General features: G+C 38.6%; 1 protein-coding gene and 1 pseudogene across 2 annotated transcripts; one reads left to right on the plus strand and one right to left on the minus strand.

Annotated features, from left to right (window-relative positions):
* Positions 1–8,712: 8,712 nt before the first annotated feature.
* On the plus strand, positions 8,713–47,212 carry LOC139730784 (transcription factor CP2-like). Of its 2 annotated transcripts, XM_071641648.1 has the most exons (16): positions 8,713–8,902; positions 19,818–19,862; positions 20,382–20,477; positions 23,084–23,176; positions 26,688–26,829; positions 27,376–27,588; positions 30,177–30,326; positions 30,897–31,001; positions 31,778–31,974; positions 32,700–32,763; positions 33,777–33,870; positions 35,656–35,746; positions 39,597–39,646; positions 43,454–43,596; positions 44,565–44,616; positions 45,937–47,212. In XM_071641648.1, exons 1-16 carry the CDS (start codon positions 8,781–8,783, stop codon positions 45,972–45,974), a joined length of 1,695 nt encoding a protein of 564 aa, XP_071497749.1. In that variant the 5' UTR covers positions 8,713–8,780; the 3' UTR covers positions 45,975–47,212. The 2 variants fall into 2 exon arrangements, with proteins under 2 accessions (XP_071497749.1, XP_071497750.1); XM_071641649.1 differs by lacking the exon at positions 23,084–23,176.
* Positions 40,465–41,212, minus strand: LOC139730785 (uncharacterized; annotated as a pseudogene).
* Positions 47,213–57,881: the final 10,669 nt, after the last annotated feature.

Consider the following 57,881-nt stretch of genomic DNA (forward strand, 5'->3'; position numbering starts at 1 on the left):
ACCATGGAAGGGCTAAAAAAATTAAAGTGGTACACATATCAGTGAAAGAAAAGATTTTCAATGCTGTTGCCTATGCTGGGTATAAACCTTGCGGGGAAAAAAAAAGAAAATCTTGGTTTTCAGTATGTCTTTGGCAAATATTTAAAAGATTGTTATCAATCAAAACAAAGCTTAAGATGCGCTCTGTACAGACTGTAGCTTGAATCATCTGTTTGATAGTCCATTGGTAGGATCAGCTGACAGGTCGTGGAACCTGTGTACATAGTATTATTTTGCTGAATAAAAGGTTTTTTTGGCATAGTGCTCTGAAACAGATTTACGGCTATGCTGCAGATGCTCCAGTTTGAATTCATACTCATTATAGATAATGAATCTTCATTTCTTTCACATTTGTTTTAGAGCATAGCTCCAGTCATTGGCTTTATTTAAGGTTGTTATGGACATTTTGTTCATACTATCCACTTCAAATATGAGAAATGACAAACTGCAATGGAATGGGAATAAGAAGACAGCAACAACAAGGAGAGTTGCGTTCTCATAAACTATGAAAAAAGCGTGTAATGATATCGTCAAAAAATGCAATCTAGTGCTCACATCATGTACAAGTTTGAGTCATAAATTGATATAATTGATGTGTTCAGATCAGCATTCTACTAATTTTTGTCACATTGTGTTTGTATGTACCCACCATGACCACAGTTATTGTGTATGCATATTCTGCCTTCAAGATTTAAGTATGCACCATTTTGCACTCTTTTTCTATAAATCATTTTTTGAATGCTTTTAGGGGGAAAATCATCCTGTCTTGGATCTCATTTTGATGTTGATCGTAATTTCTGTTATATCAGTGTGTGCCTTTGGTCTGTGCAGTTCAAAACATACGTGTGCTAATTCGTGTCCACGTTTGGTCTGTCGCAAGACTTGGTGCATACGCAATATTTCCTCCCAATTTTCTTTCCTGAGCTGTGGTGCCCAACTTCTGGTGGCCTAATGGGGGATTCACCTCCTTGAGTTACTCTGTCTGCGTGTGCTAATGCTATTTTGGGATGACGCAACATCCGATGGCTGCCATGCGTGGCTGTAGTGGCATTCCCATGCGGGTCAAGAGACTCCCAATTTGACCGCGAGGGAGCTAAGTATGGTTGACCGCTGGAAAGAGGAGCATGATGCATGCTGGTCTATCAAGTCACCCTCTGTACTACGCTGTCACCCACACTCTTGGGTTAGTTTGATTGTGCTCTGTAGGTATGGTGTAGATATCATACTGCTATATCGGTGTTAGAAGAGGTTGGATTGCCGTCAAAGATGGCTTCCAGCCAACCACGCCCCTCCAGGATTTGCATCACCTGTAGGTCACAGGGATCATCTTGAGTTCAAATTGTTAAGGCACAGAGTTACCCGAGTGAATATGCAGAGGAGAAGAATTGTACACTGCGATCGGATGTAATTGGTTTGATTTGCTGTTTTTCCCAAAGTACCATCAGTACAGGGGTCTACAGTGTTGAAGTTCAAGGAGGTTGGTTTGCTTGCCTTTTTTTTTTCATAAAATGTTGGAGAGCAAAGAAATAGATCAGTTCAAATTTGAATGTTTTACATGTAATTTTGAAAGTTATGATGGTTTGAAAGTCAGCTTTTCCAGCGACCATATGATTTTGCTCAAATTTTTTACTGACCTGAAGTTATGTGAAGATCGAATTCGGAGTAAGATTTCATATTAAAGGTAACTTTCCTTGCATACTTCTTGACTACCTGAAAGTACAATGACTGCAGGAGGCAATGTTTCATTCTGTTTAGATTGTTTGTCATACCAACCACAAAATGCCATTGCATACCTGCCTCATTTTCCCCTTCAAAACAGTGAAACAATAAATTCCATCAGACTTAAGTAAAGCAAGAAAAATGAGTTCCTTGATATTCTGGTCACATTTCTCCCAGAAAACAACACTGGTACCTGGAGTCTATACAATCAGGCCAAAGTGTCCTCTTTGACTAACTTTGGTAATCAGGAGAGATGGGATAGTTGGCCATGACTAGCCTCTTGTGTTGATGACTCCCCCTATACTGGGCTTGTTCCAGTTCCTCTACTGACTTGCCACCCTTTTAACTTCAACCCAATATGAATGTTGTAGTCTTGTATGACTGTCTGTTCCTTCTTGTCTTCATTGTAATTTGATTTCACAGTATCTGATCTGTGCTTTTCATCTTGTCCTGTTGAAGATTCTTCCATTCGAGAATGGCACCAATGGCACCACATTGTCTGATTATGTATCTGGATATCTCTCCATGGGTGTGTTTTGTACTTGTTTTTGTTTGTTTGTTTTTTGCTTGGTAAACTGATAAGATGAGGAGTGTACAAGGTAGCCAAATGAAATTCAATCTCCCTGTGTATGGCTAAAGAAAGAAAAGTGAATACTGGTTGGTAGCTGTCAAGAAGTGAGTCATATCTGCATGTACTCTGTTCTTGCATTAAAATGAGCAGATCAAAAGTGCAAAAGCACACTGTTCGATTTTGGGAGTTGTTTTCAAAAGGTCAACGGTCAGAGGTCACAATGTAATATCTTGCAGAACCTGATCACAGGTCAAAGTAAGTTGGAAGCAGAAACGGGAGGAGGAATATCTGTCAACATCTCGATGTAAAATTGCTTAGTGTTAGATGCCCATTTATACCCAAGCCTTTCATTCAATAGCAGGTTTTTGCAGTCAAAATGATACGCTCTGACAGCCTGCATTTGCAGACAGAAGCCTCTGGTATTTAGACTTTATAATGAAGTGATCACTGACGAAGCACATGGCAGCGTTCATTTATTTGACGTAATTGAGATCATCGATTACAAGTCCAAGGGCAAGACTGTGGTCTTCATGAGTCTTTGAGTGTTGAAGGATGGTACCTGTGTTGCATTTTATCAGCTAAAAAAATTCCAAACCTTGAATCAGAACTACACATAAGTAAAAACAATTGTACTGGTTGTGCTTATCTTATTATTGTTTTTGTAGCAAAATGCAAATGATCTGCAAATGATTTTCCACGTGTGGAATCAAACCATGTGCTGTAATGTTTGAGCAATTTTGCCTGCAAATATCTGCTAGAAATCTTGGGGCTTTGTGTGTAATCAAATGTAAATATGGTGCACTTAAAGAAGGTGAAATATGTCCAAGACTAATTCTTGTGCCATATGTATGTTGATTCTATTTGTAAATGTTTTGTATAAAAAAACAGATTATTTCATTATCGTAGTTAGCTTGCTCTAGAGGTAATTGTATATGTTTGCTTTGCATGGTGGAAGTTTTGCCTGTAGTTTGCCAGATATATGTTTCAAACTTTGCTTTAATATGCCAGCTAGACAAATTTCTAGTGAGCATTGCCTCGTATGTATTTCATGTACTGCCTACTTTTCTCTGGAGTGATTTTCTTTCATTCGCTGATTTACTGGTAGCTGTAATTCTCGTAGTAAGATCAGTACTATATTTTGGACATTCAGGTGTAAAATGTGGTACAGTATGATTTACACTTGCATGAAGGTGCAATTAACCCTGAAGTTTTCCCCTGCCGTATATTAGACACTCCCATATTGATATCATATACCGGATATACCCCAACATTACAGACCTACCAATGGTAGTAAGAATATCAGTTACCAACCCAGGGGTTCTTGCCATTGGAAGGAAGAGATAAAACACTATTTAAGAAGGAACAGCCATTACATACGTGTCCTTTAATTAAAGGGTTCTTGTATAAAGAGGTGTATGCATGCCTGTGTAGTAATATGGGAACTCTGTAAGGAAAATGTAGTGTGCATGTTGGTGTCAGTGTGTGTAAATGCTACCCTAGATGAATGTTATTGAATGAAATATGGGAGGGGGTGTTAATGGCTCCCAGTTGAGATTACTGTAACACCAGGTGTTCACAGGGAAAGTAGCCTCCCTGTCCACTTTCATGCATTTGTTTAACTATAAAAGACACCAGAGTGTAAATGAGGGATCTCATTGTGAAGTTACTACTCTATTAGTATCTTATAGATGCATACACATTCTGTGTAGACTTTTTCAATACCTCTACCTTGTATGGTCGTGTAGGCTATACATGATTTAAAATTTTTTTTATCTTGCTTTCATCTACTCATATGCTATCAGTGCATAGTAGTTAGAAACATAGGTAGAGGAAAACTGTAAGCAATCTACAGTTGTATATTCACTGTTTAATACACAACATTTATACATGTTATTTAAAAGCTACAATTGGGAGCAAGGACTGCTGCACAAAAGTCATATAGATGTTCATTCTGTGTATATTTGTGGGGACCTTTCACATGTACCGAATCCACTTCAATTGGTTCTGAGCCTGTTATTTGAAACCTACAAGTTTGAGCAAGGACAGCTCCAACAGTTATATAGATGTTAATTCAGTATAATATGTTCTTGGGGACTTTTCACATGTACTGAACCCACTGGAATTGGTTATGAACGTAACTCCTAATGTTTCAAGGCCATGTAGAAGAAGGTTCTTTGTCAAATACATAATTGGAGGAAGTGCTTGATAAAATTGCAACAAGGAAACAGGATAAGGCATTTTCATTTTTGATTTGTAGTACAGCTTTGAGCATTACAAGATTGTTGGGAACAGAAAATGTGTGAGGCCTGTGTGAATAATGAAATATCAAAAGTTTTGCAGCATTTTGCTGCATTGTTTGGGATCATGGTGGTGGTGGAATGTTGACATTTGCACATTACTTTCTGAGTGTTGTGTTTATTTTTACTTTAATACCACCAGTTCCTGTACATATGTAAACATTCTTCTTTAAACCATGTGACAAGTTCACTTAGTTTGATATTTTTTTTTCTTTTTTTCCCACCTTGTCATATTTCTACACGGCCAAAAGGAGGTAATTTGTCCACAATTTTTGAGTGCTGCCAGGATGCCATTAACAAAAAAGAAAGAAAAAATGCTTAAACTGATACAATTCTCCTGTCTGTATTTAACAAAGGCCCTTACCAAAGACAGTGTGAGTTGCAGTGGTATTGCTAAGGTGCACAAACAAAAACGAGAGTTGAGTATCTGGTTTAATTGGTGACAAGGGTTGATGGAATACTATGTCTTCATAAAAGATGAGTTTTGACTCCCGAATTCTGCGTGGTCTTACTTCCATTATGATGTCTTGAATGGTAATCTGATTTATTCATGTCATGAAAAAAGAATTGAATTATGTAATGAAATTTGATTTTGAATTACTGTAATAAAAATAGGATAGAACCATTTAAACCTTGTGCTGACACATGTCTCTGTCTGTTTGTTTGTAATGCAGTATTACCCCATTATGCCAACTTGATAGAAAGTTAAAGGGATGGTACACTTTTGGTTTAGAATGGGCAGCAGTTTCCAACTTTTGTGTGTGTGTGTGTGTGTGTGTGTCTGTGTGTGTGTGTGTATGTGTGTGTGTGTGTGTGTGTGTGTGTTTGAGAGATAATGAGAAACCTCTTATGAAATATGAAAGAACATGCAATTCTTAGAGGAATTCACAGTTTATTGAGATGGTTGAGATATCCCCCCCAAAAAGCGATCCTAATCAAATGCAACAGGCCACAACTTAAATTAGGATTTCCTTGTTTTACCTTTTTTTTTTGATATCTCAGTCATTATAAAACTGATTTTAATCAAATGAATATTCAATTTCCCTTTATTAGAATTGTATGCTCTTTAACATATCATAGAGTGGTTTCTAAATATCTAGCAAAATCCTCACCTCAACCAATAATATACCATCCCTTTAATTCTGTTACAGTATAAATAGGTGTAATTCAAATATAAAGTCTTTAATAAACTTATGTGTATTAGGTATCTGCAATATGGGAACTGCACATGTCATGTATGATATTTGTCCATGTGTGTGTGTGTGTGTGTGTGTGTGTGTGTGTGTGTGTGTGTGTGTGTGTGTGTGTGTGTGTGTGTGCATGTATGTTGTTTGTATGCACTCAATTCTTTTGTCACACCAGAAAATAGGTCAAATTCAAAGTTATATGTGTGAAATCAGACCTACCAGGCATCTAATTGCTAACTCTCTTGCAGGAGTCTGCGCCTTTGAATGTTTCTACAACAGATATATGGCGCTTGACAAATACTGTGGATCATCATCATTATCATATATTGAATGGGTTAGTCAAATACCGGTTAGTGATTGGCTAAACACAGTCACGTGATGGAGGCACAATGGTTATGTTCGCCCATGGGCAGAACATTTTTGTAACGTTCTCCCATGGTAAAACATTTTCACGTAACAAATGACAAACGATACCAAATGATTGAACGATCATATTTTTCACGCAATCGATAGGATAAATTTGCCTATTCCATACAATGTGAAAAAGCAGATGACCGATTGTTGTAATGCATACGAAAGTGTGATTTGAAGGACCCGCGCACAGTGAATTTGGCTCTGCGCGATCGAACGATAGAGTGCGTTGTGCTGGTGGTTGACGTTGACGTATTTGACGTATTTGACTAACCCATATTATAACAGATGATGACTTTTGTTGTCGCCGAACATGTACCGAACGTTCCACCCTCAGGGTTTGAAATGCTATTTCGGGAGGCTATAAGTCCCTCAATAGCATTTCAAACCCTTTGGGTGGAACATTCGGTGTGTTCCCTCCCCCGCCAGTCATCATCTATATTATAATATGACTATTTGAAAGCTGATGTGCTAAAATGATGGAGTGTACATTTGTAGATACATTACTACAATGCCCTATGTGTAGCATTTTTTTCACTTTGTATTTGTACAAAAAGCCAAACATAGTGTGACCACCTTTAAATTTGCATTTAGAAATTCACTTATTTTTTTCTGTACTAGTCAGCTATACATGTAAATATATAAATATGTAAATATAAAAATATATGAATATACAAATATATAAATATATAAATATATGAATATATAAATATTCAAATATATAAACACATAAATATTTAAATATATAAACACATAAATATATAAATATATAAATGATTATATGTTTCTATATGTTGATGTCAAACCCATCCGTAATTTCCACACACTTTAATTGTATTGAATGGGAAGTTTCTTCATTTACACATGTGGATCGCATCAGTAAAGTTTGAGGAAAATCAGACAATCCATTCAAAAGTTATGAATCTTTAATGCTTTGGTACCACCATCACTGGATAAGAAGACTGCAACAATTTGTGATGTCACAGCAGAACAACATTATAAAGAAAATGTTAAAAGAGCATTCTGCAAAATGTCATTTTTCTAGCAAATTGAAAGAGCAATTGACTTATCTCTCTCAGAATGTGGGGGGAAGGGATATAATATCATCCTTATCATATGTCACTAACAAGTCATAGGAATATGTACTTTTCATGAAGAATACAATTTTTAAACTAGTAGATCTTTCAAATCAAAATTTTTAACAAACATGTCAGGTAAAAAAAAAAGGAGCTGGCAGGAATCAAACCTGTCATCTACTGCTTTCTAGGCAGTGGCACTACCACCAGGCTATCCCTGGTTGCCGGCATTGACACAATGAACTAGGAACAAATGCCCAAGCTCTGATATTCTGACATTGTTATGTTAAATAATTCAAGACAGACAAGGTATATTTAATGAAAGCAAGAGATTATTCAGCAGAGGGGGGAAGATATATAAGGTGTGAGTTTTCTTCAATTTGTCTGTCCTCTGTACAAATGAAATTTGTCAGATCCCAACTGCTGATTTACATTTTTAACATTACCTGTCAGCAGCAGTTGTGATCTAACAAATGTCATTTATACAGATGGCAGCCAACAACTTGAAGAAAACACATACCGTAACAATTTTCAACATATTTTCACTTTTCTATACATATTGTGAAAGGAGCATTAAACTTCCCTCTTTTAGATCAAGCAGGGGGAATAATATTACCTTTGACATATGTCAGTATAAACTAGGCCAGGGAATGAAGACTATTCATATGAACTTATATCTTGTGGAATTTTCTATCTTTTGATTCTTTATCGTAGTGCACATGTCATAGCATGATAATTATGTAGTAGTCTTCTGATCCTGTGGTCTCATCACCAACATTTCAAAATTCATACATTTTGAATTGATTATCAGATCTCACTCAGACTTTCACTATTGTGCTCTACTGATATTGCTGCATTCACTCGATCCATATGTATGTTTGTGTTTCATTTCTCTTTAATTTTTAAGAAAAGAAATTGAGGGACAGGAAATAAAAAAGGGGATAGAGAGATTACAAAAATAAAGATACTATCATGTAGCTGTATTTGTGGATATGGGGATGGATAATACACAGATGAGAAGATGATGATTACATGGTGGGGGGAGGGGGGAGATGGAGAGGGAGAGAGTATTTCGATCCCAACCTTCACAGATCTCCATCTAAACCTATTATTTTCCCACCCCCTGTTAAACATATCTGCTAATGCATTCCGAGGTTAAATGGTGATAATATTTGCTGCACAAGTAATATGAGTAAAGATTATATAACTAAACGTCTCAGATGCAATGGTATGTATCTAACTACACTGTAATATCTCGCCGCTCAAAATCTTATTATTCAGTGAGTGCGATGCGCGGCCAGCCAGGCATAGTGTAGATTTACCTTTGTCATGTGGTATTTGACGCCACCATACAAATTCGTTCGGATTGGAGGTCGATTGTTGTTGTTGATATTTTAACGATCGGAGTCTTGCGAAGGTGGAGGTGGAAAGGTGTTCAGATTTTATGGTTACATTTCGTCGCTAGAAAAAGAAAACCTTCATGAGCAGAGGAAATATGGCGTGGAGTAATACTCTTCATGTTGATGATGCCCTTGCGGAGGATTTCGCATCAAATTTGTCCGGTTTGGGCACCGAACTTGGTACTGGAGCATACAACATGAGGTGAGACAGGTTATGTTCGTTTCGGTTCACCGTCATGACTGCGCTCGCAATCGCAGTCTAGTCGCAGCATAAACTCGCGCTAGCGGGGGTCATAAATCGGAAGCCAGCAACGTTCTCGGACTCCGTGGCAAAATGATTTAAAACGGGAAAAAATGAAATGGAGAAATGCCCTTATGTGGCCAACCTGTGTAACAATAAGTACTAACGTTACTGTTCCTAGTACAGTACTATCATACGCAACGGTGCCTGACGCTAGAAAGTCGCAAGGTTACGTGTGTGTAAACACTAATTTAACAAATAACAATGTCGATAATATGACAATAGTGAGATCACGAGATTGATTCTGTGACTGTAAAACGACCTTTAATCTATTCACAATATTATGACTTATGTTTTGTTTTGGACGCTTACTTTATGTAACATCAGAACATCAGCCTTTAAAGTACCTAACTAAATAAGTACCGGTTGTATAGTGAGGTGCCCGCACCTCGTCAGGGGCCCGAATACCGTCACCCCGCTTAAAATCGTTTTAAGCTCACTAAGCCAAAATTTATGCCCGGGACTGTGTTCAGTACGCTTGAAACTTGGCAGGGCTACCACAACCAAGCAAATTTTGGTGAAAACTGAACAGATTTTCGCGAAAATTTGAAATTTTAATCAGAATAGGACCCTACGTGTTATAAGTATCACCACTGTCCCCGCACGCATCTTTTACGTGTATGTCTATGGGAGCATCACGGTCACCCGCACACGTCTTTTACGTGCTTTGTCTATGGGAGCGCGGGTGATGAGTTGCGGGCCCCTTCCTTAGCGCGCAACTTTTTCGCATCGGTCGCGTTTGACGACGATAGCTGCAAATTTTCGATATCGATCAGTGAGCTTGTGATTCCATTGGAATTTTCAGCATTTTTTCTTGTATGTGAGTTGGATTTCAAAGAATTTCAGTGGCGAAATGTGATTCAAATATGCGCAAACATTAACTATGACGAGGTGCGGGTCACCCAAGTATACTTGTTGTAGTTTAACTCATAACCAGTGATAACACAACAGTGACCTTCGGCCTCCAGCAGGACAAAAAAACAGGCAAAGTTAAAAAAAAGAAGAAACACACACACACACACACACATAAAAAAAAAGAAAGAACACATGTTTATTGTTAAGTGTCCTACTTTTTTTGGTAAAAAGGAAGGAGGAGGTCCCCCCCCCCTTTTTTTTTTCTCAGTATCGCCAATAATGCAATGCGCAAAAAAACTTCTGCGCACACTGCAGAGCCCTGTCACGACGTCACAGCTGCACTGTGTGATTCTTCGGGAGCGTTGTCGCTTCCGGTTGGTTTGCACGTGTCTTTACTCTCAGTTCCCATTTGATTCAATGCAATTTTTGTCTGCTTTTCTGTGTGGTTGCTGCTTTTCCCTTTGGTTAAATAATATAGAATCAAGTTAAAGAAGAAGAGTCTTCTGTTTTTTACTGATTTGTGGTCACTAGAGTCATGCATGGTTCACTACTGCATACTGTGAGGCTTTGATTTGCTGATCACATGATGGAAGTCGAAGAAATCTTCAGCAAAAAATACCCCTGGGGCCTGCCTTATAAAGACTTGTGATAGAAATCAATCACAAGTTGCTTGTGAGTTGCAATGCAAGTTGCGATTGATTTGGGGACTTGTGATTGATTTGAAGGCTTATTAAGACGGGGCCCGGATTAAGACAGAATGTAACCTGAGTGCATATCCAGCCAAACTGGTTCTGTGGTGGCAAGTTTGTCCCCTCGCTGAGCAATCCCATAATGCATCCAAAGCAACGCTTGCCAAGCTGCCCGCAGGAATGGACGATACCACCAACCAAGGCTCTCCCCCATCAAATTCTCCATTTGAGAACTCGGCAAAAATATCACCGAGAGTCTTCTTCCCATCCAGTACAGTGTGTGTAAACCATGGTCATTACACAACTTTCTTTGGCATTCTCATTAACACACAAACAAACACCGTTGTGTTTTTGACAGTGACATGGAAAAAATCCCAATAATTTCAAAAAATTTGTACCTCGTTATCTCATACCAACGTACCGTAACAAAAAACTTGTATTTCAGATACAATGTACAGCAACGCAGCTCATATCAGATTGTGCAGGGAGTGCATGCAGTTGAAATATGAACATGCATGCAGAAGTTTTTTACTCAGAGCAGCTAGCTGCCACTGCAGCATTGCAAGTGCATGATATGCAGCAATCAGAGTTTAATACTGTGCATGTAACTCTATGGCAGCAATGCACTCGATCTTGGAGTGCCGTGTGCTTGCGCGAATTGTATCCAGTCATTTTATTGACATCACTTGATATGTGCATAGTTAGAAAACTGTTTATGGCCATATTTAATTTAAATGCAAGCGCGCACTAAGGTGCGTGCTCTAGTTTCTGCTAGGGCGAGGCGTGCCGTGCAGCTGAGGGTTTATGACATAACAAAGCCTTCTATATCGCGTAAAAAAAAAGACAAAAATTCATGATGTTTCTGTCATTGAAGAATGTTATTCCTGGTTGAATAACTTCAGAATAGTGATCAGTTAGATATGAAGATTTGAGCCTCAGGCATAATTGCGTTTGAATGAAAAACTGGAAATTTAAAAATTTTATGTACAAATGTACAAACTATATGGTAAGTTTTGAGGGAATGACATGCTCACTTTGCCATTTGCATATTCATATTGACCGTTCAAGAACTGTTTCCTGAAAAAATAATGAAACTTCAAAATGTCATAACTTCCTTATTTTTCATCCGATTTTGATCTAAACTATACTGTTGAACTCGTAATATTTTACTCTTTCTTATCAGACTAACTTATATTTGAACTGGATTTCCCCTTTAAGTCTTCATTTGATAATGACGTGGGGTGGTATTCTGAAAATCTTCCTAAGTTTCTTCCTAAGTTTCTTCGTAAGTCAGAAACTTAGGAAGTGCCTAGGAAAGACAGAATTGGTATTGTGAAATTTCTTCCCAGGCACTTCTTAATGCAAATTAGGTCATCCTTATTCCCGCCCTCGTCCTTTTTTAAGCCAAAACGAAATGCCGTATCATAAGGAACCAACTAATGACAATAGCATATTACTATGATGTAGGCTCAAATACACGTGTGCACGGCATGTCCCCTTTCTCACGCTCATTTCGCGCATCAAAGTACATGTGCGCGCAGTGAATGACACAGCGCGCCTATCACGATGTTTGCAGCTTGCTATTCTTAACGTACTTAGGACAGGGGTGGAGCTTTCCTAAATATCTTCCTAAATTTCTTCCTAGGAAGGATTTTAGAATACCACCCTTGTATTGTACATAGATGTCATTGAAAAGCATTGCATAAAAAAAAAATAAAAAAAAAAACACAGTCCTACATTATAGGCGATTTAGCTATCGGTGTCAGACTCTCAGCTCTATGCGCATACTAAGTTGGAGTTGGGACAAGGACTTCTTTGATAATTATTTGGCCCATTCCTTGTTTAAAGCATGACTTCACAAGTTATTAAATTGGTGATCCAAACACATTAACGGCTGTCTCAGTAAGACTTCCATTCAGCGTATATGTCCCCTCACATTAGCCCACCATTTGCCAAATGTGCAATCATGTTTGCATCAGTGTTAAGCTACATTTTGATAAGGGTAGGGTATCGTAGATGTCAATATTTTCACATGATTAATTTTTCGCACTGACCAGCTTGAAAACATATTTGCAGGTTCTTAAATTTGCTCTCTGTGCAGATTATTGCTTTATGCTTGTATGTTTCCATCTAATTCACACACAAAAAAACCCCAATATAAATCATCAGGTCATGCTGCCTGATAAATTCGAGTGCACAGACTGCACAGAAACTACTGTACTGCACACACACACACACGCACTCCTACAGCAGGGGGCATATTGGTAACTGAGAAAGACCACAATTCAAACCATTCAAAATGTGCAGAGAAAATTGTGAATATTTTTGCGGATCATAGAATTCATGCTAGCCATCAGTTCAGCAAAATACGCAAAAATTAGTGCACTGCGAAAATGTCCATGTTTACAGTACGTTAGTAAGTGCAGAGTGATACATCTAGGCAAAATTGGTGGGGGGGGGGGGGGGGCATACATGTACTACCATATGGAAATCTTTCCCCCATCTCAAATTGACCATTTTTTTTTTGTAATTCAGCCAAAGGAAATTGGAATGCATTGCATTCTTGATGGATTAGCAATTGACTGCTTAGTGGTTGCTTCTGTTTACTTTGTTTACAGTAGTTCTCTTTTCTTTTCTTTTTTGGAAGAGAAATTACATTACTTAAAGGGATGGTATACACTTTTGACTGAGATGGGAATTCAGCTCTAGTTTTAACTCTTGGCAAGATAATTACACCACTTAATATACAAAGTATTAAAGCGCATACAATCCATTCTAAGAGGAATTATAAGTTTATTTAATGAAAAATCAGTTTTGAAATGGCTGAAATATCCAAAAAACAAATGGGTCTTATAAAAGGTGGATCCCACCTTTCATGAGACCCCTTTGTTCTACTTTGTTTTTGGATATCTCAGCAATTTTAAAACCAATTTTCATCAAATAAACTTTTAATTCCTTTTAGAATTGTGTACTTTTAATATATGTCATATAAGTGGTTTCTGATATCTAGCAAAAGGGTGAATCCTGAATCCTTATCCCAACCAAAACTACAGCTGTATACCATCCCTTTAATGCTTAGAATACAGGCTTTAGTCAACTGATCTATTTCCAAGATCATCTAATTCCAATATGGCTAAAGCCATTTGGAAAATAACCTCCTCTCAATCTGGGCTAATGGCCATTTGGTCTAATCTGGTACTCACTTTGGCTGATTGTCATTTTGTCTAATGACCAAATGGTCTAGTTGCTATCTTGTCGATTGATTCCCCCCCCCCCCCCCCCCCGTTTTTTTTAATACCACTTGCTCTACCAGTTCATCTATTTCTTAGGTAGTCCATTTTCATGGACAGTAGGTCTAATTACTGTATGGTGTGCTTCCCATTTGGCCTATTATTCACTAGGATTCAGTTGGTCTATTTCCATTTCATCTAATTTCATTAGGGTCTTATTTCCACCTAGTCTACGAGCAAATGCATCTGATTGTCATTTCGTCTAAATACTGCTTTGTTTAATAACAATTTAGTCCCTTTCTCGTTTGGTTTAATCACCAATATGGCTACTCTCGTTATGTGTACAGATTACACGTAGGTAGATTAAAAATCTGAGCAAGTGTGGTTCATTGTTTTGCAACATGGGTCTTCTTCACCTGGTACGGTGCAGGTCACAGAGAGGATATCAACTTTTTAAGTTCAAGAGATGGATCGAGATCCACGTAGAGATTCAGTGGCTGACTAGCAGATACAAATCACGACAGTTACACCTCCAGTGTTGCTGACATGCTTGCACAACGTGGATGGGTATCACTTCGGACCAGAATAGAATAAAAAGGTATTACCCTCTTCTACATGTACAAGATGCACAACCAACTTGAGGATTTCAACCTGATGCTGTACATCTAGCTCTCAGTCTCAGTAGAACGACGTGAATGATGAAAGATTTCACCTTTAGAAGTTCCATTCTCCAGAACTCATCAACATATGGTACTCTTTCTTTCCATGCACTAGCTGTATTAAAAGTGGAGTACTTGTAATCTTCCATTCTCTACCATACTGGTGGCATCTGTGGAGTGCTTTTGTCACCATTTGACCAGAGGCATGAAGTAAATTATCTTGAGCTTAATACTTGCACTCTTGTCATATAAACACCAAGCACCTGTCAGCACTTGCATGACTTTTTCCTCGCTGGATGCTGGCAGCCAAGTTACATGATTTACAACAATCTTCAGGATTGAAGGAGGCAGATTACCCTGAAGAAGATGATGAAGAAGAAGCCAGCTTGGTATATGATATCGTCGGCTATTGTGATTATCATTCAAATTTCCTGCGTGTGACCTACATGTACAGCAAACCTAAAATTACAAGAAAGGTTGTACCGGGTAAACCCATCGACTGATTGTACTATCTGCATCCCGTCGGTAATGATAGGATTATGCTACATCTGTAGCATGCACACATGCTCTGCATGGGTAAGTGCCAACAGCACTGCCAGCACGCAGATGTTTGGTCTGCAGCTAGCCTGGTACATCTGTAGTGGTATACAGCTACAGGACTGCACCAATCTCGACTTTTGACTCTTGGGGAATCATAAATTTATTACCATTGCTACCTTGATTTGAGGCATTGTACAATGGAGGTGTACCTGACCTCAAAAGGGAAACCCTGTATTTCATATAGGGGTTTTTCCTACACGGAAAGGAGGCGGACAAACGGATTCATCTATTGGCGCTGTCGGAACCGGAGAACGTGCTCGGGAACCCTGGTAACCCGAGATGCGGTTGGGCCGGATGGCTACAGGCAGCCGAGCGAGAATATCCGTCATTCTCACCCGCCGCATGTGGATGCTATGGCTGTGGAGCTGACCAAATCCCATGTGAACAATATTGAAGCAGCAAATGAGTTGACACCTATACCCCAGATTTATAGGCAACACCAACTACAACTGTCTGTAGATGATGAAGCGGCTATAGCCGTACTTCCATCATTTAGGTATGAAAGGCAGATAAACTAATGTGATTTTTTTTTTTAAAGGCCTACATGATATTGATAAGCATGATATGATTATAATGTAACTTTCATATATATGTAATAAATGCAAAAAAAAGGGAACTGACCAGAAATGTATAATATATCAAGTTAGAAATGAGCAAAGAAAATGGGATTACATATCATGATGGAATCCCATCTTCTTTGCTCATTTGTCATTTAAAATGTTCAATAAAAAAAAAAACAACCACCTGCTGTGATGTTTCACCCCCTGCCAGTATGTGTCACGTGGAAAGCCTTGTAGAGAGTCTATGGGGATTCTAGAATCTTGTTTGGTATAGGTTGATCGCTTATCTGAATTCTGGCTGGAAAGTACATGATTTCAATAACATTTTCCCAAGACATAAAGAAAATCTACACAATTTTGTAGGTAATATAAATTTCAATGCAGTTAGGAATGAAGCAATATCATGAGGGATTATCAAGCAATTGTATAAGCCTTAAACTGTTACCATTTAGAAAGGAAAAGAAGAAGAAAATAAAAGAACCCCCAAAGACTTTGTAATGTTAAAGATATTAGTTTATCTTGCTTACTGGTTGTGTGAATATAGTCATTGCTAATCAATGTGTGATTATTTGACTGGGTTCTCAGAGTGAAATGAATAAAAAGTTTGACTATACTGTAAACAGAAGCCAAAGGGCAATATAATTGACTAGGAACCATATCACATATTTCGATGGTAAATTTATCAGAAATCTGCTTACAATGCAAATGTAATAATGATAACATTTATTGCCATAAGATGGTTACAGTGGGAAAATCCTGGATTTTTGGCACAAGTTACAAACTGTATATTGTGCTGTGATAATGGGGATGCATGTACATAGTTGTAAACACCAGCTGAGGATGTCCAATTACATTGTAGCCTTCTATAAAAATGATACTGGTAGTAAAACTCATCACCAATGGACTACGTATTGCAGGACAGATAATGTATTTCCCAGGGGCCTGATCAGGCATTTGAGCAACTGACTGAACACATACAGCAGAAAATTCCTCTTTGATTTTACTAGCATTTTCTTGTATTAGATTTGTGAATTTTCTCTATCTGGTGACAAGCATGCATGTTATTGTAGATTTGGTGTCTGACAATTGTTCAGATATAATGCTTGATTCCTTTTATGTTGACATAGCATTTCTTCAAAATAGCTTCGTCTGCAGTGAATATCATTCTCCAGCATTAAAGTTGAATTGATGGAGGTTACATTCCTCAAAGTTCATCGAGCTCGAGTGATTTGTGCAAATATGTGTTGGAAAGAGGCAGAAAAGCTACAAGTAAGCATCTGAATTCATAAAGAGTCAAACCTTGGATAGGGGAAGTGGCGCAATGCGTTGTATGAAAGCTTGATATTCATTTTGTATGTTCGAGGGCTACTGGTTTCAATATTGGCAAGTAATAATGTAAACAAGCTGTGATTCAAAGGGATGATTCTGCAATCTATATGCAAAATGTATGACTATGTAGGTCCATACAAATATATGAAATCGCATTACCATTTTTGAGCTGTTTCATCTAGAACTTTGGTTTTTGCTTTCAGAGGAGGAACATGTGAAAGACAGGAAGTGTATCTTACAGCAGATTTTACTCGGGTCATGAATCTGTTGTGTTAATATACAAGATTTTTGTAATGTTCATGAGTTATAATCTTCATATTTCTCAGACTGTGAGTAGAATCATTAAATTTCAGGTTTTATCTAATAGCAGCAACAGAAATACTGCAGTGTTTTAATGACGATCAAGTTCTGAATTCAATTGGAGGAAATAAACAGGAAATAAGTTTAGAAATAGATTATAATGCCATTGCAACAATGATTCATCCATGAAACTCGATGGCTGTTGCTGTGTATGTCACAGCTGTGACAAGTTTTCAATCGAGGCTTATGACACACCATTAGAATCACTACATTGTGTGTCTCTACAAGAAGACACACACACAAGTGGATACCTATGGCAGCTAAATCTTCTGGAATTGATAAGTATTCTGTAATAATGCCTGTGCACACACAAGAATGATTGACTTTTTTATTGCGATGCAAAAATCAATTTTATACGCCGCCATTCACACTATGGCTGCAAGTGAAATGCATTAGATTTCGAAACTGTGCGTATGATAGTTGTACCGGTCTGCCTAATAACTGAAGCATGACTCTGGCAGCCTCACCGTAGGCTAAGTGCTCGGGAAAGGCAAGTTTCATCATGTGCTGTTCACTCACACACTGGATTGTGAGGGATTAGTTTTCAGAAGAAAGAAAAAAAAATCAAGACACATGGACTGATATTCACAATGTGTCAGTTTGGTACAGATTTGGTTTTATGTCACACACAAGAATGATCTGTTTTGGGTTGGTTTGTTTGTTTTTTGCATCATGTTGCAAAAATCAGTTATCAAAGTTTGTCATTTTGGGGCCTTATTAACCTGTTGAGGACAAGTCCGGAGTATTCTTTGGCAAGTGTGTATGGGAAATGCGTGTTGTAGCAAAATCATTCCATCCTCAACAGGTTAATTCACCTTGAGATGACCTGCGGTAATATTATTACATACAAGTTGTAGGAAGGGCAGAAATAAATGGTTAAGAGACGAGTGACCTGGGTAAGAGGGCAGAGGTCAAGGTCAAAGGTTGCTTCATTTTAGTGACCATTTTTCTAGCCAAAATTTCTTCGAAAGGCCAATGGGAATATGATTTGGTTTAGTAAATAGGAATGATTTTAGAAACTTCATTGGAGAGCTGAGAGCTTAGGTTAATTCTCAAGGTCAGCCAGCTGTCAAGGTCAATGAACTTATCTGCATCAATGTATTATATGGACTACAATAATTTTGACAGAACATAATACATACCTAAAGTATATACTGTAAAAGTGGAAATTTTTGCAGTGTTGAAATTTTCACGCTACCTAACAAAGTAGCGCGAAAATCAAAGCATGCAAATATTTTTGCGAGCCATATGTTCCAGTACTTGATGTCTCGATTCCGAGGAATTAAAAACACGCGAAACTCTTCTTGCACAGCCAAGCATGAAAAATTAGTCGCGCCAAAATATGTACTCTTACAGTATTGTGTGAAAATGTAGAGACTTTCCACTCGATTGGTCATTTGCTGTGAAAATGCTCTTTCTTTTATGGTATGATTCCATGCATTTTCTTTTAGAGCATATACTGCAAAATGGTTGCGGCTACAACTAGAAGCTAGTAAAGTATTGTACCTACTTCTTGCAATGTGAAAATAGTCACCCACTATACCTTCAGAAGTACAACCTTGTAGCTCGGTGTTGAAGTGCAAGTTTTGTAATATTGAATTGCAAACAAATCAAACAATGCATGAAACTACTTGATCTGCACCTTGAGTTTGTTGGATAGGACCACTCAAAAACTTGTGTGGGTAGGGGGACAATTTGTGAGCATGACCCCAGACAATGCAAGCAGGAAGAACTTCATAAAGCTGGTAGACACAAAAGTCCTGAGTCACGTAGTACGTGCAGCTATGTCAGACAGACTATTAATTACACAGACTGATCATTTTAGGGGAAATAGCGACAAACTGAATAAACACAAGACCATATCATTGCTTCAACTCAGCTGCGCAGGTATATCATGTACTCTTAAAATCTTGCTTCTAAATGAGCCATTTTGCTGTTTTATCAAAAGAGAAGGTTGCGTGGTGGAATGAGGGTCACCATGCACCAGATTAATGAAAATTGCTTGAAAATGTGATGAATAATAAGTGCCGTTAGCCAGAAAAATTTTACCTTGCGAGAATGTTAAGTCATTCTGTCACGAACATCTCATCCTTGTAGCTATTCTAAGTAACGGTCATGGTCGTATGACTGTCTTGTCTTAATCTGATTGAATGTAAACTTTTTTGCTTGTGCTGGTTTCATTCAAAATAGTCTTCAGTATTGAGTGGCATCTGGAAATTGCTCACCACACTTCTGAAGAACTTTATTAGTCTTTATAGGCTGTTGATCAATGCATTGCAAAAGAAAAGTGTTTACAGCCTAGGAAGTCTAAATTTGTTGTAGAAGAAAACAATGAGTTTGCATTTCATGCATAAACCTGTTGTTAACTTTTAAGTCATGACATAGTGCATACAAGCCAGTTTGCTTTCCTGATCAGTTCATATCACTGGTATTTGATATTCTACAAATGGAGCACAATTGATCATTCATGGTATGCAAACTGAAGGGGATTATAATTTTTTTTTTCTTGATATTCATTTCTCTTTTCTCTGCAGTGAAGTCTTGGCTTTGCCCATGTTCAAACAAGAGGTCATCGAAGGGTAAGTTTGTGTGTCCACACATCATCAGCTTGTTTCTCAGAAGCTGCGTGTGATCTGATGAATGTCAATCCAGGGCTCCATTTCATAAAAGGTCCTTGTGATAGCAACTCTTGCTGGAATGGCAGTTGTCATGGTATTAAACAAGAAGAATCCAGTTCCTGATTGGCTTTTGCCACGAGAAGTTGCTATTCTAGCAAGAGTTGCTATCCTAACATCTTTGATGAAACGGGGCCCACAAGAGCCAAAGATTGATTCCAGCATTCATTTCAGATTAGCATTTTTTAATGTACCGGGAAGCATTGATGGTGTCCTGTAGTGCTTTCAAAAGGCAGAATCAGCCAAGTAGCATTTTCTTTTCTCTTATTAAGTGAATAAAACTTCTAAACTTGCTTTTATGAATCTGAGACACTGGGTAAATCTGAAAATAGATGTGGAGACTTGAAACGTGCTGTAGTTCCTTCAGAATAACGAGCATAACCCATCCTTTCACTCTCGATGTGTCTTTTGAATACTTTCCAGGAGAGGTGGTGACCCTGATCTGCCGAGCAGCATTGAGAAGGCACTGGCTGGAGCATTCTCCTCTATCCATGCAGCTGAGGAAGACCAACAATCTGGGTGAGTATTCGTGTCTTCCCAATCCTTGTGTGTCCCTTAGCGTGCATTGTGAAGATGGTGCACCGGAGACCTGCTGTCAGAGATGCCAACTTTTTTTCTTTTCTTTTTTTTTTGCAGTATTTCAAACCTTTTTTGCCAGAAATATGCAGGTTTTGTTTCCCCCAGATTGTATTACTACTCATGTCTACTGCAGGAAAGGTAAAAATACTGTTTTTCCACCCCCACCCCCCCCCCCTCCCCCACACACATATGCACACGTAATGCCTTTTCAGTCCTCATAATACTGCAATGTTGATTACAAGGTTGGCATCTGTATGCAGGGATTTGCCCACTTTGTTTTTTTGTTTTTGTTTGTTTGTTTGGTTTTTTTTTGGTATTCATCAACCTCTTTCCCTCATTTAGCATTCCTCCAAATTTTATTAGTGGTGATAATTGTATGATAGTAGAAGAATGATTCGTCATCTTTTCTGTTGGTTTTTCTTTAGTCTCAAGTTTCCTCTTGTTTTGTCAGTGAAAGCTTGTATGAGGGCACCCATTATCAAAGATTCTATGATATTGAGAGCATTATAGTGATCATCATTCTCTGTGTACAACCCCAAGAAAAAGAATTTGGGATGAAAATTTAGATTTGGGATAAATATTTCAGCACAAAATTGTCAAAGATAATAAAGTTAGCTGTGAAAAAGCAGCCCAGGGGTAAAATTGTCAGGGGGAACATGCACTCTCAACATTAGACTATTCCCTGACATTTTTGCCCCCTGATTTTTTTTTTCCTGACATTTTTACTGCCGACTTTTTTCCCTGGACATTTTACCCTGGACATTTTCAGCCTTGACATTCTTGTCTCTGACCTTTTTATCTCTGACATTTTCTCCCTTAGATTTTTACTGCTGACTCCACCCCCCTCCCCCCCCCCCAAAAAAAAAAAAAACAATAATAAAATACCCAAAGTATTTTTTTTTTTTTTTTTTGCCCAGGTGGATGTTTTTCCCCTGACATTTTTACCTGGAACCAAAATCTTCTCTTGACTTGATTTGTGTTGATATGTTCTATACAACAGTAATTGTCCTCAATTCCCTGTAAGCATTGAATATGAAAGCCATGCCAATGGGACACAGTTTTATGTTTATAATATGTGCATTTAAAACAGAAATACATATTTCTGACCATATATTGTAATGGACATTGCTTGTCATTTATAAACTTCAGGTTTCAAATGAAAAGAATTTTTATAGTTTTTGTTTTGTTTTGTTTTTTAGCCATGATTTTGTATGTAAAAAGCATAATTATGAAGGCTTCAGAGTCGAACCCTATTTTTAAAACAAAAGATTAACTTTTGATATTCTGTAAATATTTTCGAAATGTGGACTTAGCCTATAGGATAAAAAGGTTTGCAGGTGGGATGCCATCGACCACAGTGAGCATGGGCATGATTCTGTTTCTTTTTAAATACTTTTGTATGTGCCCTAGGCCCACCTGTAAACATCTGATCAGATCAGTCTGTTTTAACATGTATATTGTGCAATTATTTTGCTTCTCTTCTACCTATGCCTTGTCTTATATGTGCACGTTTGTTTTGATGATCTCTGTACATGTATGTGGTTTAAACGCTTACATCATCACATCTAGCAGTATGAGACAGATGTCTTGTAGATGCTTTATTTGTGATTCCTTAGAGGCCCAATTTGTTACCTGCATGCAACATATTTTGTGCATCACTTTGAAAGTTCCCTTTTGATTGAACATTGAGATTGTATAGTCTAACAGACAATGTGTAAAACCATTGATGGCTTATTAGGGACATACAGCTGACATTTGTATACTGAATAAACATGTATAATTGCCCCTTTTCACTGTTCATTCATCTACTGTTTTTTTTTTTCTACAAAGAATGTTGATAACACAGTCATTGCAACCCCCTTTACAATCATTGTTCATAGAATATTCCATATCAACAATTATTTGATGCGAAGGATTCAATTCTGATTTTGCTTTCATTTTGAAGAAGGAAAAAATGTGATGAGTAGGAATCTTGTGTGGCAATGACGTATTAATCTCATCTGATTTGCATGTATGTAAATTTGACTGATACTGCTGTTTTGTGAAAATATGTGAAACTTTACAAATCCCAATATTTTTCCTCATTTGATAATAGATCTGTTTTCAGTGAAATTTGTACTGTACTCTTTGCTTGGTTGTTGTTCTACAATTATAGTCAAATCTTTTGGATCGTGGAGTGACATTTCCTTTTAACACCTAACTGCATTTGGGCGGTAATCTCTCTCTCTTTCGAATGCATTAATGTTGACATTTCTACCAGATTATTACAAATATGATAAGTGGCTGGGCACATGTTTGGTTTTGACTGATCCATTATCCATTTGTTTGAAGTATAGTGCACCTGTTGCTTGAAAGGGACAGTGAAGGGCTTTTGTTTGTTTTCTCTGAATTGGAACAAAGTTTCTCCTTTTTTTTAATAAATATCTGTCTGGATAAAAACAGAAACAAAAGTGAAATGTAATTGGGCGAGGGACTGTCCCGCTAGGTGATTTGTGTGTCACTGTTCTAGTTTCTCTGCCGTTTGGTAACCCCCACTACGACTCCAGGAGTGCCAGCTCAGATCTCCCCACCAGTCTTGAGAAGGCGTTTGTGGGTGCTTTCTCGTCCATTCGCTCAGCAGAGGAGGACGAACCCTCAAGGTACCCGCCCGTTTGGTCTGTTGTGTGGAGACGTACAGGTGTACTGGTTATCCAGTCCAGTGTAGTTCTTCATTCAACTTCCTTCTGTTTTTCTATTTTTTGTTGTTGTTGTCATGATAGAAGTCCTGCTCACACATGTAGGCACGCCCAACTTTCAAACTACAATGCGCAAGTTCTTTTCAAGCAGTCCATCCTTTTTATTAAGATTTGTTGTAATTTTTCTGTACACATGTTGTGTATGCATTACGATATGAACACTGTACACTTTGATTCCATTATTTGCTTGCAGTTTCTTCGTATTAATCCACTGAAATGATGTTCATTCATTTCTAATTCTAACCCCTATCTTCCCTGTTCAATTTTGCAATTTCTTATTAAACCCATCCAGAGGTAGCTGTAGCTTAATTTAGCCTTGTGCTCATTATGCAAGTTTTTTTACTTTAATATGTACTACCATGTATCTGTGCATTCAAGCTGATTTGCAAAACTGTAGTCTTGTGCATGACATTTCAAGTTACGACAATGAAAAGAATGATGTAGAATTCTACCCACCTTGATGCAAATTTATTAATTGTTAACTAGATTTTTCCCTATAACTTGTAACGATTTTTGTATAGTCAGGAGGACTTCTGTTTGATCCATGTATTTTATGCTGTCATGGCAATATCATGAGATGACCACATTTTATGAGATAGAATGGAGAATGCATAATGCTGCGTTTTCACCATGTTCCCGGTGGCCACAGCAGTCACGTTTCAGGACACCGTGGACAAAAGGGGATTGACGTGAGACAGGATAGGCAAACGTGACTGACTGTGATTGCCGTGGATGCCGTGTCAGATTTTAAAACTTGCCACTGCAGTCCCGGTGATAATGAGGAACCTTGTATGCTGTAATAAGACAGGGTGAATGCAACAAGACACGAAGGCACGTAATAGGCCGTAACAAAACTTGGAGGCGGTCCGTAGTGGGAAAATATTGATAGATGTCTACCCTGACCAGACGCTGTGAGAACAGGGTCTGATAGCTGTACGTTCACTGGGGCGAGGACTGGACGGAACAAAACTAGAATACGAAGGAGGGAAAACAGGAGACTGTCTTATCTACCCACAGCGCATTACGTTACAGGCAAACTGGGCTGCCGTGGCTGTCGGGAACATGGTGTACTGCAAACGTCCATATTTTTGTGTGATTAATTTTTGCGCTAAGCGGCTCAAAAACACTTTCGCAGGTTTGTAATTCGCGCTGCGCAACTGTCAACCTGTTCACAATGTCCAGAGAAAATTGTGAAGATATTTTTGCGGGTTTAAGAATTCACGCTAGCCAGAAGTAGCGCGAAATACATGAAAATTAATGTACCGCGAAATTTCTGCATTTACAGTAAACGCAGCATATGGAAGGACTAGAGGGTGAGGGGAGGAATAATGCTATTAAAGGACTGTGATTCTAACAGAATGCTTGAGGCATAATGTACTTTGTGGACAGATTATAAGGGATTCTGTGGAGTGGGAGGGCTTGCCCAGTGTGGGTATATTCAAGAATCCCCATAACAAAATTGTGTACAGCTTTATCACTGATCTCTATTTGAAAGTACACAGACAGCCGAACAAACACACAAAACAGTACAGTCACAAATAGTACAGTCACATACACTTGCAAACATATTTTTTTTAAAGAGGGTGAGTAAAGGTGGGGAAATTGCCGCTGGCATGATAAACATAAATTTGTACATATAGGATAGAGGGTGATTGATTGTCCTCGTCATGCGCACTAAAATGAACTCGAGTTTGAGAATGAAGCAAAACATGTTTACCGACGTGATGCTGCTCTCTTGCACAATCTCACAGATTGTTTTCCACTGCCAGATGGCAAATGTTCATATGCACAATTGGCATTCTTCAACTTTGCTGAATTTTTATGGGGGGAAAAGGCCGCTGTAATCTTGGATTGTAAATCTCTGTTATTGCTTGTTTGGATTTAGTCACCAGTTTCTGACAATCATGGAGAACAACGAGTGATTCAGCCAAAGTTTGTCGGGATTAAACTGGGTTATAGCTAAGGATTATGTGATGACAGCAACACATAAAAGATTTGTTACTTCAAAATGTGTTCAAGATGGGTCCATTGCGATAGCTAGCTTGTGATCATCAAGTTATAGCCACACAATAAAGATTTTATGTTAAGGATGCAAACTCGTCATTTTGATTTCATGTCCAAAAAGGAAATTTAGTGTGTGGAGGTCATTTGGAGACTTGAGGCACCTTAACTTCACCACCTTGTCATATTTGAATGTATGATTGCATCCATTGTTAATGTTTCATGAAAACATTGAATGAGACACTTAAGTCTACAACTTTCTCAATCAATTTTTTGTTTGTTTTTTTTTTTGTCCAAATGTGATAAACTCAGAGATGTAATCTTTTAGTTCATGAGAATTCACCTGACTCACTGAAGTCAATTTCAGCGTGGAGTGGCAGTTCTCTTTTGCATTATAGATTGTTGAACCTTTTCCGATGGTAGTTATGAAGTTTCAGAACTTTTATTTCTAGGGTTGAAATGAATTGGTTCTACAAATATTTTTGTGTTTTATTTTTTATTCCACATAGATCTGATGCGTTATATCAGGATAAGTTGTAATCTAACTCTTTCATATGGCAGACTGTAGTTCGTGATAGAATTGTACATGCAATTGAACATTGCAGCTTAGTCATACTAACATTGTAGTTGTGTTAAAATGTAAAATGTTGAAGATCAACCCAGTACTGGGCTTCTGTAGAAGTGTAGGCTATCATGTGCTTTTGTCACTGACTAAGGACTAGCATTAATATTCATTGTTCAATCAGGCACATATACATGTATATTGAGCTCCAGAAAGTGACTAGCAATGTTATTCACTTCGAGAATCGTTGGATTCAAAGAATGTTTCCATTTCTCTGTATTGTATAGAGCTTTGTGATTGAAACCATGTAAAAATTCTATAGTAACTTCAGTTCCAAGTCATCCTCATGTTATGTGATTGTCATCACTAGACTGCACTGCACTTGTTTCAGATTTGGAGTGTGTGATAGAAATGTAAGAGCATGTTTAGTAGTTCATGTAGTGCTTAGAGATTTTATTTACTTTTTTTGTAGTGGTGCACACCATATGTAACAAGACGGAAAACACGGCACAAAGTATTTGACCATCTAGAAGTGCATGTTCCTACCAGGTGCCATTTATCTTTATATGTATCCTAGCTTTTCACATTTGCTGTGGTGAAGTTTGTTTTATAAATCACTGTGGTGGTGGCATATTGATAATGATACTACATGTACCGATTTCGTAATAATGCAGCTTCCAGATATTTCTCATCCTAGTCATGGTCATACTTTTATTAATGGAAATACACTACCCTTGTGTTTGAAATGAAAGTGAAAAGACAAGTTGACTCTGGCCGGCCCTTCGTGCTTGCATGATTCTTGTGGATCTCTTGCAACATGTTTTAACAATGGGAGTCATGGTTTCCTTGCAGTTTTCAAGTCATACTGAATGCAGCAACCTCTCCAGCCACTAAGGTTAATGAGGAGACACTGACCTACCTCAACCAGGGACAGTCCTACGAGCTGAAAATCAAAAGGCAGGGTGCTAAGGAATACGAGGGAAAGCTATTCAAGGTACCTTGGTCTCAGGAGGGAGGGAAGGGGGTGTTTCACATAGAATTTAAGTCAGTCTTAAAAGTAAGAGGGGAATGAAACCAAAACACATATTTGGATTGAATGACTGCTGCAATATTAGCAGAGCACGTCAGTGAAAGTTTGAGGAAAATCGGACAATACATTCAAAAGTTATTAATTTTTAAAATTTTGGTGCAGCCATCACTGGATGAGAAAACTACTATAGTTTGTGGCATCACATATGAAGAACAATATAAGGAAAATATGAAGAAACTTTGACATATTATCTCTTTTCCAGCATAATGATACAGGACTTGACTTCCTTCTTTCAGAAAGCGAGGGAATAATATTACCCTTGTTAAAGTTAATATAAATTTGTAAAAATGAGGGAATGTGTACTTACAAAAAATAGAATATTGTTGAATTGTCTACAAGAGCTGCAGAGTCAGAAAACAAAATCTAAATTTGTATTTTCTAAGGATTGGTATTTACTCCTTGAGTGTTGATTGGTCAGACATTCATTTTTGCCTCATTAACATCCTCCAGAGTGTCGTAAGGGTGCTTTTCCACGACAAGAGGTTACAGTACACCGAGCAGGCACAGATCCACGGCTGGAAGACCAACAGGCCCGGAGAGCGCATCCTCCGCATTGACCTACCTCTCTCATACAACATCGTCAAGTACAATACAGCTTCACAGAACATCAACGCCGTTGAGTTCTTTTGGGATCCGTCCTCCACAGTCGGCTGCTTTCTACAGGTTAGGCACTCTGAGCATATAATCTATGTTGGTCTTTGCAATTGTTTCTTATAAATCAGCGAGAGGTAGAAATGTGCACTAATGGCACCAGGCAGTAGTAAAGACTTTAAGCCAAAACATAGTTCTGGTACGCCTGCAAAAGTTGTCAAATTTCGCTCCCAAATGTGAACGTATGCCAAGGAAATGTGCGGAATAACACTGTAATAACAAGATATTCGATGGGTAACGACGAAAATGCGAAATATTAACCAAAAAAGTTCAGTCTCAGAACTTACCCGAATGGGGTCAGGCTAAACTCGGACTTGGGGATAGCTCGGCCTCGCTTTGTGATGTCCGGCTGAGTTGTATTGGTTGTCCCTCTGGATTGTACAGTGTTGTACTATGGGAGAGGCCTGTATAGACTAGCGCTTCGCATTCTGGCTACTCACAGTAATGGTCCGAGTTGTTACAACGCGCGCATCAAAAACCTCTTTGACCTCTAAAACCAATCAAAGACGCTTGATACACAACAACAAAAACTTCAAAGACAGCGTGTGTCAGCAATTGAGGTGATGTGCGTATAGGCATGAGGACCGCCCGCTGTCCATTTGTTTTGTACAGGATTAGCACGCACTTTCTTGTCTGTTCAGTTAGGCCTCGTTTGGTATTATACAGTAGAATATGACAATCATGAACTGCGTGTAAGTCTGAAATAGGGTTGAGTTTTCCCTGAGACCAAGTTAGTCTGGATCCTTCTGGAATAAAAGTCGGTTTTCTGACTTTTTCTGACTTTTATTATTTTTCTCAAAATACTCCAGAATGACTCATCATCCAAGCAAATCGCGTTAGCCTTGTAAGTTTCTTTGTAGACTCTTTCGATATATTGCAAGCAAATATGAAATGGTGCCAGAAAGGTTCTCAAGCCCTTACCAGAACTATGTTTTCACTTTAATGAGTGCATCAAGATTATTGCCTTGCAGAGCAAGAGGAAAGTAGAATGTACAAATGTACAATTTGTAGGTATGTATTTTCTGAACATAAACATCATCACTTGTTTAGGATTTATTGCCTCACCAGCTCTACCACTTGGTAAGTATACAAATACAAGAATCAAATAGGGGCAGCATAAGAACAAATTGAGGACTAGTCAACCAGATGATGTCAGTATCTCAAATACAACAAGCTCCAACCTTCATTGTTGTTTGTAAGACAAGTTGATGCAGTTAAAGGGATAGTACAGTATTGGTGGAGATGAGAATTGGGCTTGTAACTTTTTGCAAGATACCAAGAAAACACTTATTATATAGTACAGAACATATCAGTTTAAGAGGAATTCAAAGTTTATTTGATGAAAATCGGGTTTGGAATATTCACTGAAACATCCAAAAACAAAGTAAAACAAAGCGATCATAATAAAGTGTGGGTCCCACACTTTATTAGAATCGCTCTTTTTTGGATATCTCAGCCATTCCAAAACCAATTGTCATCAAATAATGTTGAATTCCTCATAGAATTACATGCTCTTTCATATTTTATAAGAGGTTTCTCATTATCTCACCAAAAAATGTTAGAAACCTGAAATCATGTCTCAACCAGAACTGTACAATCCCTTTAACATTCTGATGGGTCTTGATTTCTAGTTGATGTTTTCAACAAATAATAACTAGTGTCTTTTTAACTTGGTGTACCCCAACAGCAGTGTATGTGTGTGCTGGATTATTATTTTAGCTATTTATGTAGGCTCAAAGTGTTTTGTAAGTATAGAAAGCTCTGTGCTCACTTCAGTCAGGCATCAAAGTCATCCAATCTGCATGAATTAATTCTCCAAGTTATGTTAATACATTTTGGATCTATTACTTTATTCATACTGTGGCCAAAATTTGGATCCTCCTAGAACCGTTGCGTAAACTCTTTCGAAAAACCAATCGCTTGTCTATTCATACTGCTTGGGCCGCCTGCTCAGATTTGCCCAAAAAGGCACTGACTGTCTCCGTTCTCATAGTAACTGAGTACCCCTCCAGTAAACTGCGCACTTTTAGATACCACATTCTCACAGAAACTTGAGCTGTGTTTGCTGTAGCTCTATGGTTAGCTCATCTTCTGTCACATGTTTATGTCAAAGGGCGATGACCTGCAGTGATTACCTTCCGGGTCTGCAAAAAGCTGTTTTCTCAAAAAGTGGAGCATTCATACTCTGAAACCACCCCCTGTAGGTGGTTGTCAGAACCTGATCGGATTTGATCGCCCTTTCCATCGTCTGTTTTTATACTGAGCTAAAAGGCTGTTTGAGGCTGCTTGAGGAGGCTCCAGAAATTGACAGTTACTTGGTTTAAATGGGATACTGTATACGCCATATATTTAGCGAGTCTAAATTTTTGTGTATCGGGACTTCCCGACAATTTCGCGAGTGGTTGAATTCGCAATCGTGGAGTACAGTACTGAACGAAGAAATGTATACGTGCCTATCATATTCACGTCTGGATCAGAGACAATATTGTGGAGCATCTTTAAATTTGCAAATAGCACCTGACTCGTGAAATTCGTGAAAGTAAAAACCTATTGAAATATTTGGCATGTACAGTATATGTTTGTCCAATTATGCTGCACAGATCCACTGCATAAGTTCGGAATTCACGGCCAAGAAACATGGTGGAGAGAAGGGGGTGGTCTTCAGGATACAGGTCGACACATACTACGTGGATGATGACGGTACGGAGAAACATCTACACTCTGCCAACTGTCAGGTCAAAGTATTCAAGGTGAGGTCAGAGAATAGTTAAACGCTTCTGTGAATATTGCACATCAAATTAGTCGCATTACATGTTCCTGAGATAGTGATAGCGGTCTTAATCACTTAATATGTGAATAAGATGATTAAGATATGATTGTCTAATTTGCATATTATGCAAATTAGATGTGAGCATGTCATTGCCTCACTAATCTGCAATTGACCCACACATAAATCTTCACTGAATATTCATGCTTGAAATAAAATGCACAAGGCAAATAGAGGAGGAGGAGCTGACATGATACAACTGAGTTGCCAATTTGTGCTTGATAGATGACAACTTCAGAAAATCGTAAATTTCTTAATTTTTATCATATTTGCTCGAATTTCACTGTGCTGTTCCTCTGATTATTGTTCTTCTATTCACACAAACCAATTTTCAAGGTGGAATTCCCCTTCAAAGTTTTCAAAGTGAAGCAGCCCTCTTATAGATGACTATGGTGCCTCTCTTAAATGTTTCATAGCATGATGTATGAATGATGTAATTTGTCCCACACTGGAGAGATTCTTTGACCCTAGTGTCTTTATGTGTGTCCCACAGCCAAAGGGAGCTGACAGGAAACACAAGACAGACCGAGAAAAGATGGAGAAGAAGACGGATAGACACAAGTACCAACCTTCCTACGAGTGTACAGTTCTTACCGAGGTGCATATATCCTTTTGTATTCAATATATTGAGAGCTTGATCTAAGGGCTTATTGCAGCTTTAGCAGAAGGTAATTCTTTTTGTGTCTGCTAAATATCACCTGCTCGTAAAAGATGTTGATATAAAACATTTGTAGGAAATGTATGTACTTGAATCTATGAAGATCCGCAGAATTTATGCCTAAATGTTAGGCAAGGAAGAAGTGCTTGCCAGAAGAGTTGACAGTGAGTCAAATTTTCTCCTTACCATTATTAAACAGAAAAATCTTCAGAAATTCAGTTTTGGCTCTGATGTTGCCAATTTCTACCCATTCCACAGACAATACTGAGAGGAGGGAAATATGGAAGATTCACTCAGGTATTCTGGTGTCACTTCATGGGATGTTTAAAAACAGATTTACCAGGGGGTGTTTGTTTCTTTTCTCATCAAATCTGTGCTAACGCATAGCGCACAAATATTGCCTACTGTGACTCAAATAATGTCGTGGTCAATATTTGTTTTATATACTGAACAAGACTTAAATATTCCATTTGTACAGGCATTATACCTTTCTGATATCAAATTTCTTGCAAGCCGTCATTTGTGCATGGAGCTAGCTGGCATTGTATTTACGCTAGATGGTGGCTGCAAATGCACACAAACTGTATCAAAGGTGTCATTATACTGCGACCTCTCTCTCAAGTCCTGAGAGATTTGTTGGAGTCTGTAGAACTCCTCGTACTGTGGCATTCAACTTACAGTGAGGTATATATATGATTATCTGGTCTCTACTCCAGTGTTCTCATGATGCTGGGCAGCCGTCCTCCTTACAAATCACCAGCAGCCCCCTCCCATACCACAACGACAGCTTTTCCTCCATAGAGCAGCAGAACTACCCAAACATTGAGCAGAGTTTTTCGTCCATAGACCAGAGCTTTGGGGCCACGCCGGACAGGTCAGCGAACTTAGCCAATTGCAGCGCAGCTTTTGAAAGGTAACATTGAATCTTGGATTTATTTTAAGAGGGGGGGGGGGGATGGTTGGGGGCAGGGTGAAGGGGGAGTAATCTGAATCTTAGAATGAAGACACTTCGCAGACATTCATTTTTCTTAGAAGAAAAATGCACAAGTCGATTTACAAATGATTTGTTGGATGACTCTTACAAGCTGTTGACAAGTAATGAGTGGTTAGCATACTTTTAGGACAAAATTCTATGGTGCTTTAATATCTATCCTGATTTAAATGATAGCACAGCTTTTGAAGAGTAAAGGCATGATTGGGTACTTGCATCATTCCTATTTCCTTTGTACAGGTCATTAAATGCAGATGGCTGCATTATCTGAAAATGAAAAAGTATATTTTGTGTTAATGGTTTGTTTTTTTTTTTCAACCTTAAAATAAGGGCCATTCATGTGTGAGACTCTTGATTTGTCAGGTTCTTGAAACTGGTAACCCTTTAGCTATGCTTCAAGCAGCTTCTGTAGGCAGAAGTTTAGCACTTTGTCAGATTTGTTCTACGCTAATTGAATGATTTATCAGTGGAATGTATTCTCAATGTCAACATCGTAACAAACTTAGTGTCAAAGTTGCACTAGTAAAGTTTTATGAGTAAAAATGAACTGCTGCTGGTTGAATGTTTTAAACATGAAACTGTAGTCACATTACAAGACTGTGACATTTCTCCCCTCTGTGCATCATTGACCATTTTCTCCTCTGCAGGTCTCCCGCTTCTACTTCAAATCATGTACTCTCACCGGAAGTTCCTCAGCCCGCCACACTCATGGTAAGCTTCTCTCAGACAGATTACCCAAGTAGAGCAGTCAGATAATTTTGTGATCTAGATTTTAATTCTGCATTCCATAGTAAACATCACTTAATAGTGACTTCGTTTTCCCCTCGCTTTAGTTCGTGAATTTCACATCTTCTTCACTTCTCTCTATTATTTCCATGATTTTCAAACCTTCTCCCTCCTCCCTCCTTTCTGTTTCATCTTTCTCCTTCCACCGACTTCCAAACCCTTTACCTGATTCTTATTCTGTTCTTCATTACAATTGTCCGTGTCTCCTATTCTCTCATCTCCACTTGTGCAACTTCATCTTCCAGCTCACCACTTTTCCTCAATTGTCACCATTTGCCTTCCTTACACACTCCCTATGTCATTTCCCTCCTCCACTCTCCTCTTTGTAAGGTCCTCCTTTGCCAAACAACAGTCCCTGCAAGGACCACATGCATGTGGTGTTACTACAAGCCTCTCTTCCTCATTTATGTCACTATGCAAACTTTCAAACAAAACATTATTTTTTGTCATTTTCACAATGATATCATGCATGGTTCAACATTATTACGATGATGTATGTCTTTTGAGAGTAAGATACACCCCAAACTTATATTGTCTGCCCAGTAATAGATATGCAATTCGAAAGTTTGATACAGAATGAAGTGACGTGTGGAAAAAGTAATAGCATTGTGGATAGTGACATCAGTCTTTTTAGGTCCTAATTTGACTTGTTGGAATGCTGCTGAATTCTTCTTATGCTATATTTTCTGAATGAGGATTGATAGGCAAGAGATTTGCTAGCCCTGTCTCAACTTAGATGGTTTTGATATGATGAGATTGTATGTTCTTGTTTGATTCACTAACATTCATCTAAATCTAATACTCTGATGTTGGTTGAAGCTACAGGTTCTGCTTACCACATTCGTTTAAAGTAAATCTCACTGTGGATAAAAGTCAAAGTTTCCAACCCCATTACTGATTATTGATTGAACATCTCCCTTTTTTTCCTTTGCATGCAGCCATTACATCCCCATTTTACAGCAGCTCAGACACAAGAATGGCTGAAACAGAACCGCTTTGAAAACTACTGCAAATTATTCCAGAACTTCGCAGGTAGGAGACCTTCATCCAGCCACTGTCTTCTGTTAGTCTTGCCATATGGGTAGAGAATCTGTAATCAGTAGAAGGAAATATTTGGCATTATGATATGATAAATGGTAATTAAGTAATTCTTAAATGAAAGAAAGATATTATTCAGAGGGATGAAGGCTCAGGTTTGAGTTTCTTCAGTTTGTCTCCCTCTACAAATGAAAATTTGTTAAGATCGCAACTGCTGATCTGTAAATTAACGAACATGTCGGAAAAAAGGAACCAGTGGGACTCAAACCTGTCATCTACTGCTTTCCGGGCAGTGACACTACCACCAGGCTGTCCCTGGTTGCCGGCAGTGACACGATGAACATGGAACAAATACCCAAGCTCAGAGATTCCGACATTGTTATGTTAAGTAGTCCAAGGCGGACAAGGCATAGGATAAATGAAAGAAAGATATTATTCAGAGGGGTGAAGGCTCAGGTTTGAGTTTCTTCAGTTTGTCTCCCTCTACAAATGAAAATTTGTTAAGATCGCAACTGCTGATCTGTAAATTAACGAACATGTCGGAAAAAAGGAACCAGTGGGACTCAAACCTGTCATCTACTGCTTTCCGGGCAGTGACACTACCACCAGGCTGTCCCTGGTTGCCGGCAGTGACACGATGAACATGGAACAAATACCCAAGCTCAGAGATTCCGACATTGTTATGTTAAGTAGTCCAAGGCGGACAAGGCATAGGATAAATGAAAGAAAGATATTATTCAGAGGGGTGAAGGCTCAGGTTTGAGTTTCTTCAGTTTGTCTCCCTCTACAAATGAAAATTTGTTAAGATCGCAACTGCTGATCTGTAAATTAACGAACATGTCGGAAAAAAGGAACCAGTGGGACTCAAACCTGTCATCTACTGCTTTCCGGGCAGTGACACTACCACCAGGCTGTCCCTGGTTGCCGGCAGTGACACGATGAACATGGAACAAATACCCAAGCTCAGAGATTCCGACATTGTTATGTTAAGTAGTCCAAGGCGGACAAGGCATAGGATAAATGAAAGAAAGATATTATTCAGAGGGGTGAAGGCTCAGGTTTGAGTTTCTTCAGTTTGTCTCCCTCTACAAATGAAAATTTGTTAAGATCGCAACTGCTGATCTGTAAATTAACAAACATGTTGGAAAAAAGGAACCAGTGGGACTCGAACCTGTCATCTACTGCTTTCTGGACAGCGACACTACCACCAGGCTGTCCCTGGTTGCCGGCAGTGACACAATGAACATGGAACAAATACCCAACAGCAGGTTGTTCTGACATGTTTGTTAATTTACAGATCAGCAGTTGCGATCTTGACAAATTTTCATTTGTAGAGGGAGACAAACTGAAGAAACTCAAACCTAAGTAATTCTTGTAATACAATATAGATGATTTCTAGGGTAAGATGGGGGATGGTTTTATGGATTGTCTTGATCACTTATGATATCTTTACCTACAAATGCTATTGTTTGTGACTGAGGAAGAAGAGAGTATTTGTTTGTTTGTTTGTTGTTGTGTTGGTTTTTTGGATGATGTTTGCTGAAGTTGCCAAACTGTTACCTGCTGTTGGTATTTTGTGTCATAAGCAGTAGTGTTGGTGTACATGGATGCAGAAGCAGTTGACATGATGCAAGAAATGACCTCATTTAACCTGCAGCATATTAGCCAATCACAAAACAGGGTTTCTCAAGTGCCTTCACACAGGAAAATGTTTCGGTTTATTTGTGATCCATTGTTGTTCTGATCTGTGTTAGTCATTTTTGTCTCAATCTCATGCAGGATCTGATCTACTCAGACTAGCGAAGGAAGATCTCATTCGAATTCTAGGGCCAGCTGATGGAATTAGACTCAACAACGCCTTACAAGAAAGGTATGGAGTGAATACCATCATAGGGGCAGCAAGGTGGCTGGCCTACATGCTAGCATGTTTGCCTTGCCATCAAGAAGCGTAGATTTGAGTCCATAGTGCTCTGTCTTTCCAATAGGATGTACACAGGCAGTCCCATGTGTGACAGAGTAACTACTCTTGCCTGTTAAGGCTGCGTTCACATAGAAGTATTCGGTATTCGGTATTCGGTATTCGAGCACCGAATACACTATCACTCGCACCGTCAACTCACCATCCCAGGTAGTGAGGATTTCTTCCTCCTACATCGCAGAAAATCTTATTAACAATTTCTAAACTGCATCAGAATGTCAGTCTACATGCTTATTTTTGCTAAAGGGCAAATCCAGACCAAAATTGTCATTATTTCATAAACGAGAGACGGTATACTCTGCAAGAAAATCGAACAAGCTCGATTCCCACTTTGCTACACTTTTCGCAGCTATTCGGTACTTTCGAATAGTGCCCTCTTATGTGAACCGGTGTGTGGAAATCCTATCGTTCGATTCAAGCTATTCGCGTGCCCTCGAAAAACGAGCCCGAATACCCGAATAGTATACTTCTATGTGAACGCAGCCTAAACCCTTGTGCTTTATTCACCATTTGGCATGCAGGCGAGAATGCTTTCTTTGCCAATTTGCACAGATGTTTAGAATCTGATTGTCAGTGAATAGAGATTACCTCATCCCCTTTAATTATCCCTATTTTGTCACCATGGCCTGCGTGTTGGACTGAGGCACATTGCTACACTTGAGTGGGTTTGCTGTGCAACTAGGTCAAGTTGGAATGGATTGATGAATTCCGATGAAACAGATCGGCAAGTCCAACTAGACACCTTTGCACATAGAGGGTCAGGGAGGTTACACTTCAAATTTCCTCATAAATAGTAGGGTGCAAGACAAGGGGGCAACCCTATAAAATTGGCAGTTTACGCACACGCACACCCTCCATGAAATATTAAGTGAGTAATGGTTTCCCCTAGGTGACTTCCAGTTGTCAACAAGCAGTATCAACCCAACACCTTGTGCCATACAGATAAATGAGTGAATGCCATTATTAAAGGCTATAAGGTGTGTTCCTTATGCTTTCCAGTTTTCTGCAGCATAGCAGAAGACTTCTTACATCTGGCATTAGGAACGGACATGGCTTTTGTTTATTAGGGGTTTTGTTTTATTTTTTTAATGAAAAGTGAACGCATGCTTTTTAGTTTCCCCTTACTTGATATTTTGTTATGAGTATATGTGATGTCTTCCAGTTGGCAGATGAAAATACTACATACAATAAAGCTTTGGATTACTCTCACATGTTATTCATTTTTCTGTAGCATACTTGTTCAGTTAACCCCTACCCCTATAAATCCTGGTTATCGTGGTATATCAAATAGGAGCTTATAAAAGTATTGCACAAGACTTTTGTTATACACAAGACTTTTGTTCTATCTTCAAAGAGAAGTAGGCCAATATGTGGTCCTTCAATTGAATTAAGAGGACATTAAAGGGATAGTACAGTTTTGGTTGAGATGAGAAATAGGCTTTCAAATTTTTGCAAGATACCAAGAAGGTTGACACTTTAAATACGGAATTAAGCAACATCTCGAAGTGGTTTAAAAGTAATAAGCTTTCATTGAATATTGGTAAGACATGTTTTATACACTTTCATACGTTGCAATCCCAACCCACCCTTCCTCAAAGTATTTTTATTGATGATATAAACATTGCTGAGAAACATTCAACCAAGTTCCTAGGAGTAACCCTAGATAGCAATCTAACTTGGAATACTCATGTTCAGAATATTACAACAGCAATATCTAAAGCAACTGGTGTTTTAAGAAGAATAAAATATTTAATAAATGATCAAATTTTAATTATGTTATATAACACTTTATTTTTACCATATGTAATGTACTGTAATATTGTATGGGGCAACAGTAGCAAAACAAAATTGAACACAATTTTTCTTCTCCAGAAAAAGGCTCTTCGTATATGCACACATTCACATTTTTTGGCTCACACTGACCCCATATTTTATCACCCAAAAATTTTTGAATTCCCATGATATACATTTATACCTAACTGCCATATTTATGTATAAACACACTCGAAATGCATTACCATTTTTTCATAATACCCTAGTAACCAATGACCATATTCACTCATACCCTACCCGTCGTTCCCATGATTTTCACTTAAGTAATCCGAAGCTTTTACTTGCTCAAAAGTTGATTAGACATCAAGGTCCGGATACATGGAACACTCTTCCTGAGGAGTTGAAACAGTGTGCCTCCTTGTTTTCATTTAAAGCAAACTTAAAGAAGTACATTTTATTACAGTATATTTCAAATATGAACTAAAAACAAATAAATTATATAACTAATGTTGGTCTTCTGATAGCAACAGCGCATATTGTCCCCTCTTTCAGTAAACCAATTTCATTATTCTAAATTCCAGCCTATCTGCCATTGTGCACCCTCAAGCACCTGCACACACATTCACCACCACCACCACCATCACACACCAGAGTTTATTTTCCCCTGCTACCTTGGCAGCAGAATTTATATTGTTACGAATTTAGTACGTCCTTATCTTTTCCTCGGGCCGGCCATCTTTTCAAGCAATGCTTATAATGGCGGCCCTCTGCATAATCGTTTCTTAACTATAAATGTTATTCTTATTGAATCACTGCTGCATAGACATGCATACTGTATATTAAATTTCTTTCATATCGTTGTTTATGCAAGTCAAAAGACTGTGTTAAATTTACTTTACATATGTCCTACATGTTCATGATTATGTACTTAATATGTACAGTTGAACCTCTATTATCCGGCCTCCCTTTATCCGGATCTCTCTATTATCCGGACGCAATCTCGCCGTGATTTTTTTTTTTTTTTTTTAATAATTACGGGAAGAAAGGGGGATTCCCAACTCCTTGAGAACTCCTACCCAAACACACATGAATTATAGATTTGTACATATTACTTCCAATATGATTAACATACATTACATCAAATTTCCTTCCAAATTGCTTACCTTCAGACATTTCAACATCCCGAAACATCCCCAAATGTAACAATGAAAAGGTTGCAGTATACACATTACTATACATGTAGCACTACAATGGGCTACATCAGTACATGTGTATGTATATGTACATGTATAAAGCATTGAGTCTCCCGTATCCGGCCAAATCCCTTATCCGGATGAGCCCCGGTCCCGACTTGTCCGGATACGAGAGGTTCAACTGTATCGTGGTTTATGCAAGTCAAATGACTTTGCGTTGAATTTACATTGTATATTTCCTGCATTTTCATGATTATGTAACTTATGTATATTGATTTGCAGAAAATAAAGTATCTATCAAAAAAAAAAAACAACAACACTAATATGATATAGCACAGAGCATACCATTTTAAGAGGAATTCAGAGTTTATTTGATGAAAATCGGGTTTGGAATAACTGAAACATCCAAAAACAAAGTAAAACAAAGCAATCATTACAAAGTGTGGGTCCCACACTTTATTAGAATCATTCTTTTTTGGATATCTCAGCCATTTCAAAACCAATTTTTATCAAATAAACATTGAATTCCTTATAAAATTGCATGCTCTTTCATATTTCATATGAGATTTCTCATTATCTCACCTAAAAATGTTAGAAACCTGAAATTAGGTCTCAACCAGAACTGTACGATCCCTTTAACATAGACTGCCTCATAATTCTTGAATACTTCAGACCATGAAATCATTTGCAGACTGTTGCATATTTCGTGTATGATGTCGAGTTAAGAGGAGCAGGATGTGAGAATTAATGTGATGTGATATGATTCTTCTTTTCAGGCACATAAGACCAAGACTAACAATGTATGTTTGCCAAGAGCAAGAACAAGGTAAGCTGTCAGTTCAAAAGTGGATGTTAACAACTTATCAACACTTGTTCTTGTTCATTTGTAACTTGATACATTCCATTCAAGGTCAGTTTGGGAGGGGGGGTGCAGTAATATTTCTCAGCATAGCAACTGTCAATTATAGGAATAACGCATTCTGCAGAGTTGTTTAGCGAGTATGCAGTGCACGAGAGGTTTCTTCTGAGCATGCGCACTCCACACAAGCCAGAGGCGAGTGTGGAGTGTGCATGCGAAGAAGAAACCTCGAGTGCACTGCATATCGCTGAACAACGACGGGATAATGTGTTTATTCCTTTTATAAGATGGCTAAGTAATTTCAAACGTGAGGTTAATATACCTTGTATGAGAAAGAAATAATGAAATAAATCAAATATCAAAGATTTTGAAGTTGTACTTACGGTTGGAAAATGGTCCAGAGTAGGCTTTCTCCAAGATTATCCCAGCTTGTGCTGAATCTGTGATATATTCCAAAGTTTCAAATCCAACACATGAAATTGAAAATGTTCCAACTCTCAAGAATTCAACATATTTACCGCTATTTACAGCAGATCTGACAGCTTATACTGCCTAGATCTAGTTGTTGATAGTCACGTTACATCCGTGGAAGTGGAAAACGTTTCCACTCCCCGAACGAACGTGACCGGTGTCCCTCCTGACCGTGATCGATTATGTCGACTGTGTACTAATAGTTTGGTTTTGGGTTAGAACGATGTTATCCTGCCGGATATCGCACTCGTACTCGGAGTCGTAGTCATAGCTATTTGCTACAGTTTCTTGACTAAAGTTACTCGTTGTTGTTGCTATGGCACTGGATGTGGAGGGGCATTCCGCGATGGCCTTGCTACAAGATGTAGATTCCTGGTCGCCCAGCTCCTGGTTCTTATTGTCCTTGTTGACATCCGAGTATACAATTGTAGGCAAGTGGCCAACGATTCAGACATTTTTTTTCAGTTTCGTTTGGCTTGTTTTGGAATAGTGCTTCAGCGAATCTGCCAATTTGTGCCCGCTGACACTCTGGATATCGCGAGCCTCGTATCCACAGGCATCGAGTGTTGTGATGCTGGTTGCCCTTAGACAGTGATTGGTGTACGTTAGCTTGCATCCGGCCTTTTGTGACAGATTTTTCTGTTTGTTGCCAATCGTGTTAATGCCTAATGGGGCATTGTCGAACCATGGGGTATCTTGTGCCAGCTCCTCCTTCGAAACATCTTTTGGCCTTTGCCACATCCAAGGATTTTGGGGGTTCAACTTCGCTACATATTTCTCAAATGTGGCTACCGGACATCTTTCACCCAGTTCAGGCATTTCAAACATCAAGCCAGCATCGGCTTCTCGGATGACATTTTCGCGGTTGTTTTTTGTTAGAAAGTCTCTCATTTGTACGTATATCTGTCCACAATCATCTGCTTTGATGGTAAAGTCTTCAGCTTTCATCCCACGAATATTCTCCCATCCTCGATTACAGTAAAAGGTGAGAATGTCCAAGAAAACCTTATCCTGGAGGCCTCTGGGGGTGGAGAGGTCTAGTGAGTCTTGTATCTTGCTCATGTCGTCTGATGAAATCACAGGTTTGTGTACAACGGATCCTTTACCTTCTTTCTTTGCCTTCACTTTCATCGCTTTGAAAACGCGGTTTGCTTGAGGAAACTTGCTGCTATCACCAATATCTATTCCATAGTTCTCGACAAAGTATCTCTGAACACCGAACCTAATGTTTTGTAGCGACCTTGTTTTGTATGATTCTCCATTGTCCTTCCTTATTCCAGAGTAGAATTTGGTCAAAAACTTGTCCAAATCTTTGGTATCCTTGGCGATTTCTTCCAAATCAGTTCCAGTGAGTTTGGCAAAGTCCATGAGTTTACATTTAGCAAATTTCAATACCTTCTTTGTCCCTTTGCTGTCCATGTCGTTTACCAGTTGGTCAATCTCTTCGTCTGTCATAACTTGGAAGGAGATGGAAAAGTCCTCCTCCTTTGTTTGATTCACAGACGCCATATCTCAAGGTTTCCGAATGAGTTGTGATTTCGAAACAGATGCACAAAGGCAGGCTACAGCGACGAAACTTAAGCCAATCAGTAATCGAGATCGTAGATCGTGAGATAGACTAGATCAAAATCAGTAAAAACGAGGAGCCATAAAAACTCTTATTTCAGCAGGAGTTAATTTTTGATAGCACAAGTTTTAAATCCTATAAAATAATATGAGTGGTGGCCTTGAAACTATCTGGTTAAATGAAGAATTTTACTGCAAAAGGTTATTTTTACTGAGTTTCCACTGAAAAATCGTCGGTACGTCCCTGGCGATCAATGAATGTGTGTCATAAATTCAATTTCTTTTTCAACATGATCTGGTGGATCAGGACGGCTGGCTAGTTAAGTTATAAGGTGATTTTGTGTGTTGTGCCTGTGTTCGGCAGACTGTTGTGGACACGAGTCAATTTTCGGTTAAAGACAACATCGAGTCTCTTTTTATATTACTAGTGCATGACTGAAATCACATTTAACCATGAAATTTTAATGTAATATTTCTAAATGTAAGCAATTAGTTTATGAAAAGTTCATTGTTCATTTTACGTGACCTCATTGAGCATAAGCTGGTACAAATCGAAATCTCGACTTTTGAGACACTGCACATGCGCCAAAACTGTGCATTAGACAATTTGGGTGCGTGAAAATCCCACGGGCGTGCAGGGATAGACACTTTTCGCGAATGACCACGTGGTACGCTTTGACCAATCAGCAAGCTGGAAATTACTTAGCCATCTTATAATGTACAATGAGATAATACCTTCCAAGATGACTTTGACTGTCAGTGTGTGGTTGTAAGCACCTTTAAAAGAGGGCAGTAACAGTTTTCCCCTCAATATATTGTTATTATAGATTGACAGGGAAATGTATTTAAAGACGCTGCAGTGTGGGGATACCATGGAGTGAAAAGGCTGGCTTGGCTCAAATATATTTGAGAATTCAAGTAAAGAATTGTGAATAGCTCTCTCTCTCTCTCTGATCTCTCGGTAAGTGCACACACAGGCAAAGAAACTCAAGTGGAGCTGACTGTTACCGATGAGCATACGCTTTGATGCACATATTTGCTGACCCATGGCGGTTGGGCTCTATATTTGTGGTTTTCTAATGTACCCCGTTGGGCAGCGAATGAAGATTCAATCAGACTGTGGAAAAGAAAAAAAAAAATTCAATCAGACCACCCATGTTCCCCATGCTACTGGGCCGTGAAACTTTGTTTGATAGCATGGTTGACAAACACTATCCTTCAAAAAATGAGGCAGGGTTTTGTGTGCAAGTTCTGCATGAGCACACTATGTGTATATTTACTTGTCTTCTTGCTGAAAGTACAATAACATTTCACTGTGAGAAACATCAACAAAACAAAACAAATACCTGGTAGAACACTGTCCATCAGTGTCATTGATTCCAGGGTACTGCCATCTGTACAGTGAATGCATAGTGTAGATTATTGGTGCTGACATGTTTACAGAACATTCAGTGGAATGCAGCTCCTTATTTTGCCATGACAGATTATTCATTTGACAGCAGCGACAAATTGTAGGTTCTATAAAATTTCAATCTCAGATGTTTTCATGACTTTCAGTAGTTTTCAAGTCTCATCATTTGCCCAATTTTTGCTCAAATTCTTAGTGGCTCGCAGCTTTGGTAATTCCTGCTTAGAATGAGCCTAATTTTTTACCTATAAAAAAATTCACTTGAAATAAGAGAAGATAAAAGTTTTGAGCAATTTTCTTTTTTTCTCACCCCCCCCCCCCCAACTCAGTTTACCATGCTGTTTACCTAGAGAGACCAATGGTCACTGAACTCAAGGCCAAGCTAGCAGCACTATTTCAGGTGGACACAGAGCACATTTCCAGAGTCTTAAAGCAGGGAACAGGAGGAATCAGAGTGTTGGTCAGCGACGAGGTGAGAGATGGCCACTTTTGCATGTTTGTCTTCTCTTTATATGTTAGTCTGTGTGTTAGGCACTAACATTGTAATGTGAGATCTATGTGTCTCTCTATATCTGTGTCTGCAGGCATATCTATCATCTATCTATGTTTCTACCTGGTATCTATGCATTTATCTATTTCTTTCTTTTTCTATCTATTTATCTACCTATCTATCTATCTGTAATTTTTCTATCTCTCCCCTCCCATTCTCTCTCTCTTTATCTTTTCATCTCTATATCTGCCAGTTCTTGTCACTTCACGTTTAGTCACACATTGAGTTACAAGTACGACAAGCAGCATTACTGTGATTTCCAGCAGGTGAACAATCTATCAATAAAATATTATGGCCAGTCACATGTGAGCACTGATGTAGACATCAATGCTATGTCCAATGTTTTTGAAGATCATATTTATAACAAATTGCATAGTATGTTTTCTTCTACTGGCACTGCAGTTTTGCTTTGCAAATGCTTGTCACGACAGCCCGTGAAATTGTATCATGTGAATGCAGGCATTGAAAAACCTTTGCATGCCTTTGTCAACCGATCAAATTTCCAGGGTTGTTTGCAGCCTAAATGGCCATGATTCTGACAGTTATAGGTGTAATACAGTGTCTATAAAGCATGCCGTAACACTTGCTAAAATGACATCATCAGCATTGACAATAAACCTCTTCGTCCTTCTCTCTTCTCACAATCCTTTGACCCAAACTGCATTCAGTAGTCAGTATACTGGTAGCTACCAGCTTTTGAAGGCAGCACCTGCGTTTGTTGCCTAAATGTAGTTTGGCGGTCGTATTGGGTAACTAGGAATATGCCACCACATAGGAATGTGAGTGTGTGACGACGTTAAATGCTCTATGATCTCTCATTTGATGGTGTTATAGGTCCTGTGATGCTGTCTATCGTTTTATCTATCTCTTTTGTTCTCTTCTCCCTCCAGATGGTACAGAATATATCTGATGAGAGCATATTTTCACTGGAAGCCTTGAAAGGTACTTGTGACACAGGGAACCCGTATCCCATTCTTCCTACATTTTGTTGTCCGTGTCTATGTAGTCATTTTTTTACATATCTCAGCACCATTAGAGTAGATTTTACATAATTTAGTCAATGTTTACATTACACTCCAACAGTTTTATTGAACCATTGTTTGATTTTCCAAGGATATGAATGATATTTCTTATGAATTAACTGTAAAAAGCACTAAAAGGTTTCTCTAGAAGTTTTGCAAGAATTTTGTAGAAAGTGTATGGTCATACTGGCAAAAGTTCTGAGAACTTGAACTTTGCAAAGTTTTGCCAATGTGACCACGGTTAGCGTTTCTTTATTTTCAAGATCACTCGCGAACAGAAAGAAATGAGAAATCTGAGAAGAGAATGTACTGCATAGAAAACCATGAGGGTGGTACTTGTGTCGATCAAAATTCAGACTTCAATTTTCAGTCTTTCTGTATGAAAATGAAAATGAAATGTTTTTTGTTTTACTCAGTTTTAAGTATTTTATTGTCCCCGCCGAACGAGTTCGAGCAGGGGACTATGAAACGGGCTCCGTACGTGTGTGTGTCCATGTGTCCGTCCGTCTGTCTGTGCATCCGTGTGTGATCAAAATGTTCAATTTGCTACTTCTCTGTCATTTATGAGCCAATTTTGATTCTGTTTGCTTTATATGATAGCACTACATGGGAGCTTTGAAACTTCTACACAGAATTTCAGTTGTGACCTTTGACCTTGACCTTTGACCTATATTGTACATTTTGCTTCAAAATGCTACTCCTTTGCCATTTCTAACCCAATTTCGATTCCGTTTGCTCTATGTGATGGCACTAGGTGAGGGCTTCAAAACTTCTACACAGAATTTTGACCTTTGACTTCTTTGACCTTTGACCTTGATTTTTGACCTATATTGTACATTTTGCTACTAAATGCTACTTCCGGCGGGGACATATATTACGCACTGCGTAATTTCTACTTTTCCTTGTTTAATTGTGTGTCTGTGATTGAATCATGTTTCATTTTGCAGAATCATTTTTGTGTCTTTTAGATCTTATATTTGTTTATGAATTCTGAATGCTTGTTGAAATTCAAATTAGAATTGTAAAATCATGAAAATGACTCTTTCTGCATCACTTATGACTCATGTTATGCTCACAGGTATCATGATTAATTGTTGTTGTGCACTGAGAAAAACGAAGACATAAAATTTTTTTTTAAAAATTGGAAGTAAATGAAGTGAAACACACAATTTAGAAGAGCTAGTCTTTTCCTGCTATTTTGACTCGTAATATAAATCTTTCTTTTGCACTTTGCATGTAGATGCAGACAGCGCTACATACACGATCATCATGAAGTGAGACGAAGGAAGAATCCCGAGAGAGTGTGACGATGATTATCGAGTGTCTTTTGGTAGGCGGAAATGAACACTTGTCACGGAGTATCGACATAAGCGTAAATCAAATCAAGATCGTTTGGTATGTGTGAGGCTCGCCGACCTTCGCTCGGAGTACGAAAGGATGGCACATGTCTTGGAGGGAGAGGACAAAAGAGGACCGCCATGGCTTAAAAGACTCACCCGGAGAGTAACTTGCTCTGATAGCAGCTGTCATGGCAACAGCCAAGTAGACTATCAATCTTCTGCTGGTTGCCATGGTAACTACTAAGATTAGAGAGTAGCCTAGAAATGGCAGTGGACCTGTCAAGGCAAACGAGCCTGTATGTAAAAGGAGGAAAAAAAACCAAAAGATTCTTATTCTTATTACAACTAATTTCTGTTTTAAAGTGTGTATGGATGAAGGGTGATTCGGCAAAAGCAAACTTCTATGCGGAGAATTTGGGATTAATTGTGGTTTGGCTACTATACAACTTGTATTTCCTAGCACACATGGTTTATGTGCAAACATCCTGAATAAGGTATGTGAAGAAAGAAAACACACTAATAATTAATATTTTCAGTGAAAGTCATTCCTTGCATGTAAATGTGCATCGAGTGATGTGGACGATTCCAGAGAAGTATTACGCAGAGTGGAAGCACCGCCGGTACTGCTTAACTCAAACTGGCGTCCACCAAATATGTGGAGCAGGCTGGAGACGTGCTCTTGTGATGCGGACCATGGACTCGGTACCTCACGTACAAGTCTGGCAAGTCTGTTATGAGCAAGAACTCTTGGGTATATACTCCCTAATGAGGATGAGTGTTCCCTTTGCGAGGACAGATTCTGCCTTGTGGGGACAAATGCGTCCTGGGAGAGGAAGGACAAGTGCTCCCTTGTGACGACAGATACTACCTTGTGGGGACCCGTGCTCCTTTGTGAGGAGGCAGGTTTACCTTGTGAGGACCCATGCTCCTTCATGAGGACACGGGTTTACCTTGTGAGGACCTGTGCTCCTTCATGAGGACACAGGTTTACCTTGTGAGGACCTGTGCTCCTTTGTGAGGACACAGGTTTACCTTGTGAGGACCCATGCTCCTTCGTGAGGACATAGGTTTACCTTGTGAGGATCAGTGCTCCTTTGTGAGGAGGCAGGTTTACCTTGTGAGCTGAATGAGGTAGACGGGTGGATGTTCTGGTCTTGTACCCAAGTGTACGACTGTCTGAAGGACATGCAAAGTTTTTGTTTCAAAGCTCTACAAATTTTTCTGTCCTGGATGGTTATACCATATCGTGTAGAGGGTAGTCAAGACCAGCGCAATCAGACAAGATTATGGAGTGAAAAGGAAGAAAGACGAGAATGCTGTGGACCTTGTATTGGTGGGAATCTTGGACCCCGTTTACAGTGAGCGAAAGGGCCGGGCACGGCCGCGGCCGAGCCTGGCCTTCATTTCAGTGTAAACGAGCAAAAGGCCAAATGCGGGGCCAAAATTGGCCGCGCATTTGGCCACGCTCTGGAGGTGGTCTCGGCCGCGGCCGAGCCGCGGCTGAGCCCAGCCTTTTCTCAGTGTAAACGCAAACTGGGCCAAATGCAGTACCAAATTTAGTCTGGCTTCCAGACCCTCTGCCCGTACTATTTCGCTATTCAGGATATTAACCCCCTCAACGTCGAAAACTAGTATAGTTTAAGGTGGTTTTGTCCTGCAAAGGATTATTCCTTCGGCAAAGGCCTTTGCCGAATGTCGACTTCGTCGCCACGGAATCCAGTTGGCAAAGGGTCTGGACACCAAACTATACCAAATTGCATTTGTTTACAAGCAGAGCGCCACTACAACAAAATATTGAAAGGTTTGAATTAAAAGCCCGGGCTGAACACGGCACTGTAAACGGACAGAATTGCGGGGCCGAGCCCCGCAATTGAGGCCGGGCTCGGCCCAGCCCCGCACTGTAAACGGGGTGTTAGAGGAAGATATTTTGGGGCATGTTTCATATCTTTTGTATGTTTACCCGTGATGATAAAGATTTAGTTTAATGTGTTGATTGCATGTAAACTATGTTTATCTGAAAGCAATTTCTGGAAGCGTTGCTCATCACAGATGGTGTGGGAGTTTTCACATACAGTGTACCAATTGCAATATTCGTTTTGATCAAGCTTGAAAAGTTTTTGTCAGTCATGAATGGACACATGTCTTGGCATGTAGGAGAATGACTATTGAAGAAAAGGATTGACATAACTGTTGCAGAGTTGATTCTTTTTTTCTCTTTTTTTTTAAGTTGCATATCCAAATGAGGAGGGCATAGGAAGCTAATATCAATAGTAATGGATTATGAATATATGATTTCTGATTTGGGAGCTGGCCTCACAAATACTTTGGGAAGTAATGCATGCTGAACAAAGCAGAATGAATAGAAAGAATTTACATGATTGCTTGGCATGTTGAGGATTAGAAGGACATAAATGGGTGGTAGGATGTTCAGTATGTTTTCAGCTCTTCTGCATCTGAGTTGCCTACGAGTGAGATTGGGTTGAGTGGTCACTGTATAGGTCCCATACCATTGGGGGAGATCCAATGTAACAGATCTAGAACGAATAGGGCCTAGATGGTTTGTAATACTGGAACTAGAAAGGATTTCTGCCCTTCTGCATCTTAATTGATTGCATGTACAGCCCAAGGTGAATATACTCCACATGTGTTTCATGGTATTTTGAAGAGAACCCTATCAGAATTTCAGATCCGGAAGGATCTTGTTTTACTTCTGCTTCTAAACTGAACGTATCGTGCAAATTCTGCACCTTTTTTCTCTTGACATGATTTGAAAGAATAATGATTTTAAAGAAACATAATTTCAAAGAAGTTTTCCATATGTTAGATGCACCAGCATTTGACATGTGTACAAATCTCTGCAACAGTTACTTGTTTTGTTGCAAAGAGAACGTGCATGACTTTTTGGAGAAGTAAGCATTTTGGAATGAAAGGTACATGAGGATTTAATCGAATTCTATCTGTAAGAGTCATGAGATCAAACCGGTAGCATTTCAGTTTTGCAATGAAATTATTCCTCCATTGTCCTGATGTGCAAACTGTTCTCTAGATCCAGTCATTTATGTCATGAAAGTTAACATTTTTGTAACACTCGTGATATTCTCTTGCAATGCAAACTTTACTTTTCTTCAACAGATGAAAGCAAAAAAGTGACTTTAAAACATCATCCATCTTTTCTTATTCTGCTTTTGTGTTAAGCTGCTCTCTGTTGAAGTCACATGTTATGGTCAGATGAATTTTTCTTTATCTTAATGCAATAAGTTTAACACAAGCAAAATCGACTTCAGATTTAATGCAGAATCCAGTGCTTGCAATGCCAGCTGTGTAACATCTCCGACCTCTTTCGTCACGAGGTGTAGAGTTTGATGGGTAACATCTGACAGTCAGTAGTAGGCACCATTATTCTGTTTGTTGAAGTCGTGGACATCACGATGGAACACCAGCAGCGCAGTTGACCAGTTAAGGACAATTCCTGAGTATATTTGGGCAAGTGTCTATGGGAAATGCGTGTTGTAACAAAATCAGCTCGTCTGCAGCGGGTTAAAGGACAAGTTTACCTTCATATACGTGGATTGAGTGAATACAGCAGTATTAGAAGAACACATCAGTGAAAGTTTGAGGAAAATCAGACAATCCATTTGAAAGTTGTGAATCTTTAAAAAAGTTTCTGTGCAGTCACCACTGGATGAGAAGACTACTGCAGTGTATGATGTCACATGTGTAGAACTATATAAGGAAAATATAAAGAGAATTTTACAAAATTTCCTTTTATGAAAAAAGTACACTTTCCATCAACTTGTCACAGACATATGTTAAAGGTAATGTTATTCCCCCTTGCCTTCTGAAAGAGGCAAGTCTGGTGCTCTTTTGTTGTCTTAGATAAGTGAAAACATATTACGTTGAATTTTCTTTATACTTTCTGTATATCGCTCTACGCATGTGACATCACAAACTGTAGTAATCTTCTCATCAAGTGATGGCGGCACTGAAACTTCAAAAATTCATAACTTTTAAATGGATTGTCCAATTTTCCCCACACTTTCAATGATATGTTTTATAAATATTGCTGCATTCTCTCAATTCACGTGTATGATGAAGGTGAACTCATCCTTCAATCTCATTTGATGGCTGTCGTGAGGGTCAAAGTCTCCTCTTTAAATATTTAATCTCGTTTATGAGCAAATATACAAAAAGCCTCCACGAGGTCATAATTTCATTCTCCTTGGCAGAGGTATATAAATTTTAAAACCCCTAGAGCTATAAAGTTATTACCGGTACAGTCAAAGTGAGAGAGTGGTGAGAAAAGTCAAACTTCATTATTAAGTTGAAGGTGATGCGTTTATGTTTTAATCCAGCACCTACAAATATTGAGCACCTTTTTTTTTTCAGGTTGCCACGAGAAAATGAATATTTGTGGTATTGCATGAAATGACAAGGCATTTAAATTCGTCTTCAGGCCTTATCAAATAAACTGTGTGATATGACATAAACTGCTTGCATTCAAGGTAGCCTGAACTTGACCCCGTTATTTTGCAGTTTATAAAATGCAGCCCTCACCTCGCTGGCGTCTTTCATGAATGTTAATCGTCCTACCCGTTAGTCATGTCATTTGAAGTTTGGACAGAATTTTCACCGTCTCAAATTCTTCAGCTTAGCTCCATAGATCACTGTCATACTACAGTTTTTATTCAGTAGAACTTTGTTATACAGAGATTATGGGTGTAAGAAAACCCTCTTTGATAAGGTAATTTTGCAGGTCCACATCCTTCACATTTGTGTGTTTTTGTACCCTCATATAGCGAGAAACCTGATATATAACAGGGTACCAGGTACCGTAATTTCATGGTTTTTAGGTCCACACTATAACGAGTTTCCCCTGTAGTACTGGTCAATGTGTGGATGACCTATAGAAAAAAAAAATATATATATGGCCACTTCATCGCTCTGCCATAGGTCATAATCTTGAGCTGCCTGAGTAGGGTCACTAATGTCAAGGAGGTTGGTACTCCTCAAGTTGTGATCCCCTCTCAACGCTTTTAAACAATAACGCTGTGCGATGTTGATGTAGCTACGATAGAGAAATTGTGTATGTATTGACAGGCAAGGTTTGCAAATTACTAAGAGTACCTATTTGAAGTTTAGCTTTTGTAGACGACTTGAAATATTTCTGCATAAGAAAGAGTGCGGATTTGACTTTCAGATGATTTAGGACATTTACTCTTGTGAATCTCAACCAAGTGAAGAATTACGAGAATTCGAATGCGATGTCTTTGATAATTCGTGGAGAATTGAATTATATATGGCGGTTGGCTTGTGGTAGTGAATGATGGCATAAAGAGAGCAGAAACTGAAACTGTCAAAACACTCTAGATATGAGTGATACGAAAACATCTTCAATCATTCAACAACAAGACCAGATACGGAAGCTATGTTGCTCTGATAGTTCTGGTGACAGCTACAGTAAACTTTAACCCGTTGAGGACGAGTCCCAAGTATGCTTGTGTCTATGGGAAATGCGTGTTGTGGCAAAATCAGCCTGTCCACAATGGGTTAAAGAGGGGCAAGACAAGATTCTAGAGAATAGTGTAGTGGTTTGTGGCCCCCAGAACATGTCTGAATGGCCTAGTCACCTCTTGGCAATAAACTAGAGTCTGTTCATTGTTATATGAGTGTTGGGCGCTTTTAATTGTGTGTAGAGCTGGAAGCAAGCATACAGATATATCTTTTCAGTCAGATTGGGCCTGAGCTTTCGATCCTTACAGAATCTTCGTCAGAGGCAACATGCTCCCCCAAAGATCAAAAGATACAGTTTTATATCTTTTGCTGGAATGCATGCCCCACAAGATTTACCTCAGCCAGTGATCAGTTGCAATCTGATAAGATCCATCAACATTTCAGCAAATCTTTACATCTCCATTGGTTCTTGTTTCTGTGAAGCTGCTTTCCACCCGCTCCCCTGATTGAGCTTCATTGCCCCTCCAAAAATTCAGTGAGATCCCCAGTGTCTTATGTTTGATTTAAAAGCTTTTACAGTAGTTACAAATAATTCTATTTAAAGTGACCTTTGACCCCCACGCAATCCCATCATGCTAAGATCTTTGTATGGTGATTGGATGCGTGGTGTTGGTGGTGTGACACAACTCTTTGTACACATTCTCTCTCGATCTCTCATGTTGTAGGGATGTAGATGGATTTTAAAATCTCTTGAGAAGCATTGAAAATGTTTGTAGTTTACCATTGAGTTCTAAAAGTGTTATCACTGTTCTTGCCTATATGTTTAATGAGTGATTTTGTGTAGATGTCATGTTTTCTGTCCTTATTTTGTCTTTGTATTATCTTTTTAATAGGTCATATGAAATATGTTCAAAGAGTTGTAGAGCGAATGAAGAGAGAAAAATCTGCAGGTATATGTTTGCCATGTGGTGACCGGGTAGTTTAATGATGTAAGCATTGTGTGAATTCAATTTGCCAAGCAAGCATAAAGTCCCATTCATTGTTGCCAAGCCACAGTTATGAAAAGAACAATGAAGACCTTTCGTAGTTATGCACCATGTGAAAAGGAGTAAGATGAGAATTGTCATCCTTTTTTTTTTCAAGAAAGTAAGCTAATGTTCTTCTGAAGATATGAAGTTGGATTTCTTATGTGTCAGCTGAGCAAAGGGAAGCAGATGTTTGCGTGTAAATTGTAAGTTGATATTTCTTTCACTTTAAAAAAAAAATCAATTGAAAGCAACTTGTTAGTCTTGGATTCTGCATTGCCAATTTACAGCACAAGATACAGATCAATTTTGCAGATAGTTGGCTGTGGTGTGGGTAGACAGTAGAGTGTTTCGTGGTGAGCTTTTGAAATTTTGTGTGTCACATAGCTCATAGTGGTGCTTGCACGGTGTAGTATGTTTCCTTGTATCATGGTTGTGCTCTGGTGTAGCATGGTGTAAAGCCTTATGAACACCAGGGCCCCATGTCATAAAAGATGCTAAGATGACAACTCTTGCTGGAATGGCAACTTCCCAAAGCAACGGCCAATCAGAAAGCTAGATTCTTGTCGTCACCATGACAATTGCCATTCCAGCGAGCATTGCTATCATAGCAACTTTTTATGAAATTGGGCCCAGATGTACTGTTTGATTCATGTACTTATTTGTAGTACTATGTGGTGTGGTTTTATTTTTCTCATGTCTTGTGTAGGACACTGTTTTTGCACCAGGGCCCCTGTGTGATAAAGAGGTGCAAATAATCGTTATGTTTGTTTTTGGGCATGGAGAACTTTTGACATCCATCTTACAGTCAATGCTACCTCTTTGTGTCACAGGGACCAGTTCAGGTATGAAAGAGTACAGTTGCATGGTCATAACTGAGCTCATTCTCTGCTTTTTAAGCAGAAAAGTCATGGTATTGTTACTACATGAGCAGCTACGTTGAGAATTATGTTGGCTTGTTCTAGAGCCGTGCTGTTATACATCAGTGAAGCAGCAATATTGATGATATTCCAGTTGCTGCTGATATATATTAACTCTACCATGAATCACTCGGCCTGTCGAAAGTTGGAAAAATCTAAATTGATATACTGTTAGTCCTTAACCTGTTGAGGACGAGTCCGGAGTATACTCGGGCAGGTGTCTATGGGAAATGTGTGTTGTAGCAAAATCAGCCCATTCTCAACGGGGTAACTTATTGTGCCATGGGAGAATATGTTATTATTGGTTGAAATTATAATCTTGTCATAATCAAATGCACTCCTCTAACTTAATATACAGTTTAATTGTCAGAAACTCTAGATCAAATGCACTCCTCTAACTTAATATACAGTTTAATTGTCAGAAACTCTAGAAAAATGGACAGAGCCATGTGTTTGATGCACAGTGTAAGAAAGAAATAATGATAAGGCAAGATGTGGAGGAAAGTGGGAGTTGAGTGAAGAAAACTTGAAAATGACTCGTTCACGGACAGTTGTTTGCATAGTAGGAAACATAGAGAAAGACGAAGTGAACCATTTGTCAATACGAGTCTCATGCCCCCAGGTCTGTTAATGGTAATGTTTAGTGTAAGTATAAATTGTTTTCGGCAAGGTTGTGTAACTTTGTTAAGTTCTGCCTATAATGCTAATGAAAAGGGGATTTTATCATCAAGCATTATTTTTTCTCCAATGCCTCGTATCTTCATTGCAGCTTTAATTTATGTTTATGTCATTGTGTACTTCCTTATAGTTCCATGTGTCTTGCACATAAAAAAATCAAGTTGTAGAGGCAGTGTACTAGTCAGTTTTGCCAGACTGAACAGTTTTTCATTGATGACATAACCCAGATATCTCTTTTGCAATATTCGGTTTGAAATTTAGTATGCCTTACAACCATCTTGCATATCATATCTAGTGTGAAAACAGAAAGAAAGAAAAACAGAAGAAAGAATTAATTTTGAAGCACAAACCAACAGATGAGCAAGATGATGAATATTCAAATTGCCAGATACATGTATTTGTAATCCTTGTTTAAATTGTCAGTTTTGTTGATGCTAGAGTAGGTGTTACAGTGTGAAATTCAGAAGTGGCTCTTTGCAGCGTTTGCTCCAAGGGATAGGGTACTTCCCTTGATCCCAAGAAGACAGACAGAAGTTTGTCTCAATTTTGTTTTCCTGTTCCTGCATCCCAAAGCCTGCTAGCTAGCAATTTTTGCAGTTCAATTTGCAGCATTATGTGCTTCTATCCCTCACAATGCCCATATTATTATTTTTTTATTTTATTTTTTTTTTTGGAGTAGGGCCTACAGACTAGGGTGTGATGGATGATACTGATATTCAGTTCTGAGAAATGCATAGTACCTTAGAGATGGATGCACTTGATGAAATTTATGCCAAGAAATGACCAGTTTGTGTGTATGGTTAGTGCATTACAGTTATCTGGAGCATTGCAACTTCCAAGAATCCTTAATTTCCAAAACTACAGTGTATCAAGCTTCATGTAAAGGTACCTGTCTGTGTGGCAGGGACAATTATTTGAAGTGTTCTGCTGGGCAAAGAATGGATGTGTTTGTGGAGTGAGTACTGTAGTATGTTTATAGTCTGGTATGTAGGCTCACAAAGAAATGTTGTAGGTGTGAGGATCAAGACATTTCCATAGGGTGAAAGTCTTGAGTGACCAGTATTTCGTAACTCAGAGTGGAACGAGAATAGATCTCAGCCATTTTTGTGATATTGGCTGGCCTTTGAAGGTTGTGTTCAATGTACCGGGTATTGCTGGAGCATGGATTTGGAAAGGTTGTGTCAGTTCACGACAGTGGCATTAGAATATTAGCAAAGGAGATATCTCTCAATTTCCCATGAGATTATAAAGGCCAACCACTATCGCAAACATTGTGGATATCAAATGCGTGAAGTGAAATGCAAGGGAGAGGGTTGTTGTGAATAAAAGGGTCCACTTCTTATCTCGTTAGAATAACCAACTTGTCAAGATTGAGAAAGTTGAAGTGGTGATGTGGTGAAGGGATTGTGAAGTTGTATTGGTCCACCTTTTGATGCCTTGGCAGTCTTAGTTATGGTTTTATGTTTCTCTCTGTGTTCCCACCCAAATCATGTTTTTGTATGTCATGAAAAGTGAGACACTTGAAAAGACTGCTTGTGAGATTATGATGAAATCATTTTATAAAATTGTACATATTTCTCTGAAAAAAAAAATAAAGGAAGTACCTGTATAGAAGAAAATAGTTATTTCTTAATGACCATGGTATAGTTGTAAACATATTATAGTAAATACTTTTGAAAGCAAAATGTCAAATTTCGTGCAATGCTCCCTTGTTTTGTTTTTGTGTGTGTTGATTGTGTTCTGTTTATATATGTGTATGCCATGTACCCAGTATATGAGAGAGTGAACTGTGCTATTTTGCAATGAAGGATAAAGTTCATGAAAATCAGTCAAAAGATTTATTTTTGTAGCCATTCCTTGCAGATGTTATGTATATACATGTATATATATATATATATATATATATATATATATATATATATATATATACATGTACATACATACATACACACACACACACACACACACACACACACACACAGAAAAGAAAAAGGTAAACCTGACTAAAAGTTGATCCTGGAAAAAATCAAACCTGTGATTTAGCTCATCTTTGGAGTGTCTGGTCGAACATGTAAAAATGGCTGCACAAAGTTTTGGTTCTCAAAAGAAGTTCTGTCATAAATTGCATTTCCATCAAAAAAAAAGTTTAGAAATATGAGTGGCAATGCAAAAGAAGTGGAACGTTGTCATAGAGGGATTGGATATAACTAAACCCTCTTCTAACAAGGTGATTTTGCAGGTCCAACCGCTTTGTATTTCTTTGTTTTTGTACTTTTACATAATGAGAAGCCAAATGTAACAAACTGAGTGTCATGGTTTTTAGGTCTGATGATCCCATTCTGCTTGAGTGGAAAACACAAATACAGTACAAATTGATATAGTGTATCATCAGCATCAATCAATACACTAGTCACGCACCAGTCAACCTGAAATTCTGTCATTCATGCAAGAAGGACACTGTTTCCACCGATGATGTTGGGAGACAGTGGCCTTTTTCCAGGAAAAAAAAAAATCACTTGGCCACATGGGTCAAAGCATTATTTTAGCATAGGTCGCAAGTTATTTGCCAAACAGATATGATTTGCCAGATTACTATGGCAGTCTGGAAAGTGTTAACGTGTAGTTCTTTATGACTAGCATCTGCTTGTCATTTCACTTCAACAAAACTTCAGATAAAGCCAGTAGCACACACCCATAACATTAAATTTGCTCTGTAATGACACTTACTGCAGTTACCTGGAAACGCAGTGTGTGTTGATCTGCTTTACTACCTCCGTCGAGGAGGTCATGTTTTTGTCGGTGTTGGGTCTGTTTGTGTGCAAAGTAACTCAGATACAGTAGTTGAATGGATTCGGATGAAACTTGCAGGAAAAGTTGATGACACAAGGAACAGATGATTAAATATTGGTAGTGATCCGCGGATTTTTATGAATTTTTGAAGGATTTTGTATATTTCAGCAAATAGGGTCAGTAAACTTGGGAGTTCAAGCTGCGTGTATTTGAGGTTTGCATACCCATACTTAAGTGCATGCTTGGCTCGAGGAGCCACGCAGCAGGAAGCTGATATGCCGTAAACACTTCTTAGCTTCTTTTTCTTTTTTAGGCTATCATTGAGAAATTGGGCAATTTTTAGCATGCGTGTATGGATGGAAATGAGCTGCTTGTCAGAGGTTTGCGCTCTTGGAGTGCTTTTGTAGTTTGGTCTTGTTGCTACCAGCTCTCCTCCATGTTAGTTGAATAGGCAGATTGGAGAGTGAACTCAAAACTCTGCCGATACTTTACACTCTCATAATCCATGAATGACACCAAACCACACAAAAACGATGGGTAAATTTTTGCACATTTTTACTCAGGGGCAAACTCTTTTTTTTTTTATTGCTGTATAAGTTCACAGATTTCATTCCATTATTTGAAATAAAGTCTGAACCACCTTTTTGACACAAAAGGGAAAAAATGGGTGAAAACTTAGTAAAAGCTTAAGAGAGCTCATTCATAATTTGCATATCATATATCTGAGCTGGATTATTTTACATTACTCATTGTCTTGCAAATCTACAATATCAAAAATCTTTCAAAAGATGTGAATATGTCCCTACTATTAAAGACTCTAGTAAATGAAAAAAAGAAAAATACATTCTCCAGACAAAACTTTAAAGGTGAGCATTACAAAACAGAAGGGTATAAAATCTCCACAAACTGATCATGTACTCAAATTCCTTTCAACTTCGCCACAATTTACGTTCTACGGAAAATTCCCATGAGGGGTAATAC

This window comes from Diadema antillarum, unplaced genomic scaffold (genome assembly GCF_040938485.1).
Source record: "Diadema antillarum isolate AM-2024a unplaced genomic scaffold, OU_Dant_1.0 seq00000338_RagTag, whole genome shotgun sequence".
Taxonomy (NCBI): domain Eukaryota; kingdom Metazoa; phylum Echinodermata; class Echinoidea; order Diadematoida; family Diadematidae; genus Diadema; species Diadema antillarum.

What these genes read in the sequence shown, in the direction of transcription:
- LOC139730784 (XM_071641648.1), top strand. Translation starts at nt 8,781, where the DNA reads ATGAGCAGAGGAAATATGGCGTGGAGTAATACTCTTCATGTTGATGAT. An exon ending in ACTGGAGCATACAACATGAG is followed by an intron (nt 8,903 to 19,817) that starts GTGAGACAGGTT and finishes TTTTCTCTGCAG; the next exon opens with TGAAGTCTTGGCTTTGCCCA. An exon ending in TTGCCAAGAGCAAGAACAAG is followed by an intron (nt 39,647 to 43,453) that starts GTAAGCTGTCAG and finishes CCCCCAACTCAG; the next exon opens with TTTACCATGCTGTTTACCTA.